Raw genomic sequence first — 72,089 nt, forward strand, 5'->3', positions numbered from 1 at the left:
GAGTTACAGTTCATATAAGTAAATCAGTCAATTGAAATAAATGCATTAGGCCCTAATCTATGGATTTCACATGACTGGAAATACAGATATGCTTCTGTTGGTCGCAGATACTTAAAAAAAAAAAGTAGGGGTGTGGATCAGAAGACCAGTCAGCATCTGGTGTGACCACAATTTGCCTCATGCAGCACGGCACATCTCCTTCGCATAGAGTTTATCAGGCTGTTGATTGTGGCCTGTGGAATGTTGTCCCACTCCTCATCTGTGCGTAGTTGCTGGATATTGGCGGGAACTGGAACACGCTGTTGTACACGTCGATCCAGAGCCTCCCAAACTCATGCTCAATGGGTGACATGTCTGGTGAGTATGCAGCCCATGGAAGAACTGGGACATTTTCAGATTCCTGGAATTGTGTACAGATCCTTGCGACATGGGGCCGTGCATTATCATGCTGAAACATGAGGTGATGGTGGCGGATTAATGGCACAACAATGGGCCTCAGGATCTCTTCACAGTATCTCTGTGCATTCAAACTGACATTGATAAAATGCAATTGTGTTCATTGTCTGTAGTTTATGCCTGCCCATACCATAAGCCCACCACCACCATGGGACACTCTGTTCACAACGTTGACATAAGCAAACCGCTGTCTGCCATCTGCCCGGTACATTTGAAACCAGGATTCATCCGTGAATAACACACTTCTCCAGCATGCCAGTGGCCATCGAAGGTGAGCATTTGCCCACTGAAGTCGGTTATGACGCCAAACTGCAGTCAGGTCAAGACCCTGGTGAGGATGACGAGCACGCAGATGAGCTTCCCTGAGATGGTTTCTGCCAGTTTGTGCAGAAAGTCTTCGGTTGTGCAAACCAACAGTTTCATCAGCTGTCCAGGTGGCTGGTGTCAGACGATCCCGCAGGTGAAGAAGCTGGTTGTGGAGGTCCTGGGCTGGCGTGGTTACACGTGGTCAGCGGTTGTGAGGCCGGTTAGACGTACTGCCAAATTCTGTAAAACGACGTTGGAGGCGGCTTATGGTAGAGAAATTAGCATTAAATTATTTGGCAACAGCTCTGGTGGACATTCCTGCAGTCAGCATGCCAATTGCACGCTCCCTCAAAACTTGAGACATCTATGGCATTGTTTTGTGACAAAACTGCACATTTTAGAGTGGCCTTTAATTGTCCCCAGCACAAGGTGCACCTGTGTAATGATCATGCTGTTTATTCAGCTTCTTGATATGCCCCACCTGTCAGGTGGATGGATTATCTTGGCAAAGAAGAAACGCTCACTAACAGGGATGTAAACAAATTTGTACCAAAACAATTAGAGAACACTTTTAACTTTTCAGAGATCTTTTATTTCAGCTCATTAAACATGCGACCAACATTTTACATATTGCGTTTATATTATTGTTCAGTATATAGCTAAGATCTGTATGATATTATTATTAAGGTACTGTATTACATTTGTAAAGCGCTTTTCATTATACAGAATAATCTCAAAGTGCATAATAAAAAATAAAAATAAACTAGACAGGGAAACTGATACAAAGAACACCGCTGACACTACAAGGAACAAGGACACCAAGGAGCACCGCTATCAACATAAAGCCTTGCTAAAGAGAAAGGTCTTTAGGCCCACTTTTTAGGTCAGTTTGATGTAATTATAATCTGTCATCTGTTGTGAAAGAAGTACACACATATTTGAATATAATAAAATATGTATGTATTATTCATTCAACATTATTAAGGCATGTTTACGGACATTTGTATTATCACTGTCTGTGCTTAAAAGGCAATGTGCAAAATAACTTCCTATTATAATACAGTATTTACAAAATACGTATGTTATGAGTTGAAAAATAAATACATACTTAAAAAAATATGAATACAATGCATTTAAGACAATTAAATAACGTCACAACACTGAATCAGTGTTGAAGTTGTGTCCACGTAACACTAATTCTATACCCTTGTGAGAGGAAATGGCTAATAGTGCAGAGGTTTTCTAGGAACTGAAATTGCTGAGCCTGATACAAGGTGAAAAGGTGCTGCATTTCCGTAATGTTTACGTGATGTTCCCTTTGTTCTATGCTTCCTGTACAGAAACAACTATAACTATATAAAACAACATTTTATCAACGATATGTTCAAATCTGTCCTTATAGAATGATGCATTATTCTTACAGTGCTACACACTTATTTTGGTTTGCAACTCATTTTCAGTACAACTGATTCGCTCCCACATGCTTCTAACTTCTTATTTCTAAGAAATAATGACAGAAATCACTTTCTAAATTACTAGTAATTTAACAGACTGAGCGACTCTAATTTGAACCATTACATTTGACCTACAGTATGAGGTATGGGGAGTTTCTGGTTTGACAGCTGTAAACCACATACAGGTCACAATTCTATTTTTTCATTTTGGGTAACATGTCTGAGTTACAGTATTGCACTAATGCTGTACTGTACAGCATTGTAATCTGTACCATGTCAATTTACTTGGACCAGTCCATCATTTCCAAGCATTTCAACAAACTGGCTGTTACGGAGACAGACCTCTACAGACCATTACCGGACTCATTTCCCATTATGCTTTATATCATGTCTGATGACTCAGTCCTGTGAAGCATTGTTGTTGTTGATGACTTTCCTCTTGCGCAATGACACCAGGTCGTAGAAGGGGTCCTTGGTGATACTTGCTCTGAGGGAAAGACAGAGAGAAAAATAAGCCAAGTGTCCAAATCATCATCAAGTTCACTTCATCCCATTGATTGCCAGGTGTGGCCTGGTGCCAGCATTACAAGCCAAGTCATTTGTGAAGTGTATATGTGTAGTACAGGTATGTGTTAAGCCTGGGTTGAGGTATCTGACCTGATGGAGCCTATCCAGTCATCTCTCTCATCTGCTGTGGCGGCACTCATCCTGTAGGACTGGTGTTTCCCCTGCACCACCCTGCCTCCGTTCTCTGTCTTGCACGCCTTGATCTTCTGCCCTCTGGGGTTGTAGATCTCAAGACAATTCTGCTCACAAAGAAGCACACACATGCATACAAATGTTCACAAAACACACACCCAAGCCAAATTAATTTTTTCCAAAAAAGAAATGATCCCATAGTGTATTGGTCTAATTACTCCTAATCTTCCAGTTAAACCCTTCCTTCCTCATACAGAACTGATACTATGAGTCATACAGTGCCGTGACAGCTAAGAGAGTAGCTATGAGACTGAAACATCATAGAACAGGTGGCACTGCCATAAACCTCAGAAAGAAATATGCAGTCAGTGGAATACACAGTACCTGTTTGATTGAGTCTTCTATCTCTCTTACACAGAGGTTCTCAAGGGGAATGATCCCTATGGGGTCTTTATCCTGAGGGAGGAGGAGAGATGGTTTGGTCAAGGACTATAATTTAGCAGTAACTACTACCATCTTTTATCCTAAATTCCATTACTGGAAAACCCTATGACAAAGTTGGGGGTATAGCATACTCACTGTGGTATACTCAAAGTAGTACAGACAGCTGTCTGTCAAAATAAACCACCGCCTCTTCCATGTTTTCACCCTTCCTCCTGCAGAGAGGAAAAGTTAACATTTCATTACACAAATGAAAAGTTTAATCAGACAATTCTACATCCAACACGCGCCATAAAGGAAATCAGATCATTGTGTGGTTGTAATGACTACTCAGGGAGAAAAACAGGAGCTGAGGCGAAGAGGCGTTTCAAGGTGTTGAAAGCAGTCAGTGCAGTATCAGTTCATTGAAGGGTCCGGGTTTTTTGGAGTTTTGAATAGATGTTGGCGTGGCCCACTTGTTCAAGGGTCGCTAGGATCAGAGGAAGAGGGAAACAGTTCTTGACCGTAACGTCATTCAGGGAACGGTAATCAATACATGGACGAAGACCACCGTACTTTTTTCCAACGAAGAAGAAGCTGGACGCAGCCGGAGAAGAATGATGAATTACTCAAACGGTTTAATTCGTCCATGTAGTTCTCCATTGCCTCATTTTCCGGGATAGGTAGGGGGTAAACACGGCCCTTCGGTGGGGACACTCCAGGGAGTAAGTCAATAGCACAGTCCTCTGGGCAATGTGGTGGCGGAGTGGAGGCCTTGATTTTTGCTGAAGACATTGCTGTACTGGGCGTATTCAGATGGTATGGTGGGTGGCACTGCAGAGGCAGAGTCCTCAATGGTGGTGGCTCTGCAGGGTAGGCTGAGACAACTGGTGAAGCAGGTAGAAGACCAGGACAGTAGTTCACCTTGTCGCCACGAGATGGCAGGGTTGTGACAACAAAGCCATGGGTGTCCGAGGATGAGTGGCTGTTTGGGGGATGAGAGTTCCATGAGTTTAATGGTTTCGGTGTGGAAGACTCCAATCTGGAGGGTAACGCTCGGTGTCAGGTGAGTAATGAAGCCCGTGCCCAATGGCTGCCCGTCTGGGTGTTAATCCTTTAAGGAGGGGTGACATGTGTAAGATCAATGTCAAGCTCTTGTACTAGCTGGTGATCAATAAAACTACCTGCTGCTCCCGAATCTAGCAAGCCCTCTACGTACTTCGTAACCCCCTTCACGGTTATTAATACTGGGATGGAGAATTGCTTCTGGGAGATATTTAGAAATACGGACCCGCCTACCTGCATGGCAGCGGAGGGACCCTTCTCATCTCTCCATGGGGGGCGAACAGGGCAATGGCTGAGTAGATGATCTTTCCCTCCACAGTATAGGCAGAGCCCTTCTTGGATCCGCCTTTGACGTTCGATACATGGGAGAGGAGCATGACCCAACTGCATGGGCTCTGGAAGACTCAGACGGGATCATGGAAAGAGAAGGTTTCGGGTTCCTGGGTGGCAGAGTTCTTCGGCGGTCGGTGATGAGGTGGTCGATGGAGCTGGACATACGAATATATTGATTTAAATCCTGAAGGTAGACGGTAAGTAAAGCAGCCTCACTCCATCCACTCCCTGCAGACATGGTGCGGAACTCGAGGGCACACACGGCAGCTGAATTGCGTCCTTGTTGAAGGTCTATGAGGAGGTCCCCTATAGGACGACCGGAAATAGAGTGATCGAATACCTCTTTGAAGAGGGTGTGGAAATGGGTCTCGGATCCGAGTTCTGTGCTGTTGGCAGTCCATATGGCGGTGGCCCAATCCAGGGCTTTGACTGTGAGTAGAGACACAACAAAATCCATCCTGCTCTTGTCGGTGGCGAAGTTAGTGGGGTTGTGCTCAATGTATTTGCTGCATTGCATCAGAAATCCCTGACATTTCCCAGGTGAACCGTCATATTTTCCAGGCATGGATATGAATGAAGGAGGGCTATGGGTTACGATACCTGGCATCGGAGGAGTAGAGATAGGCTGGCAGAGAAGATGGCCGATTACCTCCATACGCTCCTCTTGCCAGGTTAGGCGCCACTGTAGCTCCGCTGAATCCATTCCGTTTTTGGTGAGGTATTCTGTAATGAATACTCAGGGAGAAAGGTGTAGATTCACGCGCAGAGCCCGGCAGGTGTTTATTACGCAGAGCGCGGCAGGTGTTTATCACGCCTTCGCAGAAGGCAGGAATCGTGGTCACAGGCAGGGAATGGTCATACACAGGTAGGCAAACAGGCAGGTGAAACAAAACTAGGACTGAAGGCTAAAACTGGTTCTCACAAACAAGCTAGGAAAAGGCTTAGTAGAGTCAAAACGAACAATACCTCACAAAGCACAAACAGAAAGAACTGAACTAAATAAGGAGCTGATGAGACCAGGTGAGTAACTAACACAGGTGAAATCAAGGAACAAAAATGAAAGACAGGGCTACGTTCAAGAACACAAAGAAACAGGGCTACGTTCAAGAACACAATGTGAACTAAGAAAATAAATACAGAACCTTACAGTGGTAAGCTTATTTTTAATGCTTGGTAATGGCACAATGATAAGACAATTCTCTCAGCTAGTGATATTGCTAATCATCTCACCCATTTTGAGCAGCCAACCCTCTCTGTCCGGGTTGAAGAAGGTGTGTGTGAGGTCGTTCCCATCATCCTCTGGGATTTTGAATGGCTCGTTCCGAATGCTCTCATAGAGTTTCTGGATTTAATGAGGTAGTATATGAGAGTTAACTACAGCTACAGACAATAACAACCAAATACGAGTCACATTCTGAGAGTGGAGTTAACTCCTGACCTCTGACCCCTAAGGCCTCACCATGAGCAGGTCATTGGGCAGGTCACCCCCGTTGTTGATGCCTCTGTTCATACTGAAGAAGCACTCCAGAGTGGGCTTGTCCTTCACGTTGGGGTTATGGAGACTGGTATTCAGCATGATGACGGCAAAGGACAGGATGTAGCAGGTGTCTGTTTGAAACACCCACACATTTTATTACTGTTGGGTCAATTATATTTATTTGCATCCTTAATCAGCCTCACTTTTGAGAAATGATTTGAATATGCCTCAAAATGTACTCCTCAACCCCCTCCCCATCTGTCTTGCTGATCTGTCAGTGTTGGGAGTCAGCAGCATGGTAGAGGAGGCTGGTGCCTGTGCAGTACAGTACTGTACAGTACCTGTTGACTGGAAGACCCCTGCATTACAGTCACAGTAGCGTGTAGCGAATGCCTCCATCATCCTATCAATCTTCTGGGCTTCTCCAGGGAGACGGAAACTCCACAGGAACTGCCTACAGGGATGAGCCAGGGAACAGACAGGGATCAGACAGGATTTACTCTGGAAATGAATATCTTTCAAAGGCTAATAATGAGAATATGTTGATATGAGTGTAAAAGCTGTACCAGTGTAGTGCAGAACTAACCTCAGTGCCTGCACCAGATTCAGGTCGGAGAACTCATGAAGTTCTACAAAGGCTTTCAGAGTTTGAAGGTGCATTTCCTCCCTGCATGAACACAAACAAGAGGCAAATCAGTGAGATGGAGATGATTGAGATAATGACTGGTTATGATAGTCATCATTATCCCCATCAACAAAGCCATCATTATCTTGGTCATGTTAAGAAGCATTGTGTACCTCTCTCCCAGGAAGTTCCCTATGGCTGTCTTGTTCAGTCCTTCCTCTTTGTATAGGAACTCAGCCACTGCCTCTGCTGTCCACTCCAACAGGTCATTGTCAACCAGGTACTGAATACCCTGGAGGAAGAGGCCATGACAAGTCAATGAACACATGTATGAATTTGGAAGATATGAATGCATTGACGTATACTTAAAATAAAAAATAGCAGAAATCATAATGAGGTCCAAAGCACTGTAATGTGCAGTAGTGGTCATGCACATATGAACATTCTGTATGCATTGTCTGACATTCAGAGAGAGCCACTGGAAGCAATATATATTATTATATCTAAACAATGCAGAGCTTCCAGCTAAAGAAACCCTTGACTGGATCTCTTGCCTCTGCACAAACCCAAACACAGGCTTTTCTCCAGGGTGGTCATACAGGCCAGGGGGACTTTATATTATGGGTTTGACCTCTCTTCAGATGAGAGGAAAGGAGGAGTGTTTGTGGTTTGAGCAGGAGTGTGCGCCTCCGCTCCTCTTCACGGAACAGGATGTGGTTCTCTCTCTCTTTCTCTCCCCCTCTCGCTGCCCCCGCACAGCTTGCACTTCTGCACATAAGTCACATCACTCGCTCAACATTCGTTCATTTATTGTGTCAGATTATTTGCTCTGTCATCTTGCAGTTAACTATTTGACCTTCTAGCTGTGGCAAGCCTCCGTCAGTAGAGGTGATAACTATACACATCTCTACTACTTCCATTCTAGAATTGAAGCACTTCACATTTCGGGACATATCTGATCAGTATGTATTTGTGTTTAGTGTATTCCATATTGAGTAATGTTATATACAGTTGATGTTATGTGTAGGGACCTGACTTTGTCCTAACCAGAGAACCAGGAAGAACTAAGGGCCCTAATTACAGTGCGTGACATGAGCTCACCTTTTTAGGGTCCATGTTGAATTTCTTTTTCCCACATAAGAACCTCTTGTTTCTCACAACATTTTTGCTGAAGAGAGACAAAGACAAAACAGAAGAAAGATTGAAAAAGGTTAATGACAACACTTTTACCCATAAGTGTTATACTAGCTACAGTATGTGTCCACTTTATCAGAGATGACACACAGTGAGAGTGATATACTTAAAGGCAGCTGGGGTTGTCCTGCCAGGAACATGTCACAGTGTTTCATGCTGCTGACATTTAAGAGGTTTACCACATTCCTGTAGCTGCTAGTGAAGAAACAGGAAACACACATATACAGAGGGGCCTTACAGATGGGGGGGGCAGAATCTGTTCTTGTTCTGTAGGACAACGCCCCCAGATGCCACTTATGAGGATGAGGAGGTGACCACAGTGGGGTGGGGGGGTTCATGGGGTGCAGCACCCTCTGCTCCACTACTTCCCGCGGCTATGCCTCCATACCTTTCTTAGTTTGAGTTAGGGAGGGATAGGACATCAGAGATGTGGGAGGGGCCTCTTTGTCAAGATGGATGTCAGGAAGTATTGTTGATCTGGTGTTTGGGCTGTGATAGATTCAAAAGAAGCTACCACACACTGCAAAGTGTTACTGTAGCTTACTCTCCCACAGAGGAAGAGGCCTACTGGTCAATGGTAACCTATCTGAATGAGCCATTGTGCAAGCTCTAACTTACTTCTCCTCGTCCGCCTCAATGTTGTGGATTTCCGTCATGACGCTGTCAATCTCCAACCTCAGCTTCTACACAAGGGGAAATGATGTCAAATGGATGAGATGGTAATATGTGCTATTTTAACCATAGGTGACTCAATCCCTTGGTCCATACAGTACAGAGGTGGAGGGTCAGTCTATTCATAAAACTGGACCTTTCTGAGATGTCATAACTTTTGAGGGAGGCTTTGTGAATGTAATAGCTGTTGTAGGTAATGTCACAATACAGTTAGTTTTATTCTGGCAAAATGCAGTTTCATAAAGCATTTTGACTGTACATAAAGAGCAATGGTTGAGAGCATGATTTACTGTACCTGAATGTCATCTAATAGGTCACTCTTGTGTAACTTCATGGTGTCTATCTCCTGCCTCTCCACTGAGCTAAGCATTGTGGAAGCTGTAGAATAGATTGTACACACAAACATAAACACACAGATGAAAACATCATTAACATCAAATGCATAAACGAAGCAGTCCGACAAAACCACTAATTGAGACATCTTCCTGTATACACTGAAAATATCAAAGGTGTCAGAAATGTGCCTTGACAACCACCCTCACACCAACCCTAGCATAACTCAACCTACTGCACTTCTCAGCACTAGCTAAATATAACTGCTGAACTTCTCTTCTACAGAATGAACACCAGTAATGTCCATTAGTAGCTGATCTGCTCTAGTCTTGTCCTCATAACAGCTTCTCACCGTTTTTAGATGAGGGTTATAGACACACCTAAAATACATATTCATTACTCCCTTTTCAGGTTATAACTAGACAATACAACATTATAACAAGACAATACAACATTATAACTACACAATACAATATTATAACTAGACAATACAACATTAAAACAAGACAATACAACATTATAACTAGACAATACAACATTAAAACTAGACAGTACAACATTATAACTAGACAATACAACATTAACTAGACAATACAACATTATAACTAGACAATACAACATTAAAACTAGACAGTACAACATTATAACTAGACAATACAACATTAACTAGATAATACAACATTGCCAAACTCCATCTACCATGACAATTAGATGTGTGAACACTATACCGTGAGCAACACCTCTGAACGTTACTTGATAGTCAGTAATGAGAACTTGAGGTATATGAAGGCTATATGACAACAATATGCCTCTATAAAGTCAGGTGGTGCTATAATAAACTGAATAACATTCATCACCGTGGTAAAAGTGATCAAAACAAACCACTTGTATCCATTGAACACTGCTGACTTTATAACACAGTGTATGTAGGTCATGGTAAAGAGACTGAAAGCACAATATTTACTGTAGACTGTAGTGGGTATCTATTGTGAAGACAGGTACTATATCATTACACTTTCTTATTAGTGTGTTTCAATTTCCTTTCTCAAGTAAGATATTCACAGCAACAGCTCAACCCCCCATTGTCTACTGACACTTCAAAACTTCATCATCTTACAGAAAGACACTAATGTGTTGTTCATTGTGTTAATCCCCAGCTACTATAGCCTAATTAGGGATGTTAAATTGCAAAATGGACTGTAAAACGTAAAAACCTTACCTTTTCCCCAGAGGAAGCTGTCTTTTCTTTGGCTGCCCATGTTGGAGGTGTTGGAGAGAGACTGTGGCTGTACAGGAAACGTGTCAGTGTTGAAGTACTGCATAAACTACACTGCCAATACCATCCTCAAAACATAATGACCTGGCCACCTAAAGTCAGTGCTGTTACTGAACAACAAATAACATATACAAGTAAAGAAGGTGTGTGTGTGTGTGTCTGTGCGTGCGTGCGTGCGTGTGTGTGTGTGTGTGTGTGTGTGTGTGTGTGTGTGTGTGTGTATTGACAGGTGATACCAGTTCGAGATAGATCTAATGCACAATATCCAGAATTATTCAGCGGTCAGTGTAAATATGTAGCCCACATAAGTGAACTTAAGTCATTTGAAAATCACTTGTGCTGAACTCAAACAACCACAGATTGAAACTCTGGGGAGACTAATAGATCAACCAATTGCTTACCTTCATAAATAGATGTGTGAGGTCATGAGAGAGTCATTAAGTTCTGACAAGACTCATGTAGACATGTACAGTAGATGGGAAGAGTGCTTCAGGCAGGGGTGGAAGCCACTTGTGACGTCTCAAGTCAAGTACCATGCCCAGAGTTGCGCAGCTCAAACTGTGAGCGCGTTCGTAAATTCACTCTAGCGTGCCAGAGTGCGCTCAGAGTGCGCTCTGAGCGTTCGTAAATTCAGAGCGTTGTCAGTTTGTCAGTTTGTAAATTCAGAGCGTTTCGCTCTCGGAGCGTTCAGAGCACTGGACGCTCTGGCCGAGAAGTAGGGTTGATCCGAGCGTTCTGACCTCAGCTGGTTAGGCGGTTTTCATGTTATATAGAACGTTCGTGACTGTAACTGTGCTGCTGGCAACAATTTCATTAAATTTTTTTGCAGACGTTTACTGACACCGGTCATATTCAACGGGTATTGCATGTTCGTAAATTCATCAGTTATTCTGCACTACTGCACACTCAGACGAGAGTGCTCTGAAATCGGAATAGATGGCAAGAGTGCATTTACGAGCGCACCCCTAGGCATCAAAAGTGTTTTTTATAAATCCACTACTTTTTGAAATTATATAATTCACTGACTACTTCTTAGTTAGGCCTATAAGCGGTATTTTCAGATTGTTCATGTTCATTTACAGATTTCTGCAACAATAAAACATAGAACTTCTGTGAGTAGGGGCTAGTTGTCGGCCCAGTTTATATAACTTGTGTGAGTATAGGCTACTTGTCAAACGCTGGGCCCAGTTTCTTGATATATGGCACCATCTAGTGAAAATAAAACGGAAGTGCATAACACTGTCATACAGCCTAGGTGAAAAAAGTATGTGCGCACTTGGACAATAAAGTCATAGCCTAGATATGCTTAAATGTCAGTGTGAGTCATAATATCAGCTTCTGAAAGCTTCACTGAGCATTTTGTTAATCAAATTTGAAGGACATTAATATCACAGTTTCACAAAGGCCTACTTCCTGCTATCAGAGATGTGCTTCAGTAGACCCAATGATAAACTTCGCCGCATTCAAGTGCGCAGCGCAAGAGTAAACGCGAGAGTCGGGGCGGTGGGCAGATAAGATAGGCAAACTTATTTCCTGTACTGTACCTGATTCTACATTGTTGTCTTGCCTACTAAGTGTACATTTACAAGTTGTTAAATCAACGCCTGGAAAATGCAAGCCATCAAGTGTGTGGTTGTTGGAGATGGGTAAGTTCTTTAAGTTATCTATGCGTGCAGTTCATGAAGTGGTAGGCTACTTTGATTTGGGTGTGTTAATAAGTGGACATTTTGAAAAATCTCTACTTAGCCTTCTTTTCAAGTGTCTATTAATTGGGAGATACATTTTTCTCTGTGTATTGTACTACACATTCTTGTGTCAAGAAACAACTTCTGTTTTTTATGAATTAATTTGTTTCATATTGCATATTGGAGCTACAGTAATGTGGAATGTATGAACTTTTTATTTGAATTTGGTTGTCATACTCTTAATGATGAGGTTATTGTATGCAGTTTGTATGCAGTTTGCACTCCTCATAGCTGTTGTCTGTCAGCTTGATAGACTTGAGGGTGGCAAAGTTGTAAAAGGTGCCACAGAACAATCTAACCTTGTTCTAATCTCTATTAGCTAGACAAATACATAATACTTTCAAGTAACAGTCCTTTTGTGTACAGTATTAACCTTGATGTCCAGAAGCTCAATAGGTCTGATCCTTATAACAGAGAATACAACAATATAATGATGCCCTCAAGGCAGGAACTTCCCAGTAGAGCAAACCTCTTAACTGTAAAACAGGCCACATAATTAACTCACTTTAAGTTCCTAATTTGCATGTGCAGTTTTAACATCAGGTTGAGGAATTTAAAGATGACTTGCTAATGTATTGTTTAACAGTCCTTAAATAAATAAGGAAGAGACAGTGTAGCAATACACACCGAATTCAGAAGGCAGGAAGGAAGTGCCTACACTCTTAGAAAAAAAAGTGCTATCTAGAACCTAAAACAGTTCAACGGCTGTCCCCATAGGAGAACGCTTTGAAGAACCCTTTTGGTTCCAGATAGAACCCTTTTGGGTTCCATTTAAAAACCTTTTCCACAGAGGGTTCTACGTGGAACCCAAAAGGGTTCTCCTATGGGGAGAGCCAAAGAACCCTTTTGGAGTGTATGCAAGATTGGTGACAAGTTGAATAAGACAAAATGGATGCTGAGATGCTAGCAGGAGATTGGGATCCGTGGGTGTAATGTCTGTAGGAGAGAGGAGATGGAGAGTAGCTGTTGATAATGAGGGCCTCGATTAAATAACATTTACAAAGACACAGACAGCAGTCAGTAAGGTCAATGCAGTCTTTTCCTGTTTTCTGTTCGTTAATCCTCTTCTCTTTTTGTAAAAGATAAGTTCTCCTATGCTGCTTTTATCCTCCAGTTTAAGTTCCTCTTTGGTCTGTGGTGCACTCTGTCTGATGGTTTATAAAGGAACAAAAACACAGCTGCCACCTAAAACACAGTCACCTTTAACACCCACAACACCACTCTCATACACGGTCGATTCAAAGACCAAAGACACATTTTAGCTTGTTTTTTGTATTTCGACAAAGTGCAGTTATACAGCAAATGGCCTATATTCAACAGGAAACTTCAGCTTTAGAAAAGTAAGTGAAGTGGATTTACACCCAGTAGCAGAATGGAATTTCATCATGGGTCCCTGATCTGTACTACACAGAAATGCATAGTTATGGATATGAATGTCATTATCTTCATGGTGATATATCCTAAATAGGTACACAAAGTTAGAAATATACATATTTGGGTATTATTCTACACACTGGCTATTGTTTGAATGAGCTCCGCCACCAAACAAAACTACATTTGGTTGGTCTGGACTGGACCAACTCTGGATATCAAAGTACAGCACAGTAGTTGTGATGGGGGAAAAATCGATACAGTTACATATCGGGATATTATTTTTGATTGTACTCGTTTTGACAATATCGCAATATTATTATACGAGTCATGAAGACAGTCAAATTCCACGTGACCGTTTAGTCACGGTAATTAGGCTTCTCCAAGCTCTGATGCTGCAGATGGTCATTAGTAGCCTGCCAAACTTGCTAACTGCCTGGTACTCAGCACTCTATTGTCCCTCTAATCACTCTGACATCAATGCAAATGTGTTCGAATATCTAATCAAACACTTCATGAGAGCCCATGAGCTCATGTTGCGCAACATTTCAATAGGCTATGCAGTTGTGCGTGAAAACAGAGTGATGGCCTCTACTGAAAAGAGGAGGATCAGCTTTCTATAGGCTAGGCCTATTATATTTATTTGTCAACATTCCTAATATTATGCACTTTGCTTATATTTACAACAGGAGTATAGCCTACCTGGCTGGCATGAAAATAAACCATGGGGAAAAGTGTCCTCCATTCGCTATTTATGTTTCGATACAGGTGCATGATAATGGTCCATTCTAAATCAAAACGAATTTCACACATATATTATTTAGTATATGTAAAGACAAGATTAAATCAAGAATAGTCTGATGGGTGACAATATTAGCCTATCACTTGTGAATGATATATTATCACTTGTGAATGATGCCCAGCATAAGAAACAATGCCTTTTTTTTGCGACTTTTTCGAATCATAGTCGCACACGTCATGTAGCCTAGCCCATTGGCCTATATGTATTAATAAGGTTTGTATCACAACTAAAGTGGCCAAATAACTTCTTAAAATTAAGCACATTAATCCGCTTTACAAGGGGTGTAGAGCCTAACTGGCATACATAAGCAGCTTGTGAGTTTCAAGTTTAAGTTTGGGGAAGATAATTTTCACCATAAAAATGCACCTTCATAATAAAAGCATTAAATGCATAATCGCATTTGTGGTCACTTTTGATAATGGTGATTTCCGCTAATGGAACATTCGCGCTTAAAGCCTACTGCCGTGTGCACATTGCTGCGCTTATAATGTGAAGAAATAGCCTAATAGTTTATCAACATTTTAAGCTAAACGTTCTGATCTGTTACGTCAGCCTCATTGCATAAAAACGTTTTTTTGATGCTAGTGGTTGTATTAATTTGGGATCTATCGCATCCCACAACTATCCCAGACTATGTTTGGAATATTTATTTCTCGCATAGAATAGAATAGGTCAACGTTTGTACTATTGGGGATAGTAGATTGACATAGGCTAGTGCTTTTGCTGTTCGTTAGGCCTGCTCCTCTTGTTGGCTGACGAAAAGTAAATGTGGACAGTTCTTCCAATATCTTCAATATGCACCTCGGAATTGGATAAGGACGTGCGCATGCACGCGATGTGTCTGTCTTCACTTGTAGCCTGTGAGAAAGACCCGATCACGTGATGGAGAGCCGTGTGAGTGAGATGGGAGGTGCTTTGGAGCGGGCAGCATTTAGGGAGGTGCTGCAAAAGGCATGGATTTTTTTGGGGTGCATAATGGCCACACAAAGGGGATGCCACCATGAAATTCAAAGCATTATCAAGTGCTTCTCAAATTGTGAATGAGAGACTGACGAAGTGTGTACAGCCTGCGCAAAAAAAACAAAGCAGAGCTCATGCCTTTCAAGTGACTTTTTTCAAATTATCATTAGAGTTGCATCATGCAGCCTTACGATGTATTAAAAATCAAAACATATACCCCAATGTTTGTAGAACAACTAAAGCTACATTAATAACTCTAAATTAAGCATAATAATATAATATGCCATTTAGCAGACGCTTTTATCCAAAGCGACTTACAGTCATCATATAGGAGTACCTGTTTCTTTGTTAATCCTTTCTATTTTATTCAGCTTTGTTCAATTGTATTCTTCATACTATAAAATAATATACAGTTGAAGTCGGAAGTTTACATACACCTTAGCCAAATACATTTAAACTCAGTTTTTTCACAATTCCTGACATTTAATCATAGTAAAAATTCGCTGTCTTAATAATAGTAATAATATGCCATTTAGCAGACGCTTTTATCCAAAGCGACTTACAGTCATGTGTGCATACATTTTTACGTATGGGTGGTCCCGGGGATCGAACCCACTACCCTGGCGTTACAAGCGCCATGCTCTACCAATTGAGCTACAGAGGACCAGTTAGGATCGCCACTTTATTTTAAGAATGTGAAATGTCAGAATAATTGTAGAGGGAATTATTTATTTCAGCTTTTATTTATTTCATCACATTCCCAGTGGGTCAGAAGTTTACATACACTCAATTAGTATTTGGTAGCATTGCCTTTAAATTGTTTAACTTGGGTCAAACTTTTCGGGTAGCCTTCCACAAGCTTCCCACAATAAATTGGGTGAATTTTGGCCCATTCCTCCTGACAGAGCTGGTGTAACTGAGTCAGGTTTGTAGGCCTCCTTGCTCGCACACGCTTTTTCAGTTCTGCCCACACACTTTCTATAGGATTGAGGTCAGGGCTTTGTGATGGCCACTCCAATACCTTGACTTTGTTGTCCTTAAGCCATTTTGTCACAACTTTGGAAGTATGCTTGAGGCCATTGTCCATTTGTAAGACCCATTTGCAACCAAGCTTTAACTTCCTGACTGATGTCTTGAGATGTTGCTTCAATATATCCACATAATTTTCCTTCCTCATGATGCCATTTATTTTATGAAGTGCACCAGTCCCTCCTGCAGCAAAGCACCCCCACAGCATGATGCTGCCACCCCCGTGCTTCACAGTTGGGATGGTGTTTTTCGGCTTGCAAGCTTCCCCTTTTTCCTCCAAACAAAAACTTCTATTTTTGTTTCATCAGACCAAAGGACATTTCTCAAAAAAGTACGAACTTTGTCCCCATGTGCAGTTGCAAACCGTAGTCTGGCTTTTTTATGGCGGTTTTGGAGCAGTGGTTTCTTCCTTGCTGAGCGGCCTTTCAGGTTATGTCGATATAGGACTCGTTTTACTGTGGATATAGATACTTTTGTACCTGTTTCCTCCAGCATCTTCACAAGGACCTTTGCTGTTGTTCTGGGATTAATTGGCACTTTTCGCACCAAAGTACGTTCATCTCTAGGAGACAGAACGCGTCTTCTCCTGAGCGGTATGATGGCTGCGTGGTCCCATGGTGTTTATACTTGCGTACTATTGTTTGTACAGATGAACGTGGTACCTTCAGGCGTTTGGAAATTGCTCCCAAGGATGAACCAGACTTGTGGAGGTCTACAAATTTTTTTCTGACTTGCCAGATTTCTTTTGATTTTCCCATGATGTCAAGCAAAGAGGCACTGAGTTTGAAGGTAGGCCTTGAAATACATCCACAGGTACACCTCCAATTGACTCAAATGATGTCAATTAGCCTATCAGAAGCTTCTAAAGCCATGACATAATTTTCTGGAATTTTCCAAGCTGTTCAAAGGCACAGTCAACTTAGTGTATGTAAACTTCTGACCCACTGGAATTGTGATACAGTGAATTATAGGTGAAATAATCTGTATGTAAACAATTGTTGGAAAAATTACTTGTGTCAAGGTAGATGTCCTAACCAACTTTCCAAAACTATAGTTTGTTAACAAGAAATTTGTGGAGTGGTTGAAAAACAAGTTTTAATGACTCCAACCTAAGTGTATGTAAACTTCCGACTTCAACTGTAAAATAATGCCACGGAATTCTAAGCAAATCTTGTCTGCTAAATGAACTAGTGTAGCCCACAGCCATTTGCCATAGCCAGAGCAGGACAACTCAGAGTATGCTATTCTGTTCTTCTGAAATAGACTATATTTTCTTCATATCATGCTTCTTTAGACCTGTCTAAAATAAATAATGGATTTATTGTGAGACCGACAGTTATTTGCTTGACAATCACCGGCTGACTAAATTTCATGACCGCCACAGCCCTAACTGTACTGTACTGAACTATACTCAACTTTTCTTTACTGTACTGTACTGTACTGAACTATACACAACTTTTCTTTACTGTACTGTACTGAACTATACTCAACTATTCTTTACTGTACTGTACTGTGCTCTACTGTACTGTGCTCTACTGTAATGCAATGTACTGTACTGTGCTGTCCAAACTTTTGAACCAATCATGGATGTCTATGTTTGGACCAAATGAAGGCCGGTCCAGACGTCTGTGGACGTAAAAATCAAGGCCAGGTCGGACTAACAAAATTAAACTACTTTTCAACGTCCATGGACGTCCGGTGTCGGTCGGTCAGTGCCCAGTGGGTGAGGATGCAGGTTACAGTAAATGGAAAGAGAGGGGGCCCATGGGTAGGTGTCAGTAAGAGCCGGGAGAGGTGACATTAAAGAGAGAGAGAGAGAGAGAGAGAGAGATACTTTAGAATGGTACACTTCATATGAGCTTCTATGCCCCTATCGTCCTGACTGTCACTCAGTGTCACCTCCCTGCCTCCTGCCAGCTCTGTGACACCCCGGTCCCCCTAGCCCCATGTGGAGAACCCCTGTAGAGCAGGAGACTTGAATAGCTTTGAAATTGTGATGGCTTACTTATTTGAATGCTTTCATACAGTATGTATACGTGGGAAACAGAGGTATGTTTATTCCTATAGGATACATCAAGGCAGAGGTGACAGAAACAAAATAGGAAACAAATAGGCCAACAGCTTAATTCTGGAGTGTGGCATTTAGGTGGAAGTGTGATTTTGACATCTATATCCTCCTAGGTTGTCCGTTTTTTTAGGCCAGCGCTTCTGACTGAGAAGTGAGAGCATTAAAAATTAACTCTGCCCAGCCAGTGGTAATGAGGTTGGTCTTTGAAGTCAGATGCGGTATATGTTGGATTCACACCGTGACATATCATCAAAAAGCATTAATGTGCTGTAACTTTTAACTACTGTAGCATGATTGGCACTTAGCGTCATTTGTTCCGTTGTAGAACTTTGAGTTGAAAAAGTAATTGCACTGTTGAAAGAGTACTTTTCAGATGCACCATAGAATATCACCTTTCACATGGTTCCATCGGGTTCATGTAGTAAGTTATCACAATGCTATCTTTGGATTTAGGGGTTCCATCCACCCCTTTCCCTTGTCCATCTGTGTGTGGGGGTAAGGAGAGAGAGGGAGCCTCATGCAGGAGGAGCAGGTGGAGAGTAGGAAGCACGGGAGCAACGGGCCCCTCTGCTTTGACTCAGTTAGACCACAGTCAACAGCATGTGTGTGTGAGTCAGAGGGTAGCAGAGATGGAGACTGCTCAACAACACACTAACTCACCACAGAGAGAGGGAAACAGACACTATCACACTACCCTGTATCTCACTCTCATATCACCTCTCTCTCTCTCTCTCTCTCTCTCTCTCTCTCTCTCTCTCGCTCTCTCGCTCTCTCTCTCGCTCTCTCATCACCTCTCTCTCTCTCATCACCTCTCTCTCTCTCTCTCTCATATCACCTCTCTCTCTCTCTCTCTCTCTCTCTCTCTCTCTCTCTCTCTCTCTCTCTCTCTCTCTCTCTCCCTCTCTCATGTTGCTATAACCAAAATACATTGACTTCAGTTAGTGTGGACAGAACTGTTTCTTGCCACCTAATATAATATACAGTAAGTTATTACTAATCATGTCTTCCACAAGGGCATAAACTGTGAATGTTTCTCCAGTGCTTTTCAATGGCATCTATCGAGTTTCTTCTACCCAACCTTGAATGCTAACCTAATGATGTTCAAGGTGGAGCCAATCTGTAGAAGAAGCTCATGGTAGCCTGCCTACGTATAGCCTGGGGTGTCACTTTCTAACCTTGCCCTAAAAACGTAACTCTGGGAGCACTCCTCAGACTAGCATTCCTTCCCTCGTGCCTGTACATGCAGGTGCGTGCTTCTTATTGGAATTTTACTGCAAAAACTCTGACTGTGACAAGGAGCTAGAGAAAGCTGATTACTGCTTCTCATAATGTAGGCAAGTTTGAAAGAAGCCAGTCATGCTGTTCATTCATGACATTGTACATGGTTAGAATGTCTATGGCCATTCGTCATACTGTAGCAAGCAATAAGGACATTCTATTGGCATCTTCTTTGCACACGGAAAATCAAGAAAATTAGTTGGTGCGCTGTTGTTGTACCATTTTATCGTGAGTGGGAGTGGACCATGATAGACACCAAGCTGAATTTAATGATGGTATTCTGGCGAAAATATAGTGTAAGCTTTCCAAAAAAGAAAAGTTAAAAGAATTGACGGAATCTGCAATTTCACGTTGTTTTTTTTAACATCCATTTACAATTAATTTGCTCTCGCTTTTAAAAAGTATTTCCTTGCAATATTTCGTTTTGCTATCAATACTTTTGGATTTATGTTTTGCTTTCAATAACATTATTTTTGTTTGCAATAATAAGAATTTTGTTCTCGACTTCAAAAGTTTTGCTTGATATTAATGGCACAAAAGTAACTCACTCACCAGAGGATGGCACCATATAGTAACACTATTACTCTAAACTAAGGAGTTTAAAGCGGCAATCCTAAATTGAAACATTAACAAGTGTCCTCCCCGCCACAGTTTCAGTAAAAAGCTGAGGGATGGGGCTGGAGAAATGCAACCACTTTCAAATCCATAGACTACACTATGGATGCAAGGACTGACCATCCATGATATCAAAATTATTGTTTTAACCATGTTTTAGGCTATACAGTGTTTGTTTACATTAACTTTGTTAACAAACATTGGAGTAAATGTGGAGTTTTCTTACATGTAAAATAGAAAAATGTTTTTCACATATGAAACTGCACATTACATTTTTACATGTGATTGTTTTTCACATGTGAACTTGCAGTTCCACATGTGAAAGTGAGATTTTCACATGTGGAGTTTATTTTATGTGGAACTCCAAATGGGATTTTCTCATGTGAATGTTTTTCACGTGAAAATCCAAGTCCACATATGAAACTGTGGTGTTAACATGTGAACTCTAAATTAATACAAAATTAATATGGTTTCACTTGTGAAATTTAAGCTCAACATGAAAACAGCTACAGTAGTTCACATGTGAAAATGCATGTGAAAATGCATGTGAAACTGCAAATTTGACGTGTTTTTTTTGTAAGGGAAGGGAGTTACTCTGACAGCTGGCAGCTACCCTGTAATGACTATAGGTTCTCTCAGTGTGTGCTAGAGTAAAGGTGTGGCTGTGTGTGTGTGTGTGCGTGTGTGTGTGTGTGTGCGCGTGCGAGAGTGTGTCAATGTGCTATTGCAGCAAGAAAATGTGTGTATGTGTTGGCACACAACTGATTGCCCAATGTGTGTTTCAGTGCTGTGGGAAAGACATGCCTGCTCATCAGCTACACAACCAACGCCTTCCCTGGAGAGTACATCCCCACAGTGTAAGTACTGGACCACAGACAGACACAGTGGACATGATATGCTTGGTACAGTGCTAAATGTGTGGGCTGAATGGACAAACATCCTACATAATGCCAACAAAGGCCTACATAATGCAACCAATAACCAGAAATAGGAAATAATGTTATATTCACAATAATTCTAGGGATTGGAATGCTAGATATTGACTTTACTTTCACAAACACCTATGATATGCAGTTTATATACACTCAGTGGCCAGTTTATTAGGTACACCCATCTACTACTGGGTCAGACCCCCCTTTACCTCCAGACCAGCCTGAATTCTTCGGAGCATGTAGTTCAATTGTTGCTCAATTGGTATCAAGGGACCTAATGTGGGGAGGGTTTGGCCGGCCGGGATGTCCTTATCCCATCGCGCTCTACGACTGACTTCAGTCGCCAGCTGTATGGTGTTTCCTCCTACACATTGGTGCGGCTGGCTTCTGGGTTAAGCGAGCAGTGCGCCTTTGCGGGGTCGTGTTTCGGAGGACGCATGGCTCTCGACCTTTGCCTCCCACCACGGGAGTTGCAGCGATTGGACAAGACTGTAACTACAAATTGGATATCACGAAAAAGGGGTAAAAAGTAAAAAATTAAATAAAACGGTATATGCTGTGTAAGGTTTTCCACTGTGATATGTTCTAGATGTAATGGACTCATTTGTCTTGCAGGTTTGATAACTACTCAGCCAATGTGATGGTGGACAGTAAGCCAGTGAATCTGGGACTGTGGGATACAGCAGGACAGGAGGACTATGACAGACTCAGACCTCTGTCCTATCCTCAGACGGTAACACACATACACATATACAGAATCTCTATTACAAATTATATACAGTGGGGTCTGGAATTATTGACACCCTTGATAAAGATGAGCAGTAATGACTGTATACTGTAAAATGTATAATGGATGCTACCATGATTACGGATAATCCTGAATGAATCGTGAATAATGATGAGTGAGAAAGTTACAGAGGGTCAAAGATCATACCCCCAAGACATGCTAAACTCCCCTGTTACTGGTAATGGTGAGAGGTACGCATATCTTATGACTTCTTAAACTAAATCTCTTTGAATAATTGTATTAGTATAAAATAATATAATTTCACATTTATTTGGAGCACACAATATAGCTCAATATTTACACGATACATTTTATACAATCATTAACGCTCATCTTTATCAAGGGTGTCAATAATTTCGGACCCCACTGTACGTCTTCTACTACACTGATACACCTTTCTACCCTTCAGGACAACCCCATGTATTACTCCCTACACCTTCACTAACCAATGACCACAGTATATAAATCACTATATCGTAATCTGTTTACACCATCAACACATCTCCCTACTCCTTTAATACTACCATTGATCAGACGCTATGTTTGTCTCCTAGGATGTGTTCCTCATCTGTTTCTCTCTGGTGAGCCCAGCATCGTTTGAGAACGTCAGAGCCAAGGTGAGTGGATGCTGTATGATCTTCATGGCTGTTGTGCTACAATGTATAGGTACATATAGTATGCAATACACACTTACAGATTCTATTTGATCCGCCTCCTGTGTTTTCCTCTGCACTTAATGCAGGGATAGCAGATTACATTGTTTTCATAATGTAGGTGTTGATTGGCAGTGATTGATACAGCACGATTATAAAGGTTGCAGCATCCCCCAGAGCTGCTGTATATAGCATATATTATAGGTTAATATACGGAGAGATTAACTGTCACGGTTAACTAAGCCAGAACCCAGAAGCAGACCAGGACACGGTACGTGAGACAAAGGTGAGTGTTTATTAATAGAGTCCGAGTGAAGCTGAATAATCCAGGGAACAGAGCGGGTGGCGTGGATGGGTTGTTGAGGGTGCAGTGGTTGGTCCGGTACTGGCTCGGCAGCCGCCGACCATCAGGCAGAGGTTGGGTGAAGGTTCCGGGTGAGAGACTGCAGACAGAACAAAACGGAGGTCAGTACACAGCAAGTCAAAAAGGTGCAAAACAACAAAACTAACACTACTGGCTCAGAGACTGATACGCTGACAACATACTGTTCATGGCTAACGATCCGGCAGGAACTGGATGTTGGGCCAGAGCCTAAGAAGGGTGATGATCAGGACCAGGTGTGCAGATTGCTGATGGGATGCAGGTGCGGAAAACCAGAGCGCTCCCCGGAGCGTTCCCGAACCCTCGGGAAACTGGAGAATACGAGCAGGAACACTAGTCACCAGACAGGACCCGACTCAGACAGCCGGGATCGTCACAGTACCCCCCTCCGACGAACGCCACCGGGCGGACTTCCCGGAGCGCCAGGATGGAGGCGGTAGAAGTCACTGATGAGGTCTGCGTCTAGGACCTGTCGCCGCGGAATCCAACTCCTCTCTTCAGGGCCATACCCTCCCAGTCCACGAGATACTGGAAACCCCGGCCCCGCCGTCTGGAATCCATGATGCGACGCACCGTGTAGGCAGGACCACCTCCGATCATCCGAGGAGGAGGAGGAGGAGGCGGAGGAGGCAACAGAGGACTGAGGAAGACAGGCTTGAGGCAGGAGACATGAAAGGTGGGATGGACTCTGAGCGTCCTCGGTAGTTTGAGTCGAACTGCCACTGGATTGATCACCTTCTCCACCACAAACGGACCAATGAACTTCGGTAACAACTTCCTAGACTCAGTCCGTAACGGAAGATCCCGTGTGGCCAACCAAACCCTATCTCCGATGGTATAGGTGGGAGCGGGAATCCGGCGACGATTCGCCTGGAGCTGATACGGTCCGAAACTCTAAGGAGTGCCTTTCTGGCCCGATGCCAGGTCCGGTGGCAACGCCGAATATGGGCCTGAACAGAAGGCACTGAGAGCTCCTTCTCCTGAGAAGGAAACAGGGGAGGTTGGTAGCCATACAGGCACTGGAAGGGAGACATCCCAGTGGCAGATGTAGGAAGAGTATTGTGGGCATACTCAACCCAAGGCAACTGAGAGACCCAGGAGGTGGGGTTGGAAGAGACCAGACAGCGTAGCGTTGATTCCATCTTCTGGTTGGCTCTCTCCGCCTGACCATTGGATTGGGGGTGAAAACCAGATGTGAGACTGACCGTAGCTCCAATGGCCAAACAGAAGGACTTCCAGACAGCAGAGGTAAACTGAGGGCCACGGTCGGAAACGATATCACTGGGCAAACCGTGGACCCTGAAAACCTCCCTAACCAGGATCTCGGACGTCTCCGAGGCAGAGGGAAGCTTGGCAATTGGCACAAAGTGGGCGAACTTGCTGAATCTGTCCACGATAGTCAGAACGACCGTGTTCCCCTCAGAAGCGGGCAACCCCGTGACGAAGTCCAGGGCCAGATGCGACCATGGTCGCGGGGAATAGGAAGGGGGGTGAAGTAGTCCAGAGCTGGGCCGATTGGTACTCTTATTCTGCGCACACACTGGACAGGCAGCAACAAAACCCCGAGTATCCTCGGCCATGGCAGGCCACCAAAAACGTCTGCGAAGAAACGCCATAGTCCGAGCCACGCCAGGGTGACAAGCCATCTTGCTGGCGTGGGACCATTTGAGGACAGCAGGACGAACCGACTCAGGCACAAACAACCGACCGGGTGGACCGTTACCGGGACCGGGCTGAGTCCGAAGGGCCGCCAGCACCTCCTCCTCAATCTTCCACATAACTGCTCCCACGACGCAGTTCCGGGGGAGGATTGTCTCGGTCTTGGACCCACTCTCCTCCGTCTTGGAGAACATCCGGGACAAGGCGTCCGCCTTGCCGTTCTTAGATCCAGGTCGGAACGTCAGGGCAAACTTGAATCGTCCGAAAAACAACGCCCACCTGGCCTGACGGGAGTTGAGACGTTTAGCCGATTGCACGTAAGCAAGATTCTTGTGGTCCGTCCAGACAATAAACGGTTGCTCCGCCCCTCCAACCAGTGGCGCCACTCCTCCAAGGCAAGTTTCACCGCGAGAAGCTCCCGGTTACCCACATCGTAATTCCTCTCCGCAGGCGAAAGGCGACGAGAGTAGTAGGCGCAGGGATGGAGTTTACTGTCCGTGGAGCATCGCTGCGACAGGATGGCGCCAACTCCCACATCAGACGCGTCCCACTTCAACGACGAACTGACGGGCCGTGTCCGGTTGAGAGAGAATCGGTGCGTTGGTGAATCGCCTCTTCAAATCCAGAAACGCTCGATCCGCCTCCGGATTCCACTTGAAGGTCCTGATGCTGGAAGTCAAGGCAGTTAACGGAGCGGCCACACGGCTGTAATCCCGGATGAATCTGCGGTAGAAATTCGCAAACCCCAAAAATCTCTGGAGCTGCAATCTCGTACCGGGCTGGGCCCATTCCAGAACCGCTCTAACCTTCTCCTGGTCCATCCTAATCTCTCCCCTGGAGATGATGTACCCGAGAAAGGATGTCGTGTGGGCGTGAAACTCGCACTTCTCGGCCTTCACAAACAGGCGATTCTCCAACAATCGCTGCAGAACCTGCCGGACATGCTGGACGTGGTCGGAAGGTTCCTTCGAGAAGATCAGAATGTCATCCAGGTAAACAAACACAAAGAGACCGATCATATCTCTCAGGACGTCGTTCACCATACTCTGGAATACCGCTGGAGCATTGGTCAGTCCAAACGGCATCACCTGATACTCGAAGTGACCCATCGGTGTATTGAAACCCGTCAACCACTCGTCCCCCTCTCTGATCCGGACCAGGTGATACGCATTGCGTAGGTCTAGCTTGGTGAACACCGTAGCACCCTGTAAGGAGTCGAAGGCAGAACTCATCAAGGGCAGGGGATACTTGTTCTTGACCGTGATGTCATTCAACCCCCGATAATCAATACACGGTCGAAGAGAGCCATCCTTCTTACCCACAAAGAAGAATCCTGCCCCCAGGGGTGATGACGAGGGACGAACGAGACCAGCAGCTAGGGACTCCTTGATGTAGGTCTCCAACGCCTCACGTTCAGGTCGGGAGATACTGTATAACCTTCCCTTGGGGTAGACAGCTCCAGGGACCAGGTTGATGGCACAATCATATGGTCGGGTGGGGAGGGAGTGACAGAGCCTTCTGCTTACTGAAAACTTCCCCCAAATCGTGATATGTCTCGGGAACCAGGGACAAATCTGGGGGTTTAGCCTCAATCACCTGACTGGGAACCGAATGGGGGCAGGCAGTCTTGAGACAGTTAGCATGACAATCAAGGCTCCAACTCGTTACCTTGCCCGTCACCCAATCGAACGTGGGATTGTGTTCCTTCAGCCAGGGGTATCCAAGGACCAGAGGAACATGGGAAGACGGCAGAATGAAGAATGAAATCATCTCAGAATGATTCCCGACAACCGCATCTTAACCGGTTCAGTCCTCATCGTGATACGTGCCAGACTACTGCCGTTCAGAGTGGTAGCTTCAATGGCTTCCGGCAATTGCTCCTTGGAAAGCCCCAGCTGTTCCACCAACTCGGCATCTAGAAAGCTTCCATCGGCACCTGAATCGATAAAAGCGTTAATCGCTAAGCTCTGATTCCTGTTCATAAGGGTAGCCGGGAAACGGGGTCTGACAGAGGTATTGAGAGGTCGAAACTGGCTCGCTAAAAGTCCTCCCAACTTTAGCGAGCCGCGCAGTTTGACGACCCGACTGGATCCTGAGAAGCTGATCGGTTGGACGGAACCCATTGCTTCTCCCTCCTTCGCTCTCGGACTCGATTATCCACCCGAATAGACAAAGCTACCAAGCTGTCCAGGTCACTAGGCTCCGGATAGGAGATCAACTCATCCTTGAGCTGCTCCGACAGACCCTGGTAAAAGGCCGCTTGCAGAGACTCCTCGTTCCACCCACTCTCCACAGCCAACGTCTTGAACTCGATCACGAAGTCGGCCACGCATGCGAGTTCCTTGGCGAGCGAAAACAGGCGCCTAGCTGCGTCCCTCCCTCGGACGGAATGGTCGAAGAGCTTCCTCATCTCGGCCGTGAACCCCTGGTATGAAGCCATGCAGGGATCCTGTCGTTCCCAAACGGCTGAAGCCCACTCCAGCGCTCGACCACGCAGCAACTCAATCACAAAGGCTATCCTAGCCTTGTCTGTGGCATAAGAGTAGGGCTGTAGATCGAACACTAGTCCACACTGCATAAGGAAGGAACGGCATCTTCCCAGCTCTCCCTCATACTTATCCGGCGTCGGAACCTTGGGCTCACGGATGGACACAGCTTCAGAAGCGGCAGGCGAGATGGGTGAAACCGGTAGTGGATCCTCCACCGGACACTTGCGTTGGTTCTGGACCTCCGTCAGACCGGTAGAAAGGTTCCGAACTGACAACGCGATCTCCTGTAGTACCGTGCTATGATGGCCCAACATCTTCTCCTGCTGGGTAATAGCATGGCGAACAGAGTCCAGGTCCGCTGGGTTCATTACTGGCCGGATCGTTCTGTCACGGTTAACTAAGCCAGAACCCAGAAGCAGACCAGGACACGGTACGTGAGACAAAGGTGAGTGTTTATTAATAGAGTCCGAGTGAAGCTGAATAATCCAGGGAACAGAGCGGGTGGCGTGGATGGGTTGTTGAGGGTGCAGTGGTTGGTCCGGTACTGGCTCGGCAGCCGCCGACCATCAGGCAGAGGTTGGGTGAAGGTTCCGGGTGAGAGACTGCAGACAGAACAAAACGGAGGTCAGTACACAGCAAGTCAAAAAGGTGCAAAACAACAAAACTAACACTACTGGCTCAGAGACTGATACGCTGACAACATACTGTTCATGGCTAACGATCCGGCAGGAACTGGATGTTGGGCCAGAGCCTAAGAAGGGTGATGATCAGGACCAGGTGTGCAGATTGCTGATGGGATGCAGGTGCGGAAAACCAGAGCGCTCCCCGGAGCGTTCCCGAACCCTCGGGAAACTGGAGAATACGAGCAGGAACACTAGTCACCAGACAGGACCCGACTCAGACAGCCGGGATCGTCACATTAACGTGTCAATACTGTTGATCACTCCCAAAGCACTTACCTTTCTGTGAATATAGATGGGTCATCATCTGTCAGTAATACAGAGGAGGTTGATGGAAAACAGAGCAAGATAACAGTAGTATGCCAGTTAATCTATAAAATGCCCATCAAGATTAAGATAATGATAGTTGGCCTGTGAAATGAGTCTAAACACATAGAGAAATCAATAATTTTATAATGGATAGGCTACTCTGGTTTACCTACTTTCAATAGAAAATCTAAGTGTACTGTATAATAAAACTAAAATATTGCAGATTCTGGCATTTATAGTACAGTAATAAGATATAGTCCAATGGGCAACATTTTTTTTCTTCTATTTTAACTATGTCTGAGTAATGCTATTATCAATAGTTGTTTTGTGTTCTGCTGCTTTCAGCTCTACCTATTGCTGCAGAGGCCATGGTTTATTCGCTTAAGTCAGACAGTCATAAATTAAGTATTTCAAATCCAAGGACTAGAACAACACATCCATTCAGGTAGCACGTTGCATACCCATTGGATTCTTCGCCAATGAACCTCACTCCATTTGAATAGGATATAGAAATCTGTTCATCAACAGAAATCATATTCAATCATATTCATTCAGGTTTACGTCAGAGAGAGGTAATCATCTCTTCTTTAACGGAGTCAAACATGGATGTCCCATGTGAACTTAACTCCCATAATGCACGCTGAGACCTCGACCTACTCCCCCGGCTAACTGTCAGGGTCTGTGTCTTTTCACTGCACGGGGCACGCAGTCCACATGTTACCATGGCAGCTCAAAGCTGTCCTTGAGCCCTCTATCGCTCGTCCACCGTTCTGATGAAAAGGAGAAGATAGTAATTGTCCCATCCTGTCTCTCCATCTCCATCTCTCCAGAAGTCATGGGGTTTAGAACTGACACACTACTATAGAAGTTGAATTCACATCAAAGAGCTATAAAATCACCAAAAAAGCCTGCCAAACTTTAACCTTTTCAGACGCTTTTATTGTTGCTTCTTCTCATACCATTGCGTCAGCCATAGGCTTTGTCAAATGACAGCAAAGTGTCTGACTCCTCTGACTACAATGTCAAACGTTTGAATTGAGCTAATTAGTTTGGGAACTGTCAGTGTTGGAGAGGACAGCATTATATCAAGGGCAGTGGAGGTCAAAAGATAATGAGATTTGATCAATCTGCTTTACTTGATATGACATTGTCAAAACAACCCTAATATGGTCCAGAGTGGTCTGAAGGCAGGTCTGGTAGGTCGCTGGAAAGAATTAATGTGCTATCTATTCTACTGCATAGATTTCAGGTGCTCAAACTAAGATGGGGGAATTGTTCTTGATATTGGCAATTATTGAAAAGACCAGCGTTAATCCATTCCAATTTGTGCCGTTTCGAATCGCACCGCTTGCCCAAATGACTTTACTCAGCCCTTTAATTTATGATTAGCTTCAAACAATAGCAATCTCGTTTCTCCAGCCCTTATGTAAATGTTTGCCACTTTTCACATTTCAAGAACAACATTCTTTAGTAGTTTTTCCTCCTCTCTCTCCATCTTTCTCAGTCTGTTTTTTCATGGCATGTTCCCAATGAGTCTCCATGGTAACATTGCCCATGTATGCAAATGGAGCCTTGGTAGATTAGCAGGCTTTCAGGTGACATTAGGATCTATTTAAAATGGAAGGTAGGCTACAGACTGTGTGGGGGAAGAGTCACAGCCAGAGTCACAGCCATGTAGCGTGTTGCTCCCACTAACCCACCCATGTCCCTCTGGTAATTGCCATGGTACACCTCCTACTGCTATCACCATTTTGGATCAACGGGAGATCAATAATCAATTAGCCATCGCTCCAATCTTCTCCTGAGAAGGTTTATGTCTTCCATTATCATAACACTGTACTGGCCAACTCATGTCTTAACCTAGCAGAATCTAATTCCCTCACTCAGTTTCAGAGAGATACAGAGGGATTTACTAGTAAACTAAAGGTGCCATTTTCTAAAACACAGAATTGCCCATCATCTCCCCACACCACTAAATGAATGTGTTTCCATTTCATCCAGTCAGCCTCGATGGAAGTTAGAGATGATTTAACTGATGGCACCATCGCCTTTCTTAGTAGGAAGCTGGGAAGTGTTATCTGTTAAAGTGACATCTGTTACCTGTCCTGGTATATAGAGAACCATCCTTTAATCTCTCCTCCACAGAGTCTGTGAGGGTCAGGGCAGAGGTAACCCCTTAGTTACTGAATAGTGAAAGCCTTTTATTGTAAAGCTCATCTTCAAATAAAATCAAATTGTATTTGGCACATGTGCCGAATACAACAGGTGTATCCTTACAGTGAAATGCTTATTTACAAGCCCTTAACCAACAATGCAGTTTGAAGAAAAAAATAAAATATTATGTAAAAAATAGATAAGTAAAAAATAAAGGAGGTTATATACAGGGGGTACTGGTTCAGAGTCAATGTGTGGGGGCACCGGTTAGTCGAGGGAATTTAGGTTCTATCCTGCCGATGTAGCGTATAACCCGCCAGCTGTATGTTATCCATGTCGTCGTTCAGCTATGACTCGGTGAAACAAAATATATTACAGTTTTTAATGTCCCGTTGGTAAGATAACCTTGATCTTAGGTTGTCCAATTTATTTTCAAATGATTGTACGTTGGCTAATAGGATTGATGGAAGAGGCAGTTAACTCGCTCACCGTCGGATCCTTACAAGGCACCCCGACCTACGTCCATGATATCTCCGTCTCTTTCTCATGCGAATGACAGGGATTTGGGCCTTGTCGGGTGTCTGTAGAATATCCTTCGCGTCCGACTCGTTGAAGAAAAAATCTTTGTCCAATACGAGGTGAGTAATCGCTGTCCTGATATCCAGAAGCTCATTTTGGTCATAAGAGACGGTGGCAGAAACATTATGTACAGAATAAATTACAAATAACGCGAAAAAACACACATAATAGTACAATTGGTTAGAGGGCCGTCAATGAGTCCTCCTAAGGAGGTAAGACTCTGGGAGATCTACCCCAGTCCTTTGTGTGGCATTCAAGGTTTGATGGCAGGAAGGCCAAAGAGTGCAGAGGAGTGGGCGCTTTGTCCCCATAGACAAAGTCTACATAATGGCTACCCTGCAAGTGGAAGAGAGACAGACACGAGAGGCAGCAAAACCTTGGTGAATGGAACCGAGAATTCTTGATGCATTTTTCACATAATGTAGTGTGTGTGTGTTTTCTCAGTAGACTCAGTGAAATACCTGAAATGTGTGTGTGTGCGTGCTTCATTGTCACTGTTCTCATTACTATACATTAATGCGCTATAAAAAAGAAAAAACTGAAACCTTGACATTCCCTCCACTCTGCTGTAACAGCTAATGATGGCTTGCAGAGTGGGTCCTATATTGCAGTAGAGACACCAATAATTACTGACTTCTAAACATACGTAGAGCTGTTAACCAGGTGTTAAGCAGAGAAGCTAAAATAAGCGAAGGTGACTCACTAACAGTCTGTGTCATTCATAAGCATTAATCAGCTCCTATTCTGCAAAAGCATACACTGCTCTCTCATTTCTATCAATTACTCAATGTGGATGAAGGGATTTCCTTTTTCATCATGCTGACGTTGTCAGACATTTTATTTGAATAATGTGTAATAATAATGACGGTATTGATAATAGTAATAATAATAATAGTATCCTAGATTTCATGTGTGAGGAGCTACACCAGGAATGCATCAACCTCTGCATTAACTGGCTACCAGATAATACAGTAGTAGAACCAGAGGGGAAGAGGCAAAGCGAGAGGCTTGACTCTGCCCCAAAATCTGTCCAGGAGAAGCAGACCAAGTGGGAATTTTTTGTAATGAGTGTCGAATTTAGTCAACAAAAAAAAATGTAATTCTAATTTGCTACGGGGGGCTTATTTGATCTAATTTAAGTTTTGTAATGTTTAGGTTGTTATTAATGTTCTGATATAAGTGGACACACGTGGCATTCCGACAACTTTGAGAAAAAAAAAAATATTTCGGAGTTATGCCTGTTGTTCACCTGTGTATCTGCCCTCTCATTGGTTAGAATGTTCCCGCCTGACCCCGCCTCCTCCCGTCTGCATTCCGCCTTTGTGGACATTTATTCTCATTATTAAAGCGGTCAGTCCAGTATCTTGTCAGTATATAGATCGTCTTTGGTAGAATTAAAGATGAGCTGTATCACAGAAAAGGAAGTGAAAAGTAATTCAGTATCTTTGGCTGCGGCCATGTTGACCTGCTCTGTGTGTGTGCTTGCTCCCCCTAGTGGTACCCTGAGGTACGACACCACTGCCCCTCCACACCCATCATCCTGGTTGGCACCAAGCTGGATCTGAGGGACGAGAAGGAAACCATTGAGAAGCTGAAGGAGAAGAAGCTAGCGCCCATCACCTACCCACAAGGCTTAGCACTAGCCAAAGAGATAGGTACGTAGGTCTCTGGGATCCTGAATTAGTGATCATGCATCAGGGATCAACCATGATTGATATACAGTAGTCACTCTGGGTTTGTGATTGGACATGACTGAATCAGCGATTGATTGATTATCTGTCATTGTAATGATTGTTGTTCACAGAGCTGTACAGTATCATGGAACACTTTGCACTCTGCTCTGAGTCCTTATACAGTTGAAGTCTGAACTTTACATACACTTAGGTTGGAGTCATTTAAAACTCGTTTTTCAACCACTCCACAAATTTCTTGTTAACAAACTATAGTTTTGGCAAGTCAGTTAGGACATCTACTTTGTGCATGACACAAGTAATTTTTCCAACAATTGTTTACAGACAGATTATTTCACCTATAATTCACTGTATCACAATTCCAGTGGGTCAGAAGTTTACATACACTAAGTTGACTGTGCCTTTAAACAGCTTGGAAAATTCCAGAAAATGATGTCATGGCTTTAGAAGCTTCTGATAGGCTAATTGACATCATTTGAGTCAATTGGAGGTGTACCTGTGGATGTATTTCAAGGCCTACCTTCAAAGTCAGTGCCTCTTTGCTTGACATCATGGGAAAATCAAAAGAATTCAGCCAAGACCTCAGAAAAAAATTTGTAGACCTCCACAAGTCTGGTTCATCCTTGGGAGCAATTTCCAAACGGCTGAAGGTACCACGTTCATCTGTACAAACAATAGTACGCAAGTATAAACACCATGGGACCACGCAGCCATCATACCGCTCAGGAAGGAGACGCGTTCTGTCTCCTAGAGATGAACGTACTTTGGTGCGAAAAGTGCAAATCAATCCCAGAACAACAGCAAAGGACCTTGTGAAGATGCTGGAGGAAAACAGGTACAAAAGTATCTATATCTACAGTTAAACGAGTCCTATATCGACAAAACCTGAAAGGCCGCTCAGCAAGGAAGAAGCCACTGCTCCAAAACCGCCATAAAAAAGCCAGACTACGGTTTGCAACTGCACATGGGGACAAAGATCGTACTTTTTGGAGAAATGTCCTCTGGTCTGATGAAACAAAAATAGAACTGTTTGGCCATAATGACCATCGTTATGTTTGGTGGAAAAAGGGGGACGCTTGCAAGCCGAAGAACACCATCCCAACCATGAAGCACGGGGGTGGCAGCATCATGCTGTGGGGGTGCTTTGCTGCAGGAGGGTCTGGTGCACTTCACAAAATAGATGGCATCATGAGGAAGGAAAATTATGTGGATATATTGAAGCAACATCTCAAGACATCAGTCAGGAAGTTAAAGCTTGGTCACAAATGGGTCTTCCAAATGGACAATGACCCCAAGCATACTTCCAAAGTTGTCGCACAATGGCTTAAGGACAACAAAGTCAAGGTATTGGAGTGGCCATCACAAAGCCCTGACCTCAATCCTATAGAAAATTTGTGGGCAGATCTGAAAAAGCGTGTGCGAGCAAGGAGGCCTACAAACCTGACTCAGTTACACCAGCTTTGTCAGGAGGAATGGGCCAAAATTCACCCAACTTATTGTGGGAAGGTTGTGGAAGGCTACCCAAAACGTTTGACCCAAGTTACACAATTTCAAGGCAATGCTACCAAATGCTAATTGAGTGTATGTAAACTTCTGACCCACTGGGAATGTGATGAAAGAAATAAAAGCTGAAATAAATAATTATCTCTGCTATTATTCTGACATTTCACATTCTTAAAATAAAGTGGTGATCCTAACTGACCTAAGACAGGGAATGTTTTCTAGGATTAAATGTCAGGAATTGTGAAAAACTGAGTTTAAATGTATTTGGCTAAGGTGTATGTAAACTTCCGACTTCAACTGTACTTGTTGAACACTGTGAGGGAAAAAAGTATTTGATCCCCAGCTGATTTTGTACGTTTGCCCACTGACAAAGAAATGCTCAGTCTATAATTTTAATGGTAGGTTTATTTGAACAGTGAGAGATAGAATAACAACAACAAAATCCAGAAAAACGCATGTCAAAAATGTTTTATAAATTGATTTGCATTTTAATGAGGGAAATAAGTATTTGACCCCCTCTCAATCAGAAGGATTTCTGGCTCCCAGGTGTCTTTTATACAGGTAACGAGCTGAGAATAGGAGCACACTCTTAAAGGGAGTGCTCCTAATCTCAGCTTCTTACCTGTATAAAAGACACCTGTCCACAGAAGCAATCAATCAATCAGATTCCAAACTCTCCACCATGGCCAAGACCAAAGAGCTCTCCAAGGATGTCAGGGACAAGATTGTAGACCTACACAAGGCTGGAATTGGCTACAAGACCATCGCCAAGCAGCTTGGTGAGAAGGTGACAACTGTTGTTGCGATTATTCGCAAATGGAAGAAACACAAAAGACCTGTCAATCTCCCTCGGCCTGGGGCTCCATGCAAGATCTCACCTCGTGGAGTTGCAATGATCATGAGAACGGTGAGGAATCAACCCAGAACTACATGGGAGGATCATGTCAATGATCTCAAGGCAGCTGGGACCATAGTCACCAAGAAAACAATTGGTAACACACTACGCCGTGAAGGACTGAAATCCTGCAGCGCCTGCAAGGTCCCCCTGCTCAAGAAAGCACATATACATGCCCGTCTGAAGTTTGCCAATGAACATCTGAATGATTCAGAGGAGAACTGGGTGAAAGTGTTGTGGTCATATGAGACCAAAATGGAGCTCTTCGGCATCAACTCAACTCGCCATGTTTGGAGGAGGAGGAATGCTGCCTATGACCCCAAGAACACCATCCCCACCGTCAAACATGGAGGTGGAAACATTATGCTTTGGGGGTGTTTTTCTGCTAAGGGGACCGGACAACTTCACCACATCAAAGGGACGATGGACGGGGCCATATACCGTCAAATCTTGGGTGAGAACCTCCTTCCCTCAGCCAGGGCATTGAAAATGGGTCGTGGATGGATATTCCAGCATGACAATGACCCAAAACACATGGCCAAGGCAACAAAGGAGTGGCTCAAGAAGAAGCACATTAAGGTCCTGGAGTGGCCTAGCCAGTCTCCAGACCTTAATCCCATAGAAAATCTGTGGAGGGAGCTGAAGGTTCAAGTTGCCAAACATCAGCCTCGAAACCATAATGACTTGGAGAAGATCTACAAAGAGGAGTGGGACAAAATCCCTCTTGAGATGTGTGCAAACCTGGTGGCCAACTACAAGAAACGTCTGACCTCTGTGATTGCCAACAAGGATTTTGCCACCAAGGACTAAGTCATGTTTTGCAGAGGGGTCAAATACTTATTTCCCTCATTAAAATGCAAATCAATTTATAAAAATTTTGAAATGTGTTTTTCTGGATTTTTGTTGTTGTTATTCTGTCTCTCATTGTTCAAATAAACCAACCATTAAAATTATAGACTGATTATTTCTTTGTCAGTGGGCAAACGTACAAAATCAGCAGGGGATAAAATACTTTTTTCCCTCACTGTAGTTGTTGAGATGTTATGTCGCTCTAGCTTCACATTCTTGGAATCATCACCCGCCAGCCGTGTATTATGCCAAATAAACAGTCTATCCTCTCCATATCCCTCATACATCTTCTGTGTGTGTTTTCTGGGTAGACTCGGTGAAGTACCTGGAATGCTCTGCCCTGACACAGCGGGGGCTGAAGACGGTGTTTGACGAGGCCATCCGAGCGGTGCTGTGCCCCCAGCCCACCAAGGTGAAGAAACGACCCTGTCTACTCATCTGATCTCAGACCTGTGGACAGACCAAGAGGGAATGGCTCAGGAATCGCACAACAGCAAATGATGACTTTAGTTAAATACAAAGTTTGGCAGTTTTACAAAGTGGTCTAATGTTCAGATGAGTCAACATATGAAGTGTTGAGTCTTTCCATCTGTAGTGTAGATCCAGCTATACGTATGTAGTGTATGCCTCAATCCCAAATGAATGGAAGATAATTGGACCGTCTAATTGTACCATTACAGATGGTGCCAACCTTTCCCACTCATTGGGGATTGAGGCATATAGCTGGATCTACAGAACAGATGGATTAATCTCAATGTTAGACCACTGTTCATGTCTGAAAACAACCATCAGACTTTCTGGATCATCACTATAAATGTCCTTAATATTTTCAAGACAAATCCAGGATAAGAACACATGGATAAGTGTTTTAGATTCATATATTGGTATTTGTTTTTGGTTTCTGACTCATTTTCTCGACAGTATCTCACTTCTTCTATATGGTTTGTTTATGCAGTAGCTGGTCCTTACTGTACAATAAAGACACATATACATAGACCAAACATTACGGTGTGTATAGTCAGAAATGTATTGTAAAATTCCGAACCAATTGCACCATCCTTTCCAATAACGTAAGAAACTCTCTAAAATGATCATGTTGTTTACTGTATAAAATGTATTTTTTATATTTTGACATGATACAGCATTGTACTATATTTCTAAGGTACTGTATTACTTCTCTCTCTATTACAATTTTACATATGAGTGTCTCATTCTGTATTGATCAAAACTTATTTTCTATTAAGTGCCTTCTTCCATTGGGGTAAAATCAGTGAAATTAGCTTTTACTCTCCCCTCCATATTTGTATTTTATTTGGCTCTATACTCCCCCCCACTCCCCCGAGAAACTGTTGAGCGTAAAAAACCCAGCAGCGTTGCAGTTCTTGACAAAAACCTGTGCCATACCCCGTTCAAAGGCGCTTACATTTGTTGTCTTGCCCATTCACCTTCAGAATGGCACACATACACAATCCATGTCTCAATTTTCTCAAGGCTTAAAAATCATTCTTTAACCTGTCTCCTCCCCTTCATCTACACTGATTGAATTGTATTTAACAAGTGATATTAATAAGGGATAATAGCTTTCACCTGAATTCACATGGTCAGTCTATGTCATGGAAAGAGCAGGTGTTCTTAATGTTTTGTATTAAGGGCATGCCAGCTTTTATTTGAGCGTATTTTCATACATACATTATCTGTTTTGCCGTTTTGAAATGAAAGCACTTTATGTTTCTAGGCTCCCCATTGGAAGAAATCATAAGTATTTGGGCTTAAATCAAAAGTTTTGTATTTGGTCCCATTTTCCTTGCACATCAAGCTTGTGACTTTTCAAATTTGTTGGGTGCTGGCCTCCCGAGTGGCACAGCGGTCTAAGGCACTGCACTGCAGTGCTTGAGGCATCAGTACATACCCAGGTTTGATCCCGGGCTGTGCCGCAGCCGGCTGCGACCGGGAGACCCATGAGGTGGCACACAATTGGCCCAGCGTCGTCCGGGTTAGGGGAGGGTTTGGCCGGCCGGGATGTCCTTGTCACATCGCGCTCTAGCAAATGCATGCTGACACGGTCCCCAGTTGTACTGTGTTTTCTCCGACACATTGGTGCGGCTGGCTTCTGGGTTAAGCGAGCAGTGTGTCAAGAAGCAGTGCGGCTTGGCGGGGTCGTGTTTCGGAGGACGCATGGCTCTCAACCTTTGCCTCTCCTGAGTCCGTACAGGATTTGCAGTGATGGGACAAGACTGTAACTACCACTTGGGGAGAAACATTTATTATAAAAAATAAATGTTGGGTGCTTTTGCGGTTAATTTTGGTTGTGTTTCAGATTATGTTTTGGAACAGAATGGTGAATAATGTATTGTGCCAATATGTTTCATGTGGATGCTACCATGATTATGGATAATCTTGAATGAATCGTGAATAATAATATGTGGCACAAAGATCATACCCCCCCACCAATTTTTTTGTATTGTTTTGTTGTAGCCTCTGAAAGGCATCTGTCATTATATATTTATGATTTTCTTAATCATGGCATTATCAGGATTAATTTAGAAGTGTTCAGAAACATCTAATCAAGGGAATATAGGACCAAATCAAGGAATATGGGACCAAATACTAAACTTTTGACTATTTTAATACACTATAAGTGAATTTGTCCAAAAACTACTGACCTATTCTCATGAGCGGGGACTAGATACATTAAGTGTTTTCATTTCTAAACGGTAAAACAGATAGGCCTATGTATGAGAATACCCTCAAATAAAAGGTGACATGCTGTACTTTCGCCTCATATGAAACATTTAATCTCAAATCCAAAATGCTGGAGTATAGAGCCAAATAAAAAATTCTAGCTTCACTGTCCAAATACATATGGCGGGGAGTGTATATACCAGTATACAAGTTCTACTGGGGCCTATTTTTACAACAGCTACCTAGACATCCTCTCCCCTCCAGGGCTACAGCATTGTACTGTGATGTGTCAGAAACCGACATGTACTACCACAGAAATCTTTAAATAAACTCTTATTTTCTCTAGTAGCCTCGTGTATTGATTCCAACCACAGGCATCACTCTCTCGTGTTTCCTGTAGGGGGAATAGAGGATCTGCAGAGAGGCAGGATGAAGGGGTTTATTCCTCTGACTCATGACAGGCATGTCTGCTGAACCCTTTGATTCATCCTTCTGGCAACTAGACTCTGAGCAAACAGGCATCTCACAATCAAAAGTTTGATACAAAGTTGTTTTCACACAGTTAAGGGTTTATTCAAACACCCATGTTTTGCAAGGGTGCTTTGGCTGTTCTCTCCTCCTCAGGTACAGAACAGTTGGCTACAATACAGTGTGTGCTGGATGCTGCTGGAACAGATGTTTCAGTAATCGAACATGAGCTCTGTGTGGAGTCCTAATGATAAAGGCTGTCATTGAATCACTACTTGAAAGCCTGGTGTGATTGTGTTGGTTTTAGCCAAAGATGTAGACCAGTGCTCTCCAACCCTGTTCCTGGAGCGCTACCGTCCTGTAGGTTTTCACTCCAATCCTAATCTAGCGCACCTGATTCTAATAATTAGCTGGTTGGTAAACTGAATCAGGTTAGTTACAACTGGGGTTGGAGGGGTTGGAGCGAAAACCTACAGGACGGTAGCTCTCCAGGAACAGGGTTGAGGATCCCTGATGTAGACACACACACACTCCATAGAGCTAAGTTTCATTAAATTAAGTAAGTCATTAAGACTAGTTTTTTGGTTGAGACTTTGATGTGCCTGCGCACAACAGATGATTGAGAACGGGGAACCTGGAGCGGGCTGCTTATCCACTGTAGAACCACTGGTCCACAACCGCTCCAGGCACTGTCTGATAAGCTGATTTGGATGGTGATTAAGTTTGTTATTGTAGCTGTGAACACACAGCTCAGCCCAGCCGCTGGGTCCTTGTCAGACCAGCTCTGATCTGCCACATGTGTGTCTTCTGTGTGTGTCTCTGTGTGACTGCCTGGTAAAGAAACTTCAATCAGACACCCTCCCATGGACATCAAAGGGTGTTAAGCCAAAGTACAAACACTGCTGTCACTAAGTTCACAGCTCCAGCTCTCAGCCACATCAGAACCTGTTTGATTGAGCCCTGGAGTTGAAGAGACATTACAGGTTATAGTGGAGTTAAGATGAAAAGACATTACAGGTTATAGTGGAGATAGATGAAGATACATTACAGGTTATAGTGGAGTTAGATGAAGAGACATTACAGGTTATAGTGGAGTTAGATGAAGAGACATTACATGTTATAGTGAAGTTACATGACGAGACATTACAGGTTATAGTGGAGTTAGATGACGAGACATTACAGGTTATAGTGGAGTTAGATGAAGAGACATTACAGGTTATAGTGGAGTTAGATGACGAGACATTACAGGTTATAGTGGAGTTAGATGAAGAGACATTACAGGTTATAGTGGAGTTAGATGAAGAGACATTACAGGTTATAGTGAAGTTACATGACGAGACATTACAGGTTATAGTGGAGTTAGATGAAGAGACATTACAGGTTATAGTGGAGTTAAATGAAGAGACATTACAGGTTATAGTGGAGTTAGATGCATCAAATCAAATCAAATGTTATTGGTCACATACACATATTTAGCAGATGTTATTGTGGGTGTAGTGAAATGCTTGTGTTCCTAGCTCCAACAGTGCAGTAGTATCAATAATTCACAACAATACACACAAATCTAAAAGTAAAATAATGGAATTAAGAAATATAGAAATATTAGGACGAGCAATGTCGGTGTGGCACTAACTAAAATACAGTAGAATAGAATACAGTATATACATATAAAATTAGTAAAGCAGTATGTAAACATTATTAAAGTGGCTAGTGTTCCATTATTAAAGTGACCAGTGATTCCATGTCTCTGTATATCGGGCATGTCCTTGATGATATTTTTGGCCTTCCTGTGACATCGGATGCTGTAGGTGTCCTGGAGGGCAGGCAGTGTGCCCCCGGTGATGCGTTGGGCAGACCGCACCACCCTCTGGAGAGCCCTGCGGTTGCGGGCAGTGCAGTTGCCGTACCAGGCGGTGATACAGCCCGACAGGATGCTCTCAATTGTGAATCTGTAAAAGTTTGTGAGGGTCTTAGGGGCCAAGCCAAATTTCTTCAGCCTCCTGAGGTTGAAGAGGCGCTGATGCGCCTTCTTCACCACACTGTCTGTGTGGGTGGACCATTTCAGATTGTCAGTGATGTGTACGCCAAGGAACTTGAAGCTTTTCACCTTCTCCTGTAATGAAGAGACATGACAGGTTATAGTTGAGGTAGATGACGAGACATTACAGGTTATAGTGGAGCGAAATCTGGCCACATTCAGTACATTCCTGATTACTAGGGCCTAGTGACTATAGCTAGAGCCTAGAGTTATTCCTGGTTAAGACACATGGTAAGGAAGAACTCAGTCCTAACAAGATACCAGACATATAAACATGTGGCTTTCAGAGAATAAGACGGGCAATATGTGTAAAGTCAGGGCGGTCCCATGGCACCGTGCTCAGCGATGCTCCCAGTGAGGAGGATCAAGGAGGAGGTTGCCACCGTCGCCTCGTATCACAGAGCATCACTGAGCTAAAGACAGAGAGACAATCAGCTGGAGTCAAAGCTCATTCTGCACACAGACACTCTGTGGGCGCAATTGATGCACAGTGCCCCTAAATAGCTTCTTAGATGAAAGTAAAGGGGAGGGCTCAGCTGAGGTTAGCTCCCAGGATCAGTACTCCGCCACCGGCTGCAAATGAGAAACCCTGGCCCCATCTGACGCAAAGCATTTCAGGAATGTCAATGAGCAGATCTCATTGCGATGCAGAGGGGAAAATAGAGCATGTGAACACGTTGATGGTGTATTAGGTGGTACAGTGAGGGAAACAAGTATTTGATCCCCTGCTGATTTTGTACGTTTGCCCACTCACAAAGAAATGATCAGTCTATAATTTTAATGGTAGGTTTATTTGAACAGTGAGAGACAGAATAACAACAACAAAACATCCAGAAAGACGCATGTCAAAAATGTTATAAATTGATTTGCATTTTAATGAGGGAAATAAGTATTTGACCCCCTCTCAATCAGAAAGATTTCTGGCTCCCAGGTGTCTTTTATACAGGTAACGAGCTGAGATTAGGAGCACACTCTTAAAGGGAGTACTCCTAATCTCAGTTTGTTACCTGTATAAAAGACACCTGTCCACAGAAGCAATCAATCAATCAGATTCCAAACTCTCCACCGTGGCCAAGACCAAAGAGCTCTCCAAGGATGTCACGGACAAGATTGTAGACCTACACAAGGCTGGAATGGGCTACAAGACCATCGACAAGCAGCTTGGTGAGAAGGTGACAACATTTGGTGCGATTATTCACAAATGGAAGAAACACAAAAGAACTGTCAATCTCCCTCGGCCTGGGGCTCCATGCAAGATCTCACCTCGTGGAGTTGCAATGATCATGAGAACGGTGAAGAATCAGCCCAGAGCTACACGGGAGGATCTTGTCAATGATCTCAAGGCAGCTGGGACCATAGTCACCAAGAAAACACCATCCCCACCGTCAAACATGGAGGTGGAAACATTATGCTTTGGGGGTGTTTTTCTGCTAAGGGGACAGGACAACTTCACTGTATCAAAGGGACGATGGACGGGGCCATGTACCGTCTAATCTTGGGTGAGAACCTCCTTCCCTCAGCCAGGGCATTGAAAATTGGTAGTAGATGGGTATTCCAGCATGACAATGACCCAAAACACACGGCCAAGGCAACAAAGGAGTGGCTCAAGAAGAAGCACATTAAGGTCCTGGAGTGGCCTAGCCAGTCTCCAGACCTTAATCCCATAGAAAATCTGTGGAGGGAGCTGAAGGTTCGAGTTGCCAAATGTCAGCCTCGAAACCTTAATGACTTGGAGAAGATCTGCAAAGAGGAGTGGGACAAAATCCCTCCTGAGATGTGTGCAAACCTGGTGGCCAACTACAAGAAACGTCTGACCTCTGTGATTGCCAACAAGGATTTTGCCACCAAGTACTAAGTCATGTTTTGCAGAGGGGTCAAATACTTAGTGTTGTGTTTTTGACATGCGTTTTTCTGGATTTTTTTGTTGTTATTCTGTCTCTCACTGTTCAAATATACCTACCATTAAAATTATAGACTGATCATGTCTTTTTCAGTGGGCAAACGTACAAAATCAGCAGGGCAATCAAATACCCTCACTGTATATGCTGCCCACAGTACTGTAGCCAGAGGAGTTTGGGATCAGATCCAAAACTGTCTGATATGCTGTATCTTTCCTCCTGAACAGAATTCAGATTAGCCTATCAGAGGACTCATAATGTTGAAGAATGCTGGTTATGTAAAGCACCTTGGGGAAACAGAAAATAATATTTGCCCATACAAAATGGTTGAATGTACTGTAGCTTCATTCAGCGTAATTTCGTTGTTGTATTTCCAGTTGTCTCAGAGGACAATGTTTGAAGGTCGTCTCACACATTCAACATAATAGCATACTGATTTCCCCCATGACAGCTTTTGAGTAATTTCTAAGCCAACATTTGATAGACACTCTTCCACAAAAACTGTACATGATGCCTCCTGGCCTGGTCTCGCAACATGTGGATCTCAATGCTGCCTGTCCCTGTCTCCCTGCAGTTTCCTCTGGCACATATCCTGTACTGAAAACGGAAACAACATGCTCTATTCACAATACAGTAGGCAGAATCAAAGGTAGTAACAAAAAGAGTGTTTGTCCATATCTCTTAACAGCATAAAGATAATATGTATCATACTGAATAATTAATATAATATATTATCTCATCGTTACACTATTTGTATAATACACAATCAAATCATTATTTCAATCTCTATATATGGTTTGAGATTCACTCTTGAACTATGGCACTCTCTTGGCACGACACTACCCAAATCTTCTTCTTTCATCCCTGTTCTATTGAAGTCTCCAAACTCTAGTGTGTGGCGTCTCTCTCTTTCCTAACATGCTGAGGGGGAGAGAATGAGGATTTTCATTCATTTATTCTCCCTCCTTCTTTCCCTGACCCAGGATGACCTTGTATGACCTTTCCTCTGAGATGTCATTATTACACAACCACAACAGAAACCTAGTATGTAGGCCAACTCTTCACTCCAATACAGCTCAATCTCTGACTGAAATGTGTGTGTGTGGTATTAACATAGGGGCATGGGTCTAAACAGATGAGGTGTGTTTCCATCATTAGTTAAACCAGAAGAGGCTCCATCCTTCCAGCCCTCAATCTCCCTGTGTGTCCCCCTGTTGCTGGGCTCTGGTACTGACCCTAGGGCCAGCTGGTGCAGGGCCACATGATCCTCTCTGGCACTCTGCTGAAGATGCTGCTATGTCATATTGCTTGAGTAGCAGAAGTAGTTGAGAGAGTGTGGGCACCTGCATCTCACTCTCATTTGAAGGATGAAAGAGAGCACTGCCAAGCACTCCACCAAACATGAATACACACATAGATACAAACTGTCTGTAGTCTTTTCTTTATATATTTAGATAAGTCTTGGATAAAAGACTGCGCAAGGCTGTTTGAGGATGGAATAGCCTTCAGGCCAAGACTTACTCGCTGGTCACCATTGGACAGTTTAGATCAATTTTGAGGGAGATATGGGATAGTGGTGCTTGTTTTGATTATTTGTGTTGTATGTATTGTATTGTGTTGATGTTGTTATTTTGCTAAAAGTTAAATAAAACAAATTATAAAAACAAATGAGGTGGGAGCACTTAACTACAAATCTTCTTGGAAATACTACTATACACATACAGTATGTGTCATGTTATTTTGAGTAGCACAGCAAATAGTCAATCCCTCATCAAAGCAACGTAGGCTTCCAACTAAAGGGGGAGAACACTTGTGGAGCGGGGGAAAGCATTGACATTGCTCTGATACAAATGTAAATGTTTTTGTTGCGTTAATCATCAAGCTTTTAGCACAATGTTATGATTGCCTCAAGAAAATGAGGGAGAGATAGATAGTGTGTGCGTGTGTGTGTGCATATGTTTGTGTGCGTGTGCGTCTGTGTGTGTCGTTCAAGGCTGCCTAATGTTTTGAGGTGAGCCAGCGATCGCAACTCTTCAGCTGAAAGGAAGAGGAAAAAGATAGAGAATGGAAAAGAAGTCCTCCTGGGTCTAGAACTCTGTTTTCTATAAAGTACACACTCCTACACACAGCTCACCACTCCATTTCATACCTTATTTGTCAATGCCATTGTAGGCAGAGTAACAACTGAGCCATTTCTTACACAACACCTCCCACTCAACCACAACTTCCATGGTCCTGAGAACACTGAGCAGCTTGCTGTGGATCGTCCTTAATTGCTGATGGACAGGGACGGACTGGGAACAAAAATCCTTGGCCTGTTTTGTTCTTTGAGGCCCCCACACCAGCCCATTTTTCCTTTGAGGCCCATTATAAGCCAAATAATGACAATTTTGAACAAAAAAAACACAATTTAGACTGGGCTATAGATGGAACAGCTCACCTGGCATTTGCCAGAATTGTCGTATGGCCAATCCGTCTCTGCCGATGGAGCTATTCTTAAGCCTGCAGTCTTGACCAAATGTTCCTGGTTTTTGACTTCCATTATAGTGGCTCTTTACAGACATGTACAGTAGCTGAGTGGATTCATGGTGAGGATAGAGTGATTTGCCTGCAACAGAACACTGGAATTTTCCGTATAACAGCAAACTAACAAGAGAAAAGGTTCTGAGTTAAAAGCAAGTCTAGTTGTCAGCATTGTCGCCTCTGTTCTCACTTGTGGTCTTGTCAAACAGATTATCCCTATAGGAGCAAGATATTTGTGGTCCAATAGGGTCTATTGTGCCGTTATAAACCAGTACTTATCAGATGTTCTCACGCTATAAAAGTATGTGACTGATTATTGTGCTGGAACATTTATCCTGAACTCCCTTGCAGTGGCGATTTTAGCATGTAAATCCAGGTGTGGCAAACAAAACAAAAACAATTGGGATGCTAGCCAGCAAAGTCACTACACAACACAACACAACACTACACAACACAACACTACACAACACAACACAACACTACACAACACTATACAACACTACACAACACAACACTACACAACACTACACAACACAACACTACACAACACAACACAACACTAAACAATACATGAATTGCACTATAACGGTGACAAACGGTGCCCACAAATTGTTAGGGCCTAAAGCTGTCCCAACAGCAGAGTCCCAACAGCAGTCCTAACACCTGCATTTTGGACCTGCCTTACTCAACAAAGCAAAAAAGAGACCATGTTTGTATGCGGCTTTATTAACTAAATGATTTGCAAACTGACATGTGACACGTATTAATGCCAAAATAACATGCAAAACAGACAACCCCCCCAAAATGTTTTATATATATTATTTTGGTATTTGTTATTTTATTTTTGTTAAAAATGTGGGGTTCAAAACAGGTGGGGCTCTCCCCCACCTGCCCTGAATGACGGGTCTCCACTACTCCCTTGGGAATAAGATCGCCACACCTTCCAGGTCAACAATAGCATACTATGGTTATTATCAAGAGGGCATACACTAGGCTACAGATTAAGTGGGCAGAGACTGGTGGAGTGCAATGTCCAAGTGACTCTAGATGTAATTCAAAGAGTAGAATCCCCAAAGCCCCTCATCTCTCTCTCTCGCTCTCTATCACACACACACAAACACACAGTAATTTATTTCAACACCTCCTACATTTCTCTCTGGGGCGCCTGCGAGCAGAAGACCCGTTACCTAGTTACAAGCGAGTGATGGTGCGACGAGTAGCCTAATGTAATGTTGGTGGCTTTCAGTGCAGGCTACCTCTCGGACTGTGAACAGTCAGGTGGAAGTGAGCGTAAAAGAAAGTTCAAGCCGTTTTTATTTATTTATTTTATTTCGGACACACTAAAGAAATAACAATTGTGTAGCCTACTATTTACAAGTAAACATTTTTGGGTAATTTCTCAAGAGAAAGCACCCAGCTGTGGATACTTACCGAATAAACGTGTCTGCAAAAGTGAAAGGTAAGATTTCTATGCTTTTTTAAATGGTTTTTGTTTAGCCTATTACTAGAGCAATATACTCTGAGTGTACAAAACATTAAGAACACCTGCTCATTCCATAACATAGACTGACTAGGTGAATCCAGGTGAAAGCTATGATCCCTTATTAATGTCACTTGTTAAATCCACTTCAATCAGTGTAGATGAAGGCTAGGAGACAGGTTAAAGAAGTATTTTTAAGCCTTGAGACAATTGAGACATGGATTGTGTATGTGTGCCATTCAGAGGGTGAATGGGCAAGACACATTATTTAAGTGCCTTTGAATGCAACCTGGTCTCAGAGCATTTCGTATCATTCTGTATGTAAACCCAAGACACTCCATTTAGTATGATATTTTAAGTTCCGTATGGTTTGTATTAATTTGTGGATCTCCATCACCCATTTCGTATGATATGTTATGAATTATAATTCATATTATATGTTACGAAATTGCAAACGTACAATAAGTTACACATTTGAGAAAAGTAGTTGAAAAGTAGCTAATTAGCTAAAATGCTAAAGTTGTCCATGATGAGATTCGAACTCGCAACCTTTGGGTTGTTAGACGTGTGCTGTTCATCACAGTGTCTCACCAACGTTCCCTAGGTGTAAAATACAGAGGGGCAAGGTGTTCTTGCAAACCATGCCCACTCCAAACACCCCCCACCCCCCTGCTCACCTCCTCCCACCAGCCGAAAAAGACAATAAATTATATATATATTTTTTACTTCTTTAGTTTTGATAAGAAAAAAGCTGGGGGCTGATGTCTGCTGGAGATTAATGGACAAGCAGATGGACAGAGCACAGAGTTGAGGTGATCTGAGGATGTTTTTAGCACTCAGTCTGGGAGATTGGTGGAAAAACTGGTACAGAGGGCCCGGGGGCGATCAAAAGAAAAAACTAGAGCTCAGTTAAAGTTAAAGATGATAGGAGAGCAGACTCACCAATGACCATGATGAGCTCCATCTGTCTGTCCGTGGCTCTGGAGGTACATTATGTGAGTCAGCAAGCCCTGAAGAGCAGGTCTGTTCTCTCCTCTTCTTTTTATACCCGTAGAAGAACACCCACAGGATTATGGGGATTCTGCGGGCTCTGGAGAGAGAGGAGGATAAAAATAATAACATTAATAAATCATCAAAAATAAAATTATAGACATGCTGCATCATCACTCCTTAATTTATTCAAGGCCTCCTGGCAGATTTGAATATGGGAGTGGGTGGGACCTCGCTCAGATGGGAAATCTGGGTTCCCAGCAGCTTGCCACACACACACACACACACACACAAACACTTCCCCACCCATTGAATCTGGCACCTCCCACACACATGCACACTCAGTATGTGTGGTCATGTGGCATTTATAGTCCATACGGTACAAACACACCATGTTAGGAACTTCTGTAGGTGGTCCAATGATGTTTGTTGTAATAAGAGAACAATGAATGGTAGAACTCTTTTGGGTTCCATGGAAAGGGTTCTACATGTAACCAAAAAGGGTTCATCAAAGGGTTCTCCTATGGGGACAGCCGAAGAACCCTTTTAGGTTCTAGATAGCACCTTTTTTTCTAAGAGGGTATATTATGAGTTGTGTCAGTAGAGCAGTGTCTTAGTTCTGTGACTGTTGGGATGGGATTTTTAGATGATGGCAGAAAGATGGAAGCAGATAAGGTATGTAAACATCTTTGCATGGCAATGACTATGACCTTGGTTCTCACGTGGTCCTGTTTGCATTCAACACTGAAGGAGACTGATTCGAATGCTGTGTCCAAGCCATACATGGTGGTTATGTACAGATGTAGGATCTCCATTTGAGCCAGTTTGCTACAGCAGGAAAGTAATCCTGCAGCAACAGGAAATGTGGATTATTATGTGGATTATAATTAATGGACATTTTTGAAAATCAAGTTTGAAATTTCAAAGTGGAAATTACAAATTTCAAAAGTATTTTTAAACCTCAAATACACTACAAGTAAAAAATGTATTGCATTGCAGGAAAGATCTCCTGCAACAGGGTGATCAAATTAAGATCCTACAACAGTATGATGGTACTTGACTTTGACCCATACAAGAGAGGAGTTGGCTCAAGCAAACCAGGCTATGTGAGGGGTGTTGTGGGTGGAGTTGACCCTGTCTGAAGGAATGGATATATTGGCTATCTAAGTAGTGTTTCCCATACCGACTAATTAACTGATTGGCCCATATGGGTAAAACAAGGCTTTTATCAAGAGGCCTGTCTGCTAAGACTGTGTTGGTTTACAGGTTATCTTTGCCACCAACTATCTCAACAACTTGTCACAACAGCTATTTTTACCTCACAAGAGTGATCATTTATTTATTTGTCCTTTATGTAATACATTTTACAGTAAAAACAGATTAAGTGCCAAAACATAAGCCCAGTACTATATGTTCGGAGTAATGCAGTGCTAGTTGGATTAGTTAGTGTGTTGTGATCACCTATCTGGCAGGAGAATCTTTTGGCCAATTTGTGCTTGAATGCTTTCTGATTGGTGAAAATGGTTAGCTAGGACACCGAAGTCTTTCTGTACTGATAGATACGTAATTGTGTTCAGTTCCCTTATTTCCTCAAACAATGTGGCTGCTAAATCATCAGCTTTTATTGACTCTGACAGTGGCACGACATGGAAAAACAAGATAGATATTTATGAGGCAAGAATCTTTGAGATTGCTTTCTGTTTGAAGGGCAAGATTAGATTGGGTAAAAAATGTTTTGACTGATCCTTTTTTTTTGGGGGGGGTGATGGATCAGCTTAATATTGCAGATAGATTGTAACTTCTATCAATGTAATTGTCTGCATCACTTCCAATCCCCCGTGTTTTTTATATATATACTCCCCTTTATTACTTTTCAACCCCGCCATCCTTTCCCTACTTGGAGTAAATTAGTGAACAACAATGCCCAGGCCTCTACTTCCGGCCTATACTTACTATCTACACCTTATGGACACAGTCAATTTTACAATAATTCTATTATATATATATATATATTTTTTTTTGCTCCTGAACTTCTTCTACTCTCAACCTCTCCGATCATTTTCATGATGTCCATCCGGTTTGCTTCTATATGCCATATCTTTCTAACTGTGCTCTTTCCCAAAAGCTCACAACATACAACCTATTTACTTATTATGGACACAGTATGCTTACATTATTAGCTATCTTTGTTATTATTTGTTGTTATTTGTTATTAGTCCCATCCTTCAACTCCATTCAATACCTCCCATCTATCTCTTAACACCATCCATATAGGATTTCTATTTGCCATATATATTTCAACCGTACTGTGATGTTTTACAAACGTTCTGAACCTTTCTATTCTCATTGCTTCTACAGATTGTGAATTAAAAATAAACATTTTTGCTAAAAGTATTATTATATTATTGATCGATTGACTATGACTTTTCAGATCACCCAGTAATGCTCTCTGCAAGGTTAGCTCCAGGTAAATATTGCAATCCTTTAGCCAATCCTGGACCTGTGTCCAAAAACAAGCTATAAATGGACAGAACCAAAACAAATGATCTAATGATTCTGTCTCTTCACAGCAAAATCTGCAGAGCTGGGAAGATTGTATCCCCCATATAAATAACATTCTATTGGTAGCAAGAATTTTATATAATAATTTAAATTTAAAGATTCTAATTTTTGAATCCGGTGTCGTTTTGCGTGTCAGTTCATAAACATTATGCCATGGGATCGGTACGTCAAAAATCTCTTCCCAACTATTTTGCAATCTATATGGGAGGGCTGTCAATCCTTTGGTCCTTAAGTGAAACTGATATACTTTTTTATTTATCACAGTTTTCCTTAACCAATTATGTTCTTTAATGCAAGGCCGACAGACAAGTTCCTTACTTTCTCCCCCTTCCACTTTCCTCTTCCACTTTTGCGGTAAGACTGATACTTAATTAAAAACTAAATGGCTTTATCGTCAAATGCCAGCAGGCAAAAAGAACAGAAAAGAACAGTTCAAGGAAGCAGTGATTATACCTCCCAGGAAAGCAAAGGAGGGTGTTCTACATCTTCCCAGTCTAGTCATCCAGTTAATGGGACCAAATAACAGCTGAGAGTCTTTATTCCCACAGACAGCTATTATCAGCATTTGATCTGAGATTCTTAGAAATAAACTGAATCGTCGAGGCCCGGCTATTCTAGTGTTCAGCGGCAATATAGCACTGTGCTTCTGGTTCAACTGCAAGTTCCCGAAGTTGATGATCACTTGTGATTTATCAGTTCTTTGTTAATGGCTGCAGTTATGAAGCTTATGAAATATGTAACTGAAATTGTTCAAGTTCATGCAATAAAATGTATTCTGGAGATACTCTGTTTTTAATTTTCAAAAATGTCTTATATGTCCTTTTATTGTGTACTTCTTCTTTTACCATTGCATGTTTTAGGTTATTTTTAGCCATTGGTGGAGTGTCAGGTACTATCTACAAATGTGATCAGCTTTTGGGGAGTAACAAGTCATTTATGAAACGTTTATAAAAGTAGCACACTTTAGATTAGGGGCTGCAAAATAGTTGATTAATAATTAGTAAATGGTTTATAAGCATCTACATTAATCATCAACTGAGGTATTAGTAAGTGCATGTAGACCTACTCACATTTATAAATGCACTCATTAAGAATTCCTAAATATCCCATTCATGATATACAGTGCCTTCAGAAAGTATTCATACCCCTTGACCTATTCCACATTTAGTTGTGTTACAGTCTGAATTCAAAATGGATTAAATTGATATTTTTTCTCTCACCCATCTACACACAATACCCCATAATGACAAAGTGAAAACATGTTTTTAGAAATGTTAGCACATTTATTGAAAATGAAATACAGAAATACCATTTACATAAGTATTCACACCCCTGAGTCAGTACTTTATAGAACCACTTTTGGCAGCATTTACAGCTGTGAATCTTTCTGGATAAGTCTCTAAGAGCTTTCCATACCTGGATTGTGCAACATTTGCCCCATTGTTCTTTTCAAAATTCTTCAAGCTCTGTCAAATTGGTTGTTGATCATTGCCAGACAACCATTTTCAGGTCTTGCCATAGATTTTCAAGTAGATTTAAGTCAAAACTGTAACTCAGGAACATTCACTGTCTTCTTGGTAAGCAACTCCAGTGTAGATTTGGCCTTTTGTTATAGGTTATTGTCATGCTGAAAGGTGAATTAATCTCCCAGTGTCTGGTGGAAAGCCTCTAGTATTTTACCAGTGCTTAGCTCCATTCTGTTTCTTTTGTATCCTTAAAAACTCCCCAGTCCTTAACAATTATAAGCATACCTATAACATGGTGCAGCCACCACTATGCTTGAAAATATGGAGATGGTACTCAGTAATGTGTTGTATTGGATTTGCCCCAAACGTAACACTTTGTATTCAGGACAAAAAGTTAATTGCTTTGCCACATGTTTTGCAGTATTACTTCAGTGCCTTGTTGCAATCAGGATGCATGTTTTGTAATATTTTTTATTCTGTACAGGCTTCCTTCTTTTCATTCTGATAATTAGGTTAGTATTGTGGAGTAACTACAATGTTGTTGATCCATCCTCAGTTTTCTCTGTAACTGTTTTAAAGTCACCATTGGCCTCATGGTGAAATCCCTGAGCGGTTTCCTTCCTCTCCGGCAACTGAGTTAGGAAGTGACCAAAGTGTAATTAATAACTTCACTATGCTCAAAGGGATATTCAATGTCTGCTTTTTTTCTACCCATCTACTAATAGGTGCCCTTCTTTGTGAGGCATTGGAAAACCTCCCTGGTCTTTGTGGTGGAATCTGTGTTCGAAATTCACTGCTTGACTGAGGGACCTAACCAGTGGCTTCCCCCAAAAATGTTCCAAGAAAAAAACATATAAAATAATTTATCTTTCGTCTCTCTGTGTTTCATAATTTTCCTTCAATTCGCAAGAGGCTGAATGTATCTCACCGGAGAAAGCATCAGAGCGAGCGAAACAGCGCCCATCTGTCTCTGTATGTGTAGGCCATCTATCTGATGCTGTCTGGTCAAACAGTGTATGACATTGTTGCCGCCCGTAGCATTGAATGCAAAGGAAGCCAGAATTTGGCCTCCCTTGATTAAAAAAACGTATAAAATAATAGCCAATCAGTGTTGAGCTAAACTGAGTGAGCACAACCGTGAATGGTCCTGGCGCACCAAAACAAAGTCTCAATGGAAGCCAATTTGGATTTGGCTTCAGTCCATTCACATCACATCGAGAGCAATACGTCATTAACAGAAACAACTTGAATTGTTGCATCTTGTTGTGTTGTTGTCCTCCAGTGGCTAACTAGCTAGCTAAAATTGGCACATTCCTAAATTAGCCATGGATGGAGATAAGGATTTGTACTTGTGGTTTAACTTAATTCTCCATACTGGCCAATGATTATAACGGCGATTCTGATCCAACCATAAATTCATACATTGTGCCCCCAGCCAGAGAGGATGGAAGTTCAATATGTAGCTAGTTGTAGAAGGTTAATGTTAACTAGCTAACATTGCCCATGAAAGGAAGTTAGGCTAGCGAGCAAGCATTTTAGCCAGGTAGCCTAGGACATAGATGTTTCATCAATATTAAAGAGAGGAGGATGGCATTGACGTTTCTCTACAAGTAGGGTGAGTCAACACACACACATAAATCAGAACCATGGACAGCCACGTCATATTTAGGTTACATTGATTGGACTAAATAGTTCTACATACAATATGCTTTGTGGACTTCACCGGACAGAGGTTGCTCTCCAGTTTTGTGATGAAACAAAGGTGTGGTTGAATTTATTCTGCCACTGTGTCTTTTTTTTGTCTAGGCCTTAGGCCTATATATCACGGCCACAAGGCATACTTTATTAACTAACAGGTTATAGAGCAAACAACGCAATTATCACAACACATACAGTAGGTTGTAATATGGCTTTTCTTTTCTGGCTTCCCCAGTGATTTTACCCACCCACCGCTACTGGACCTTAGAGATAATTGTATGTGTGGGGTACAGAGATGAGGTAGTCATTCAAAAATCATGTTAAACACTATTATTGTACACAGAGTGAGTCCATGCAACTTATTAAGCACATGTTTACTCCTGAACTTCTTTAGGCTTGCCATAACAAAGGGGTTGAATACATTTAGACTCAAGACATTTCAGCTTTCAATTTGTAAATCATTTGTGAAAATAATTCCACTTTGACATTATGGGGTATTGTGTGTAGGCCAGTGAAAATACATCTTAATTTAATCCATTTTAAATTCAGGCTGTAACACAACAAAATGTGGAAAAAGTCAAGCGGTGTGAATACTTTCTGAAGGCACTATATATAAATATGTTTATAAATATCAAACCATTAGTCAGCCATTAACAAATCCTTATAAATAATCTTATGAGTTGACAATAACTCCTTTATAACTGGTTTATAAGTACATTAGTAGTACATTATTCATAATTTACAAATTGTGAACATACTATGATCAAACACCTTATTAATTATCAAATAAATCATGAATAAATCATTTAGAATAGTGTTTATAAATGTGTAAATGACTATTTAGGGATTGCTTATTGACATTTAGAAATATAGGAACAATGATTAATAAATGGTAAGTAAACTCTACAAACTGTTTATAAATTATTAATGAAGGGACCTTCATCTCTATGAACTTCATGTTGTATCCATTATCTCAGATGGGCAAAGAGGAGAAATGACAGAGAGTGCTCAGCATTGAGTCAAGGCCCTCGACCAATCGAAGAGCATCAAAATAGACTGGCATCAAAGGCTGTAACAGCTGTATCAAAGAGCATGAAGAAGCCAAGAGCAGGACTGGGTGGCAGGTGGCAAAAAACATTGAATTGCTATTTTTTGTTGTTGTTATTGTCGTCCCATTTGTATCATGCCCAATAAAATGAGAGCACTCCCTGTCCCTCAATAACCTTGCCATAGCAACATATCCTCATGACAGTAAAATGAAAGCGCCTCCGGAAATATACACTCAGTTGCCAGTTTATTAGGTACACCACCCCATTCACTAAAATGGTTCGCTCCTGCAGACAGTGAGTCACGTGGCCGTGGCTTGCTATAGAAAGCATGCAGACAGGCATCGAGGCATTCAGTTGCTGTTTGACTGAACGTTAGAATGGGAAAAACAAGTGACCTAAGCAACTTTCAGCATGGTATGATCGTCGAAGAAGAAGAAGCGGCTCCAGTGGGCACGCGAACACAAACACTGGATCATTGAGGAATGGAAAAACATTGCCTGTTCCGACGAATCCCAGGATTTGGTGTAAGCAGCATGAGTCCATGGCCTCATCCTGCCTGGTGTCAACGGTACATGCTGGTGGCGGTGGTGTGGTATGGGGAATGTTTTCCTGGCACACGTTGCGTCCCTCGATACCAATTGAGCATTGTTTCCATGCCCTGAATAATTCAGGCTGTTCTGGAAGCAAAGGCGGTCCGACACAGTACTAGATGGGTGTACCTAATAAACTGTGTATGTGCATGTGCATTATTGATAATCTCTAAGAGGCATGTGTCTTCTGTTCTTCCCAGCTATGGAACACAATTGATCTGGCTTAGAGGGCTGATTACGTGGATGCGGGTCTGGAGTAGTCACTTAGCTTTTGCGTCTCTTTTCCCAAAGCAGCTCCGCACTGCCGCACTGACTGGCCAGGCTCATTCAGAAATATTTGTTCACTGGACAAATGGCTCCCGAGTGGCAGTAAAAGAGAAGGACATTGATTAAAAGACATGTGTGTTCTGCATTTATGCTTTATGCCTGCCTTCCCCATGGTACCCTGACCAGCTCAGAACCCCAATTTGTAAATGTAATAGTCATTTTTTTTAAAGGCTGGCCCACAGGTCCTGAGCTGCTCAGTGCAGAGAAGAGAAATGCTGGAGATAAGAGAGAACCTTCAGAGAAAAACTGTCCCATCGTGCATAGACCATTCCACTAACAATATGTTAATAACTGAAGGAAATCCTGTCATTAGTGACAATGTTATGTTCATAACCTAAGGATAAAGAGAAATGCAGTGGCTTCCCTCTCTTCTCCATGTGGAGCTGAAGACTTCAGAGTGATAAAAAAAAACAAAGACAAAAAAGCGTGATCTTGTTAGCCTGTCATGTGTGCCCTTTATTTGGTTCTGTTTGATTTATGTCAGCAATCCCAATGCATTCCTTCTCCCTGGTGTCTATGCAGCTCGGGGAAAACAGCACCAATGTTGGAGGATGGTAAATGTATGTACCTAGCGTGAAAATAATCAAACAATTTAGAATATAGAAAATGCTCCTAGTCAAAATGAAAAATGTAAGAAATATACACTGAGTGTACAAAACATTAAGAACACCTTCCTAATGTTGAGTTGCACCCCCCCTTTTGCCCTCCGAACAGCCTTAATTCGTCGGGGCATGGACTCTACAAGGTGTCGAAAGCATTCCACAGGGATATTGGCCCATGTTGACTCCAATGATTCCCACAGTTGTGTTAAGTTGGCTGGATGTCCTTTGGGTGGTGGGCCATTCTTGATACATACAGGAAACTGTTGAGCGTGAAAAAACCCAGCAGCGTTGCAGTTCTTGACACCACCCGCTGCGCCTACTACCACCCTCTGAATGGCACACATATACAATAAACGTCTCAATTGTCTCAAGGCTTAAAAATCCTTCTTTAACCTGTCTCCCCCCTTCATCTACAGTGATTGAAGTGGATTTAACAAGTGACATCAATAAGGGAGCATAGCTTTCACCTGGATTCACCTGGTCAGTCTGTCATGGAAAGGTTTTAATAATGTTTTGTACACTCAGTGTATATACTGTATAATATTTATCTTCAACTCCTAAAACATCTGTTTATCTTTCACGTGCCTATACACTTTCACAGTTGGTCTTTCTTCATGTAGCTCCCTCAGATCAGAACCTGAGCTTCAGTGAGGCAGAAAGCCTGCTTTGATTCTACCTCACTTCAGCAGCCAGATTTTGAAGTGATGATAACCTTTTAGTGAACTGAGAAAACAGTTCTGTGCTATTATAAGTAGGGATTTATTTTCCTTAAAAAAAGGAATTCAATTACATTTCCAGAAATAGTATTATGCATATTTCATGGGACAGAAACTAGTAGATCTTAAAACCATGATAATATGCAATATGGGATTACATTTAACTGTGGTGATAGATATGACATGTTCTAACCCACTTGGTACAGATGTCCGTTCAACAACTATTTTAGATTTATATTTGGTTGAGTTGTCAACTAACGTGAATTCAACGTGAAATCAACAAAAAATTGCACCATGACATTGGGTTTAGGTTAAAAGTTGGGTGAAAAAAAGACTAAATTCCCTTATGTTGATAACGTTTTGCAAATCCAAAGTTATCACATTTTATATTTTTAAATGACAGTTTTTGCCCAGTGGGAAGTCCCTAGAATTCATGTGTATGTGTCCATTTTGTAGTTCAGTACATCCATTGCTGAACAAATACCTCTCTCGTGATGATGGTACCTATGACACAAGGGACAAAGGATGACCTGCTTGACCCAGGTCATTATGTTAAACAATACATAATCTCCTCTTTAATAAAAAAAACTGGTCACATTTTTGCAAGTGATTTAAAACTATATACATTGCTGTTACAGCTTCTTAACATAAAGACATTAACATGAATCCAGGGTCATTCCTGTCTGTGTTTTCATGGGATCTACACAGTACGATGGTGGGAGATGGATAGAGAGAGAAAGCCAGGTGTTAATTTGTTCCAGAACCCCTACACGTCATCAGCAGTGGATGTTTACCCAGCGTGGCATTGCGACTCCACAGCCAGATACGAAAAGGGCCCTCCAAAGCCTTTGAGTTTACCTTAGCGTTCTCTCCTCTCACACAAACTGTGCACACATACACACACTCCATATTTACATTCACACACATACATACACACGGATGACAAGGTATGTGTTGGCAGAAGAGCTGCACACAGAGGTCTGTGCCGCCCCAGAGTACCTAGTTACTAATAAAATGTAAATGATTAGCTCCAGCGGGGGCTGTGTGTGGGAACACACTCTGTTTAATTTGTCTGAGGGGTCAATAGCCTCAAAGAGAAGCCAAACACAGGTGTTGCGGCCTGGTCAATTTCTCCACGTGCCCTCTTTCCTCGTCTGGCCTTAATTGTTTCCTGTCTGACTCATGCCGGGCTGCGTAACTAGTGACATTTGGGTGTCCTTTTTCATCATTTCATTCTTATCATTTCATTTAACCTCCGCCACATGCTCTTTTCTGTTCTCCCTGTTTTGTTTAATCTTAAACTCTCTTTGTTTTCTCCAACTCTTCATTTGTCTTGAGACGTGTTTCAACAGCAGCTTTTCACACAGCCAGACACTGACGTCTTATTCTCTCATGTACCTCATTTACCAAACAAGGCTTTCACCTGAATTAAAGCCGGCTTGAAAAACCCTCAATCACGTATTGTCTGGCTGCTATTGTGCCTTGGCCCTGAAAGAGGTATAACAGACATAAAGACGCTGTCTGGCACATCCCTTTTAAGGTCCCTTTTAATTTGTGTCTCTCCTTCTCTCCTTTGAGCTACAGATGCTTCTCGATAAAGGATGAGATATGAAAGATCTCCTCAGCTTAATAAGTCTTTCTGGTCTCTCCACAGGACAGATGGGTGGGATCTGAGAGAGACAGACAGACATCCCCCTGGTCCTCCATCTCTCCTGCCTGGACGTCTGCTCACTGCCCCCTCAGAGATGGCAGAGGACATGTGGGAGAACAGCACAGTCCCCGGCCCTTACCCCAACCTCCCCCTTTCTCTGCTACTATGCAATGACACCCTCCTCAATGACACCCTCTTCAACTGCACCAACTCCACCAACACAACCAGCCCAGAGATGTCATCAGGTCCCAGTGTAGCAGGGGTCCTCATCCCACTCATCTACATCATCGTCTGCGTCATCGGCCTGGGCGGCAACAGCCTGGTCATCCACATTGTGCTGCACTACTCCAAGACGGAGTCTGTGACTAACATCTACATCCTGAACCTGGCCATCGCTGATGAGCTCTTCATGCTGGGCCTGCCCTTCCTGGCTGTCCAGAACACCCTCCAGTTTTGGCCCTTTGGCTCCTTCATGTGCCGCTTGGTCATGACCGTGGACTCCATCAACCAGTTCACCTCCATCTTCTGCCTGACCGTCATGAGCATCGACCGCTACCTGGCAGTGGTCCATCCCATACGCTCCTCCAAGTGGCGGCGGCCCCAGGTGGCAAAGATGGTCAACGGCACAGTGTGGGCCATCTCCTTCCTGGTGGTCCTGCCTGTGGTAATCTTCGCCAACGTCCACAAGACGGGTGGCACCTGCAATATCTCCTGGCCTCGGCCAGCCGACATTTGGCGGGCGGCTTTTATCATCTACACGTCCACAGTGGGCTTCTTCTGCCCGCTCCTCATCATCTGCCTCTGCTACCTGCTCATCGTCTTCAAGATCCGCAGCTCTGGCAAGAAGGTCCACGCCACATCCACCAAGCGCAGGAAGTCAGAGCGCAAGGTGACACGCATGGTGGTGATCGTGGTGGCCGTGTTCGTCTTCTGCTGGTTGCCCTTCTACGCCCTCAACATCCTCAACCTGCTGGTGTCTCTGCCATCAGAGTACCAGGGCCTCTACTACTTTGTTGTGGTAATGGGCTACGCCAACAGCTGCGCCAACCCCATCGTCTACGGCTTCCTTTCGGAAAACTTTAAGCGGGGCTTCCGCAAGGCCCTGTGTCGCTCCTCACGCAAGGTGGAGAGCCACGACCTGACAGAGCGCCAGCAGCAGCAGGAGGAGAAGGGGAGGGTGCTGAAGCCCCGAGAGAGCCTGAGGAGGGTCGTACGAGATGAGGAGGAGGAAGATGACGAAGACAGGGAGGACGTCACAGAGATGACGGAGATCTGTAGGATCGCCCAGAATGGGAACGGACATCCTGAGAGTTCCCAGGCCCTGTTAACACCCAAGGTGCCAGCCCCAGGGGCATCTGAGCATGTGGCATCCCCAGAAGGGAAAGCCAAAGCTGGGGACATTGGTGAGAAAGGCTTGGGGCCTCCAGCATCCCTGCATAATGGAAACACAAATGGGAGTGTCAAACCACTGCCAGAGGAGCCAGTGGAGAAGAACACCTCACTGGAGATAAGCTACCTGTAATGTAAAATAACTGTCTCTGAAGTCAGTTACCTGAGGGAACTTGCACTAACATTTTGTAGCATTCATGTAATGTCTATGGAAAGAGCCACACTAAAGTGCGCCTCTATTTACATGTCCAGAGCTATACACATATAGAGAAGAGAAGCACTCTGCAAGGACACAGCACCTTTCATAATTTATTGCTACATTTCTGATCAATGGGCTGAGAGCATTTGAACTCTGCATCAAGCCAATGGAATTTGTGTTACAATGACTTGATCCTGCCTGTAAAACGGTGTATATAATATATGAACTAGTTTGTTTCTGAAGATATTTGTATAATTTCAATCTGTGTTTATATGTTTTACCACATGATCACTGTATGTACATAATGTGTGTGCCTTTATCCAAACTTATCTGACATATGTGATTGTAATTGTGTTACATTTTTACTACACAATGTGACAATCAATTCTATATAGATGAATGTAGCGTCACTTTTATATCATAGTCATTCACCTCGCTACACCTTAGCTGGAGGAACAGAGGACAGTAGAAAAAGAAGGCACCTTGTGTAGCTTCTATCCCACGCCAACACAATGGCCCTACACTCTTAGAAAAAAAGGTTCCAAACGGGTTCCAAAAGGGTTCCAGAAGGGTTCTTCTGATGTAGATAGCACCTCTTTTTCTAAGAGTGTACCACTTGTTTGTTTAGATTGTTGAGGACTGGGGAGTGCACAATCAAAAGAGGAACACAGGTGCCCTGATAGGCATAAAATCAAACGATGGTTGTAGTTTTTTGTGTTTTTATTTTTGCTTGTGTGTTATGAGCAGTGGTTATGTTTGTAATGCTGCTATATGGGGTAAGAAAAGGGCACCTTTGATTCCCGCTCTGGAAAGAGTTGGCAACTTGGCATCCAGTGGCAGTGCCTCGTATTACTGAATATCAAAGTGGAATATCTGGTGAGAGTGTTTCATTTGCTTAAGGGCATACCAATGTTGCACATAGCTGATTGTTGTTGTGTTGTTGTTCAGCACTTGATCCTCTGGTTTCTGTAACTCAGCCTATACAGTATGCCATTTGAAAGGACCCAAGGAGAAGGAAAGGCCACCTTATTGAACTAGAGAGTTCCTATACACTGATCGTTTCTTTTAAGAACAACTTTTTCCTTTTATTTTGAATGCTATCTGGCAGCTATGACAGGGGAGTCACATTGAAGGCATTGAGGTTGAACAAACAGAGGATATGAGAATATAGACGGATAAGGTAAAAGCATGAATGGCTGAAATCACGACACTGTAGGGATGGTATCTACAATATCTGATATTTTACAGGGACACTAACATCTAGGTGATTCATATGACTAAATGTGTAATACATGTATTTGTTTTATCATAGATATTTACTTGGACAACAAAGGAGCGCAGAATGTAAAAATAGTGGATGTTCTCTTTAGAGGTTTAGTTCATCAGGGGAAAAGACTACTGTAGATCATGCACACACCAAGCCATGAAAAAGAAACTGGTACTGTAGGTGCACACAAAATATGCATTATTAGTCAGTTACACCAGAGTTATCAGAAAGCCACAAGCCCTCATAAACCAGTGGAGAGGAAGGCATTAGGTGAAACCACACTGACCAGCACATAAAGTGCCTCAGTGTATTATTACACTCCACCTACATTGTTGACTCTTGGGTCCCTTTCACTGCATTCACTGATACAAATAGCACTGTATTGTAGAAACATTTACATTTACATTTACGTCATTTAGCAGACACTCTTATCCAGAGCGACTTACAAATTGGTGCATTCACCTTATAGCCAGTGGGATAACCACTTTACAATATATATATATTTTTTTCTTTCTTTCTTTGGGGTGGGGTAAGGGGGGGTAGAAGGATTGCTTTATCCTATCCCAGGTATTCCTTAAAGAGGTGGGGTTTCAAGTGTCTCCGGAAGGTGGTGAGTGACTCCGCTGTCCTGGCGTCGTGAGGGAGCTTGTTCCACCATTGGGGTGCCAGAGCAGCGAACAGTTTTGACTGGGCTGAGCGGGAACTGTGCTTCCGCAGAGGTAGGGGGGCCAGCAGGCCAGAGGTGGATGAACGCAATGCCCTCGCTTGGGTGTAGGGACTGATCAGAGCCTGAAGGTACCTAGGTGCCGTTCCCCTCACAGCTCCGTAGGCAAGCACCATGGTCTTGTAGCAGATGCGAGCTTCAACTGGAAGCCAGTGGAGTGTGCGGAGGAGCAGGGTGACGTGAGAGAACTTGGGAAGGTTGAACACCAGACGGGCTGCGGCATTCTGGATGAGTTGTAGGGGTTTAATGGCACAGGCAGGGAGCCCAGACAACAGCGAGTTGCAGTAATCCAGACGGGAGATGACAAGTGCCTGGATTAGGACCTGTGCCGCTTCCTATGTAAGGCAGGGTCGTACTCTCCGAATGTTGTAGAGCATGAACCTACAGGATCGGGTCACCGCCTTGATGTTAGCGGAGAACGACAGGGTGTTGTCCAGGGTCAGGGTCTTTGCACTCTGGGAGGAGGACACAACTGAGTTGTCAACCGTGATGGCGAGATCATGGAACGGGCAGTCCTTCCCCGGGAGGAAGAGCAGCTCCGTCTAGCCGAGGTTCAGCTTGAGGTGGTGATCCGTCATCCACACTGATATGTCTGCCAGACATGCAGAGATGCGATTCGCCACCTGGTTATCAGAAGGGGGAAAGGAGAAGATTAGTTGTGTGTCGTCTGCGTAGCAATGATAGGAGAGGCCATGTGAGGATATGACAGAGCCAAGTGACTTGGTGTATAGCGAGAATAGGAGAGGGCCTAGAACTGAGCCCTGGGGGACACCAGTGATGAGAGCACGTGGTGCGGAGACAGATTCTCGCCACGCCACTTGGTAGGAGCGACCTGTCAGGTAGGACGCAATCCAAGAGTGAGCCGCGCCGGAGATGCCCAACTCGGAGAGGGTGGAGAGGAGGATCTGATGGTTCACAGTATCAAAGGCAGCAGACAGGTCTAGAAGGACAAGAGCAGAGGAGAGAGAGTTAGCTTTAGCAGTGCGGAGAGCCTCCGTGAGAAAACATGAAAACATACTTTTTTATTTATTTCACCTTTATTTAACCAGGTAAGCCAGTTGAGAACAAGTTCTCATTTACAACTGCGACCTGGCCAAGATAAAGCAAAGCAGTGCGATAAAAACAACAACACAGAGTTACATATGGGGTAAAACAAAACATAAAGTCAAAAATACAACAGAAAATATATATACAGTGTGTTCAAATGTAGCAAGTTATGGAGGTAAGGCAATAAATAGGCCATAGTGCAAAATAATTACAATTAGTATTAACACTGGAATGATAGATGTGCAAGAGATGATGTGCAAATAGAAATACTGGGGTGCAAATGAGCAAAATAAATAACAATATGGGGATGAGGTAGTTGGGTGGGCTAATTTCAGATGGGCTGTGTACAGGTGCAGTGATCAGTAAGGTGCTCTGACAATTGATGCTTAAAGTTAGTGAGGGAGATAAGAGTCTCCAGCTTCAGAGATTTTTGCAATTCGTTCCAGTCATTGGCAGCAGAGAACTGGAAGGAATGGCGGCCAAAGGAGGTGTTGGCTTTGGGGATGACCAGTGAGATATACCTGCTGGAGCGCATACTACGGGTGGGTGTTGCTAAGGTGACCAGTGAGCTAAGATAAGGCAGGGATTTGCCTAGCAGTGATTTATAGATGGCCTGGAGCTAGTGGGTTTGGCGACGAATATGTAGTGAGGACCAGCCAACAAGAGCGTACAGGTCACAGTGGTGGGTAGTATATGGGGCTTTGGTGACAAAACGGATGGCACTGTGATAGACTATATCCAATTTGCTGAGTAGAGTGTTGGAGGCTATTTTGTAAATGACATCGCTGAAGTCAAGGATCGGTAGGATAGTCAGTTTTACGAGGGCATGTTTGGCAGCATGAGTGAAGGAGGCTTTGTTGCGAAATGGGAAGCCGATTCTAGATTTAACTTTTGATTGGAGATGCTTAATGTGAGTCTGGAAGGAGAGTTTACAGTCTAACCAGACACCTAGGTATTTGTAGTTGTCCACATACTCTAGGTCAGACCCGTCGAGAGTAGTGATTCTAGTCGGGTGGGCGGGTGCCAGCAGCGTTCGATTGAAGAGCATGCATTTAGTTTTACTAGTGTTTAAGAGCAGTTGGAGGCTACTGAAGGAGTGTTGTATGGCATTGAAGCTCGTTTGGAGGTTTGTTAACACAGTGTCCAATGAAGGGCCAGATGTATACAAAATGGTGTCGTCTGCGTAGAGGTGGATCTGAGAGTCACCAGCAGCAAGAGCGACATCATTGATATACACAGAAAAAAGAGTCGGCCCAAGAATTGAACCCTGTGGAACCCCCATAGAGACTGCAATAGGTCCAGACAACAGGCCCTCCGATTTGACACATTGAACTCTATCTGAGAAGTAGTTGGTGAACCAGGCGAGGCAGTCATTTGAGAAACCGAGGCTATTTAGTCTGCCAATAAGAATGCGGTGGTTGACAGAGTCGAAAGCCTTGGCCAGGTCGATGAAGACGGCTGCACAGTACTGTCTATTATCAATCGCGGTTATAATATCGTTTAGGACCTTGAGCGTGGCTGAGGTGCACCCATGACCAGCTCGGAAACCGGATTGCATAGCGGAGAAGATACGGTGGGATTCGAAAAGGTCGGTGATCTGTTTGTTAACTTGGCTTTCAAAAACTTTCGAAAGGCAGGGCAGGATGGATATAGGTCTATAACAGTTTGGATCTAGAGTGTCACCCCCTTTGAAGAGGGGGATGACCGCGGCAGCTTTCCAATCTCTGGGGATCTCAGACGTTACGAAAGAGAGGTTGAACAGGCTAGTAATAGGGGTTGCGACAATTTCGGCGTCTAGTTTTAGAAAGAAAGGGTCCAGGTTGTCTAGCCCAGATGATTTGTAGGGGTCCAGATTTTGCAGCACCTTCAGAACATCAGCTGTCTGAATTTGTGTGAAGGAGAAGCGGGGGGAGCATGGAAAAGTTGCAGCGGAGGGTGCAGAGCTGGTGGCCGGGGTAGTGGTAGCCAGGTGGAAAGCATGGCCAGCCGTAGCAAAATGCTTGTTGAAATTCTCGATTATTGTAGATTTATCGGTGGTGATAGTGTTTCCTAGCCTCAGTGCAGTGGGCAGCTGGGAAGAGGTGCTCTTATTCTCCATGGACTTTACAGTGTCCCAAAACTTTTTGGAGTTAGTGCAACAGGATGCAAATTTCTGTTTGAAAAAGCTAGCCTTTGCTTTCCTAACTGCTTGTGTATATTGGTTCCTAACTTCCCTGAAAAGTTGCATATCGCGGGGGCTATTCGATGCTAATGCAGTACATGAAAAGTGAATTGTTTCACTAATGCCATACTTGCAATTCCCCTGTGCAGCATACTGTGAAGTGTTGTATAATTGCCACTGTCCTGTAAAATATACATTTGTTTACTCGTGCTTGAGCTGTGTATGGGATTATTCTATCACGTGATGTTTGTTTCCCACTGTTTGTGTGATCTTTCCTCAGTGATAATCAGCGCAGTGGTTATTGTAGACGGAGAGGTGGCAAGCAACTACCACCTGATTGGTCGACGGGTGATATCTTTATGAATCTGTGTGATTCATTGTCCGCTCTCTCCACCCCCAGACGCCCACCTACGTACGATATGGACACATAGAGGCAAACAGAACTGCGGCTGACTCTGATAACACTGATATTATTCATTCTTTTTGGCAGTGGCTACTATGGAAACACTATGTAAACAGTGCCTGTAGCGCAAGGGTAAGAACACAATAGAGCCCTGAAAGTCAGAGAATAGGCCTAGTATTGATCTAATCCAGATGTGCTATTTGGTTTGGGATTACATCTCTCAATCCAAGGGCAACACACATGCATTGGACATGTTCTCGGCTACCTATCTCCCATTGCATTCCAATGGGCCATGACAAAACACCATTAGTGTTATTGTGCCTCTTTTTTTGATGATGTCTCAAGCATCTCATTTTGCCAATGTAGTCTGACAGCTTAAGCATTGCTCAAAGAGACAGCTGGGGGATAACAAGTAGATGATTTGCTGGTGGTTTGTGGGAGAAGGGACTGTTTTGAAGTTGCTGTGTTTTGTGCCTCAGCAGGAGCCAATCCCTAAATGTAATTGGATTAATAAAATAAAAAGTTGCTCTGGATAAGAGCATCTGCTAAGTGATGTAAATGTAAAATGTAAAAATAAAGATTTTGTGGCTGTGAAACGGCTGTCTGTTTGATTGAATGTGTTTATTATCCAAAACAAGTGGAAATAATCCATAACAACCAACGTCATAATATTCACATTTGGCAAAATGTCTTAACGTAGTCTATTAGTCTAGTACTCATCATTTTTCTTCACATAGATGGAGTTTCTGTGCTTTACCATATACTCCTGGGATTAAGACATCAAAACTATGAAATAACACATATGGAATCATGTAGTAACCCAAAAAGTGTTAAACAAATCTAAATATATTTTATATTTGAGATTCTTCAAATAGCCACCCTTTGCCTTGATGACAGCTTTGCACATTCTTGGCATTATTCTACAATGTAGAAAATAGTAAAAATAAAGAAAAACTCTTGAATGAGTAGGTGTGTCCAAACCTTTGACTGATACTGTATATACAGTGGGGAGAACAAGTATTTGATACACTGCCGATTTTGCAGGTTTTCCTACTTACAAAGCATGTAGAGGTCTGTAATTTTTATCATAGTTACACTTCAACTGTGAGAGACGGAATATATCACATTCTATGATTTTTAAGTAATTAATTTGCATTTTATTGCATGACATAATATTTGATACATCAGAAAAGCAGAACTTAATATTTGGAACAGAAACCTTTGTTTGCAATTACAAAGATCATACGTTTCCTGTAGGTCTTGACCAGGTTTGCACACACTGCAGCAGGGATTTTGGCCCACTCCTCCATACAGACCTTCTCCAGATCCTTCAGGTTTCGGGGCTGTCGCTGGGCAATACGGACTTTCAGCTCCCTCCAAAGATTTTCTATTGGGTTCAGGTCTGGAGACTGGCTAGGCCACTCCAGGACCTTGAGATGCTTCTTACGGAGCCACTCCTTAGTTGCCCTGGCTGTGTGTTTTGGGTCGTTGTCATGCTGGAAGACCCAGCCACGACCCATCTTCAATGCTCTTACTGAGGGAAGGAGGTTGTTGGCCAAGATCTCGCGATACATGGCCCCATCCATCCTCCCCTCAATACGGTGCAGTCGTCCTGTCCCCTTTGCAGAAAAGCATCCCCAAAGAATGATGTTTCCACCTCCATGCTTCACAGTTGGGATGGTGTTCTTGGGCTTGTACTCATCCTTCTTCTTCCTCCAAACACGGCGAGTGGAGTTTAGACCAAAAAGCTCTATTTTTGTCTCATCAGACCACATGACCTTCTCCCATTCCTCCTCTGGATCATCCAGTGTTAGATTAATTTGTATTTTAAGAATAATGACTAAAGTATTTCACCCCAAATACAGTATAAATGTGTAAACTGTGTTATAATTATAATGTAGGGTTTTGGCGCCAGAGCTCTCCATGAATAAAAATACAGATAATTCTTGCTGGTTGTGGACCTTGAATCATTTATGATTAAAACCAGAGCCTTACAACCTCTGGTAATGATTCAAGCTTAGGTTGAATTAGAGATAGAAATTCTCATGACAGAGTGGTCCTTCGAGCCGGATCTTAAATACGTCTTTGTCGTTCTAAGGACACCGAAACCGTGCACGGGCGGGTGATTGTATCCGTGGAGAATAGTCCTGGCCTTCGACGTTAAGGTTATAAACAGGCCGGTGATTACTCTTATGAACGATAAAGACGTTAACGAGTTTGAAAAAGCATTTAAATCCAAACTGCAAGGAAAAGGTCAGTAATTTTTATTCGTGGATTTTGGTGAAATTATTTGAACTTGTATAAGAATAGTAATTATTGTGAAGGGCAGAGAATAGGTACCAAAATCTCAAAGGAAGTAATAATTATTATGATGGAAGGAAGGAGGGTCCGTAATTGACCCTAGGTAAATAGCTATTACCAAAATAATCTAGTTAATATTGACATTGTACGGGGTACAGTGTTACAATATAAACAGGAAGGGGGTCTGAAATGACTCGAGGTGAATGGCCATCACCAAAATAAACTAGTTAATATTGAGATTGTACGTGGTACAGTGTTACGATATAAACAGGAAGGGGGATAATTTTCGTCGTATGCTATGGATACATTAAACAGGTCAAAAGTCGCGTAAACAACTGGGGATTTGCTCTAACTCTGTCTGTTTCATGAAACTGGAGCAGTTACGACCTCTAGGTTACAAATAGGGTTAGCAAATGATTGTATAATGTTGTGTACGTGTGAGACTTGATGATCCATCGGAATACGTGATAATTGTTTCAAGGAGGGACTGAATTAGTCGCGTGAGAAAAAATGGTTATCTGACTCCTTTCATGAAACCGGAGTTTAAAAAAAACTCTGGGTTACGGGTTAGATAATTTTAAATGGTTAATTACAAAAGCAGATCATAACATTGGCTCAAGAGACGCACTAATAATAGCTCCTAGGAAAATAATTCTGGATTGAATTATTACTAAACGGGGGGATTTCTTATTTTTCCACCATGGGAAATAAATATTCTAAAGAGGTCCGAGAATTAACGGGGGATAAAATATATATGTTAGGAGGAGATCGAAGAAATATGTTTTATGGATCCATTTGGGAGAAGAGGGGTGGATTTATTGGGCATCTCGATGTGGAAAAGGTAAAAGTTATGATTAAGCAGATGCATGTAAACTGTGGAACGGATTTGAAAAAACAGCGAGGGGAGGGGCTAGAGACAGCGAGGGTCTTTTTGAAGTGCGAAGGAGAGAGGAAGTGCTTTAACTGTAACAAAGGAATATTTGGCAAGGGTGTATGGCCCCGTGTAAATACTGTAACAGAACAGGTCATAACCATCGTGACTGCAGGGGTAAAGGAAAGGGCAGGGTCGGAGGTAGGACAGTCTATTTTTTGGTTCAACGGGTAAAATGTTTGAAAAAATGATTTGTGTCGATTAAGAATTGGCTAAAAACACCACGAAGCGATTATTTGAGAGGTACCTATACAATTCCAACGATATATACGTATGAACTTTCTCACCCAAACGTAGACGTACGTCATGAGTGAGAAAGTAGAGAATATTTACATTTGCATTTTTGGTCATTTGGCAGACGCTCTGGTCCGGAGCGACTTGCAGGAGCAGTGGGGGTTAGGTGCCTTGCTCGGGGGCACATCGGCAGATTTTTCGCCTGGTCGGCTCGGGAGTTGGAGCCGGCAACCTCTCGGTTGCTGACACGGTGCTCTGGGTTACTGGGCTACCAGCCGGCCGATATGAGTTTAAGGTTGTGCCGTTGTTTGATTAGGTGATAAGGTTATGTGATAAGGTTTAATGGGTAATCGGACCATAACTAAAGTGGTTATAGAAGTAATGTATAAATAGTAGAGAGCCAATAGAGGGTTCAATTGAACTATTATGTTGTGTTGGGCATTTGAATGGCATAAGGTGAAATCTGTGTGTATGAGGGAATTCAACGACTGGTATGAATGATAACCGGATACTACTTAGTATTTGGTTGGTTAATGCTGAATAAAAGATTTGAGGCGTGATTGGGGGGTAACTAAGAAGATGCACTTATTCAATGGGAAATGGGTGCAGGGAGAGAGAGTTTTTACGGGTATTAAAAGTTGCATTAGATAGCTTTAGTAGTATTCTAGATAGGTCTATGAAAATATGTTACAAGTACGAATGACATTATTTCCTAAGAAGGAAGATTTGTAGGGAAGGTCCCCGCGCCTCCCCCATAATGTAGGAAGGAGCAGGAGAGGGGGGGGGGGAGGTGAGAGACAGTACATAGTTCAGATGGTAGGAATGTCATTAAGTGTATGCTTATCAACGATATCAAGTATTTGTTTTATTGATTGGGGCCGAATCAGAGAGAACGGTTAAAGGGATTGAATGGCGAGCTGGAGTGGCGATAGGGCTGTGAAAATTGAGTTAAGGACAAAGGACGATAATTTATGGCTCTGGTTAGCGGGAAAAAATAGAGACGGTCAAGCGAGTTAGATTGAGCTGGAAAATTTCAATTAGAGGTCTAAAGACTTTACTGAAAGAAAGTGCTTTGATGAATTCAAATGGTTATTACTTTATTGTATAGGTTGAGTAACACCAGTGGTGGATGAAAATAAATGGTGGATTCTAAAAAAAAAAAATTGTTTCGTTACGTGAACAATGGGATATCGTTTTTCCTATTAGGATGATGGATTGAAAAAACATTGGTTATAAGTATGAAGTTATTAAACAATAGGTTTACATTTTAAGAACATCAATGCAACAAGTTGCAATGAGGAAAGGAATAGTAAATTGGGGAGATAAAGGGGAAAATAACTGAGTTGAATAATAATGTCACGCCCTGGCTCTGGGGACTCTTATATGTTGAGCCAGGGTGTGGATTGTCTATGTTGTATTTTCTATGTTATGTTCTAGATCATGTAGATCTATGTTGGCCAGGGTGGTTCCCAATCAGAGGCAGCTGATTCTCGTTGTCTCTGATTGGGAACCATACTTAGGCAGCCTGTTTGGCATAGCTATTTGTGGGATCTTGTTCCGGAGAGGTTTGTGTTTGTTAACCTTAGGACTTCACGTATCGTTTTGTTGTTTTGTTCATAGTGTTAAGTACTCATTAAAAGATGTACGCATATCACGCTGCGCCTTGGTCCACTCATTACGACGATCGTGACAGAAGATCCCACCATAGAAGGACCAAGCAGCGTGTGCAGGAGCAAACGCCGGGTAAGGAGCTGGAGAAGTTGGCGATGGCCCAGGTGGGCCAATGGTGGTCCTGGGAGGACATGTTCGCGGGCAAAGGGCCATGGGCAAAGGTTAAAGCCCTGGCGAGAGATGAGGTACGGCGCCAACCGTTCCGTCGTCGGACAGGCGAGAGGCAACCCCAATAAAAAATTTGGGGGGGCACACGGCATGGACGACGGGGCTGCTGGAGGCAGCTACAGGGCGAGTTTGTGGACTAGGAGAGGAGGCCACCAGGTTACGGGGGCCATTGGTCATGAGGAGGAAGGAGAGTGTAGAGGCACGGCTAGAGGTACTGGGGTGTGTTACCAGTCCGGTCCGGCCCATTCCTGATCCCCGCACAAGGCCAGTGGTGTGTGTTCCCAGTACGGTCCGGCCTGTTCCTGTCCCTCGCACCAAGCCAATGGTGCGCGTCGCCAGCCCGGTCCGCCCTGTTCCTGCCCCTCGCACCAAGCCTGTGGTGCGCGTCGCCAGCCCGGCCCGGCCTGTTCCTGCCCCTCGCAGCAAGCCTGTGGTGCGCGTCGCCAGCCCGGCCCTGGCCTGTTCCTGCCCCTCGCACCAAGCCAATGGTGCGCGTCGCCAGCCCGGCCCGGCCTGTTCCTGCCCCTCGCACCAAGCCAATGGTGCGCGTCGCCAGCCCGGCCCGGCCTGTTCCTGCCCCTCGCACCAAGCCTGTGGTGCGCGTCGTCAGCCCGGTCCGGCCCGTTCCTGCTCCCCGCACCAAGCCAGTGGTGCGCGTCGTCAGCCCGGTCCGGCCCGTTCCTGCTCCCCGCACCAAGCCAGTGGTGCACGTCGTCAGTCCGGCACGGCCCGTGCTTGTTCCATCGGTGCCTGGTCCGGCACCGGTCAGCTGCTCCACTGCGGAGCCAGAGCAATCCGCTCCACCGGTGTCCAGTCCAGCTCCGGCCAGCGGGACCAGACCAGGGGCGCTACGGGGGGATAGCGAGAGAGTGGTAGTCACGCCCGGAGCCGGATCCGCCTCCGAGGCGGAATGCCCACCCGGTCCCTCCCCTGTTGGTTTTGGTTGGCGCGGTCGCAGTCCGCGCCAACCTCTGGGGACTCTTATATGTTGAGCCAGGGTGTGGATTGTCTATGTTGTATTTTCTATGTTATGTTCTAGATCATGTAGATCTATGTTGGCCAGGGTGGTTCCCAATCAGAGGCAGCTGATTCTCGTTGTCTCTGATTGGGTACC

The 72,089-nt window shown here is 43.3% G+C and overlaps 3 protein-coding genes across 5 annotated transcripts; 2 read left to right on the top strand and 1 right to left on the bottom strand.

The window, feature by feature from the left end:
- Positions 1–1,267: 1,267 nt before the first annotated feature.
- On the bottom strand, positions 1,268–10,810 carry LOC121568924 (cytohesin-3-like). Of its 2 annotated transcripts, XM_041879405.1 has the most exons (14): positions 10,712–10,810; positions 10,254–10,320; positions 8,997–9,079; positions 8,648–8,712; positions 7,937–8,003; positions 7,009–7,127; positions 6,797–6,877; positions 6,552–6,664; positions 6,193–6,341; positions 5,964–6,075; positions 3,495–3,571; positions 3,300–3,371; positions 2,874–3,022; positions 1,268–2,703 (listed from the first exon to the last, which is right to left on the bottom strand). In XM_041879405.1, exons 1-14 carry the CDS (start codon positions 10,715–10,717, stop codon positions 2,616–2,618), a joined length of 1,248 nt encoding a protein of 415 aa, XP_041735339.1. In that variant the 5' UTR covers positions 10,718–10,810; the 3' UTR covers positions 1,268–2,615. The 2 variants fall into 2 exon arrangements, with proteins under 2 accessions (XP_041735339.1, XP_041735338.1); XM_041879404.2 differs by lacking the exon at positions 10,712–10,810 and having other exon boundaries at positions 10,254–10,696.
- A 939-nt stretch (positions 10,811–11,749) lies between these two features.
- LOC121568940 (ras-related C3 botulinum toxin substrate 2) lies at positions 11,750–36,741 on the top strand. 2 transcript variants are annotated; one of them, XM_041879437.2, is made up of 6 exons: positions 11,750–11,956; positions 20,964–21,035; positions 21,726–21,843; positions 22,452–22,514; positions 32,298–32,461; positions 36,052–36,112. In XM_041879437.2, exons 1-6 carry the CDS (start codon positions 11,922–11,924, stop codon positions 36,110–36,112), a joined length of 513 nt encoding a protein of 170 aa, XP_041735371.1. In that variant the 5' UTR covers positions 11,750–11,921. The 2 variants fall into 2 exon arrangements, with proteins under 2 accessions (XP_041735371.1, XP_041735370.1); XM_041879436.2 differs by having other exon boundaries at positions 11,756–11,956; positions 32,298–32,457; positions 36,052–36,741.
- Positions 36,742–58,515: 21,774 nt separating this feature from the next.
- On the top strand, positions 58,516–60,239 carry LOC121568922 (somatostatin receptor type 5-like). Its single transcript, XM_045215906.1, has one exon. It carries the CDS (start codon positions 58,575–58,577, stop codon positions 60,000–60,002), a length of 1,428 nt encoding a protein of 475 aa, XP_045071841.1. The 5' UTR covers positions 58,516–58,574; the 3' UTR covers positions 60,003–60,239.
- The last annotated feature ends 11,850 nt before the right edge of the window (positions 60,240–72,089 follow it).

Source organism: Coregonus clupeaformis, unplaced genomic scaffold, assembly GCF_020615455.1.
Source record: "Coregonus clupeaformis isolate EN_2021a unplaced genomic scaffold, ASM2061545v1 scaf0549, whole genome shotgun sequence".
NCBI lineage: Eukaryota > Metazoa > Chordata > Actinopteri > Salmoniformes > Salmonidae > Coregonus > Coregonus clupeaformis.

What these genes read in the sequence shown, in the direction of transcription:
- LOC121568924 (XM_041879404.2), bottom strand. Translation starts at nt 10,356, where the DNA reads ATGCAGTACTTCAACACTGACACGTTTCCTGTACAGCCACAGTCTCTC. An exon ending in ACCTATTAGATGACATTCAG is followed by an intron (nt 8,713 to 8,996) that starts GTACAGTAAATC and finishes CCCCTTGTGTAG; the next exon opens with AAGCTGAGGTTGGAGATTGA. An exon ending in ATTGAGGCGGACGAGGAGAA is followed by an intron (nt 8,004 to 8,647) that starts GTAAGTTAGAGC and finishes GTCTCTCTTCAG; the next exon opens with CAAAAATGTTGTGAGAAACA.
- LOC121568940 (XM_041879436.2), top strand. Translation starts at nt 11,922, where the DNA reads ATGCAAGCCATCAAGTGTGTGGTTGTTGGAGATGG. An exon ending in GGAGAGTACATCCCCACAGT is followed by an intron (nt 21,036 to 21,725) that starts GTAAGTACTGGA and finishes TTTGTCTTGCAG; the next exon opens with GTTTGATAACTACTCAGCCA. An exon ending in CTCTGTCCTATCCTCAGACG is followed by an intron (nt 21,844 to 22,451) that starts GTAACACACATA and finishes TTTGTCTCCTAG; the next exon opens with GATGTGTTCCTCATCTGTTT.
- LOC121568922 (XM_045215906.1), top strand. Translation starts at nt 58,575, where the DNA reads ATGGCAGAGGACATGTGGGAGAACAGCACAGTCCCCGGCCCTTACCCC.